General features: G+C 32.5%; 5 protein-coding genes, 1 long non-coding RNA gene and 1 pseudogene across 19 annotated transcripts; 4 read left to right on the forward strand and 3 right to left on the reverse strand.

The window, feature by feature from the left end:
• The first annotated feature begins 3,735 nt into the window (after positions 1–3,735).
• Positions 3,736–8,416, forward strand: LOC105791933 (uncharacterized). Of its 6 annotated transcripts, none has more exons than XM_052634550.1 (7): positions 3,736–4,250; positions 4,344–4,771; positions 4,954–5,254; positions 6,395–6,492; positions 6,713–6,782; positions 7,672–7,786; positions 8,182–8,416. In XM_052634550.1, the coding sequence occupies exons 3-7, from the start codon at positions 5,221–5,223 to the stop codon at positions 8,255–8,257; spliced, it is 393 nt and encodes a 130-aa protein (XP_052490510.1). In that variant the 5' UTR covers positions 3,736–4,250; positions 4,344–4,771; positions 4,954–5,220; the 3' UTR covers positions 8,258–8,416. The 6 variants fall into 6 exon arrangements, 2 of the variants coding, with proteins under 2 accessions (XP_052490510.1, XP_052490511.1); XM_052634551.1 differs by having other exon boundaries at positions 3,736–4,144; positions 4,609–4,771; XR_008198606.1 differs by having other exon boundaries at positions 7,334–8,416.
• Positions 8,417–10,674: 2,258 nt separating this feature from the next.
• On the forward strand, positions 10,675–11,685 carry LOC105791934 (uncharacterized). The gene is made up of 4 exons (XM_012620237.2): positions 10,675–10,765; positions 10,873–11,013; positions 11,091–11,276; positions 11,365–11,685. The coding sequence occupies exons 1-4, from the start codon at positions 10,685–10,687 to the stop codon at positions 11,515–11,517; spliced, it is 561 nt and encodes a 186-aa protein (XP_012475691.1). The 5' UTR covers positions 10,675–10,684; the 3' UTR covers positions 11,518–11,685.
• Positions 11,686–12,141: 456 nt separating this feature from the next.
• LOC105791932 (protein HAIKU1-like) lies at positions 12,142–13,347 on the reverse strand (annotated as a pseudogene).
• A 20,987-nt stretch (positions 13,348–34,334) lies between these two features.
• On the forward strand, positions 34,335–34,992 carry LOC128042972 (uncharacterized). The gene is made up of 2 exons (XR_008198608.1): positions 34,335–34,449; positions 34,520–34,992. It is a non-coding gene; the product is annotated as an uncharacterized LOC128042972 (long non-coding RNA).
• A 3,180-nt stretch (positions 34,993–38,172) lies between these two features.
• On the reverse strand, positions 38,173–42,930 carry LOC105791935 (phosphatidylinositol N-acetylglucosaminyltransferase subunit P). 8 transcript variants are annotated; one of them, XM_052634547.1, is made up of 8 exons: positions 42,646–42,930; positions 42,476–42,511; positions 42,296–42,380; positions 41,605–41,648; positions 40,452–40,658; positions 39,669–39,741; positions 38,779–38,897; positions 38,173–38,587 (listed from the first exon to the last, which is right to left on the reverse strand). In XM_052634547.1, the coding sequence occupies exons 5-8, from the start codon at positions 40,636–40,638 to the stop codon at positions 38,463–38,465; spliced, it is 504 nt and encodes a 167-aa protein (XP_052490507.1). In that variant the 5' UTR covers positions 40,639–40,658; positions 41,605–41,648; positions 42,296–42,380; positions 42,476–42,511; positions 42,646–42,930; the 3' UTR covers positions 38,173–38,462. The 8 variants fall into 8 exon arrangements, with proteins under 8 accessions (XP_052490507.1, XP_052490506.1, XP_012475699.1 ...); XM_052634546.1 differs by having other exon boundaries at positions 40,452–40,720; positions 42,646–42,928; XM_012620245.2 differs by having other exon boundaries at positions 40,452–40,737; positions 42,646–42,928.
• A 724-nt stretch (positions 42,931–43,654) lies between these two features.
• On the forward strand, positions 43,655–46,926 carry LOC105791931 (uncharacterized). 2 transcript variants are annotated; one of them, XM_012620235.2, is made up of 9 exons: positions 43,687–44,133; positions 44,706–44,857; positions 45,118–45,213; positions 45,309–45,371; positions 45,563–45,631; positions 45,749–45,851; positions 45,941–46,012; positions 46,216–46,304; positions 46,394–46,926. In XM_012620235.2, exons 1-9 carry the CDS (start codon positions 43,833–43,835, stop codon positions 46,544–46,546), a joined length of 1,098 nt encoding a protein of 365 aa, XP_012475689.1. In that variant the 5' UTR covers positions 43,687–43,832; the 3' UTR covers positions 46,547–46,926. The 2 variants fall into 2 exon arrangements, with proteins under 2 accessions (XP_052490504.1, XP_012475689.1); XM_052634544.1 differs by lacking the exon at positions 46,394–46,926 and having other exon boundaries at positions 43,655–44,133; positions 45,941–46,049.
• Positions 46,927–53,231: 6,305 nt separating this feature from the next.
• On the reverse strand, positions 53,232–54,354 carry LOC105791936 (zinc finger protein 10). Its single transcript, XM_012620250.2, has one exon. The coding sequence runs from the start codon at positions 54,050–54,052 to the stop codon at positions 53,405–53,407; it is 648 nt and encodes a 215-aa protein (XP_012475704.1). The 5' UTR covers positions 54,053–54,354; the 3' UTR covers positions 53,232–53,404.
• Positions 54,355–72,089: the final 17,735 nt, after the last annotated feature.

Genomic DNA, 72,089 nt, shown 5'->3' on the forward strand with positions numbered 1-72,089 from the left:
TAACGGATGCTATTGCGATCATTGCGGGTATCGTGCTCGTGAATTTTTAAAAAAAATTCACACAACTTATTGTAAAATATTATAGCGGTTTCGGCAGTTGCGGTTTCGGATGGTGCCGCTACCGCTATATAACGGCCGCTATTTCAATATCGGACCGCTATTTAAATCCCTCTCATCCATTTCACGGAGAACTTTTTGACTTTTCTTCTATGAAGCACCAACACGGCCAAATACGTACCAAACACAGCTCAACGCGTGTAAAAAAGGGGACATTGCTAGACTTTCTTTTGGCCTGAATTAGAAACACAAAAAAAATCATATACAAGAATTTTTGTAACCCAATAAAAAGGGGAACTTTAGCATTTAATTGTGATAATTTATGAGACTTTTAACATACTTGTCTTTTTTGGAGTCGTGATATAATTTCCTAGACTTTCGTGTATTCACTTATATGCAAATGACGATAACGACGACGACGACGATGATGATGGAGACTTTGTAGGGAAGAAAGACAAAGGTAACGGCATATATAAGGGAAATTTTTCAGACGAGAAAGTAAAACAGGGGTAAAAAAATGTCTGGGTAAGAAAGGAAAAAAAAAGGTAGCTAATGTACTTGTCTAGTTATAATGGGATAAGAAAGTCCGAAAAAATTAAAGTAGTATAAAAATAGTGAAAGTAAAATAGTTAATGTACTTATCAGAATAAAAATATTTTTAAATAAATTAATTTTTATTATGAGTAAGTGTGAAAGATCAATGAAGCGGATTCAACCATTCAAGAAGAAATCTTAAATAATCTTGAAACCAAATCAAATTTTCAAACAAACATATTTCCAAATTCAATTTTAAAATCAAGTTGCAACGATTTATGAAGCAGTAATCCAATATCAAGTCTGAATAACTCTTAGATTCATATCTAGAGATTGGATATCATAATTAATTTATAAAATAATTTTCTTTGAATTACTTGCAAATTTTAGATTTTATTCTAACTATAAACTTGTGTATACACACATATCTTCCCCTTTGCGTAAAGACATAATGTGTGTTTAAACTCGTTCTTCCTTTATGCTGTGTCCCTCTTGGCCTTTTTAAATGCTTAAATAGCATGGTTGGACATACGTCCCACCCATCATCTCTCTTTGTTTTCTTTTATATTATAATGTGTAAAAAATGTTATATATTAAATGAAGGAAAGTGGGCTAAGGTCGAACATGGAATATAACCAATAATAAGCGTAATAACAACAATAATAGTTGTGTCATCATCAAAGTATTTCTACTTGGAACACAGAATAATCCAGTAAATGAACAAACAAACCCACGTCAATAATTACTATCACATTCCGCTTTCTGCAAAACAAGTCCTTCACTACACCAAAACAGGCTTTTAGCGGCATTTTTAGCGGCGTTTGGATAAAAAACGCCGCTAAAAATCAAGCATTAGCGGCGCTTTACGTAAAACGCCGCTAAAGATCGAGCATTAGCGGCGCTTTTTCAAAAACACCGCTAAAAAGGAGCATTAGCGGCGATTTTTGGAAAAACGCCGCAAAAAACCCTAAGCCCAACGGCATCGTTTTATACTTTCAGGGCTTTAGCGGCGTTTTTAAAAAAAGCGCCGCTAATGCTCAGATCTTTAGCGGCTTTTTTGGAAAAGCGCCACTAATGCTCAGATCTTTAGTGGCGTTTATGGAGAAGCGCCGCTAATGCTCAGATCTTTAGTGGCGTTTTTGGAGAAGCGCCGCTAATGCTCAGTTCTTTAGCGGCGTTTTTTGTAAAAGCGCCGCTAATGCTTAGTTCTTTAACGGCGTTTTTGTAAAAGCGCCGCTAATGTTCAGTTCTTTAGCGGCGTTTTTGTAACAGCGCCGCTAATACTCAGTTCTTTAGCGGCGTTTTTGGAAAAGCGCTGCAAAAACATTTTATCTGTCTATTTACTATTTAATTAATTTATTTATATTAATTAAAATTCAATTTATTTTTAATTGAATATTTGTTAAAAATAGATAAATTTGAAATAATGACACTATTTAATTTGTTTATTTATATTAATTAAAATTCAATTTATTTTTAATTGAATATTTGTTAAAAATGGATAAATTTGAAATAATGACACGTAGAAATAATTTGAAATAAAAAACTTAGAAAAATATTTGTTAAAAATGGAGAAATTAAAATACTATTATTTAAAATAATTTTAAAATTTTTGGCTACATAATTGATTGATTTTTAATTTATATATTAAATAATTTCAAATATAATTGCAAAAGATACAATAGTATTAATTTTAAAATATTTAATTTAATTATCATTATAGTTTAGGGTTTAATATATATGGTTTAGGGTATATATATGGTTAATTTAGGATTTAGGGCCGGTTTAAGAGTTACAATTTTAAGGTTTATAGATTATGGAATTAGGGATTATGGATTAGGGATTCTGATTTAAGGGTTGTGATTTAAGGTTTATGGGTTAGGGGTTAGGGGTTAGAGGTTAAGAGTTAGGGATTTAAGGTTTATGGATTCAGTGACAGGTTAGGGTTTAGGGTTTAGATTAATTAGTGTATTTTAATTTATATATTAAATAATGTTTAGGGGTTAGAGATTCGGGGTCGGGTTAGGGTTTAGGATTTAGATTAATTAGTGTTTTTTAATTTATATATTAAATAAGGTTTAGGGGTTAGTTGTCAGGGGTTTAGGGTTAAGAGTTAGTGATTTAGGGTTTAGAGATTTGGGGTTAGGTTAGGGTTTAAGCTTTAGATTAATTATTATTTTTTAATTTATATATTAAATAAGTTCTTATATAATAAATTGTAAAGATTATAACAAATAAAAATAAAATACAAAAACTAAAATCATTCCACATCGAACATCTAGCAAAATAAGTATATTTTAGTTAGGAAGAAATATCTCTAATAAAATGGAGATTATGGTTTAGGGGTTAGGAGTTAGGGGTTAGGGGCTAGGAGTTAGATTAATTAGGGATTTAAGGTTTCAAGGGTCGGGTTAATGTTTAGAGTTTAGATTAATTAGTTTTTTAAATTTATATATTAAATATGTTCTTATATAATTGTAAAAGATATAATAATAAATTTAATATATTGGAATTATGAGTATAGTTTATATTATTTAAGAGATAAATAATAGATAGACTTTATGTATATTGAATGGTTAATTTATGGTTTAAGGTTCATTTGAGATTTATTAAATGATACAAATTTATACAATTAATTAATGCTTTTATATTTAAAATATTTAATCTAAACCATTTGATATATTTGATATGGATATATAGGTAATTATTTAATTTGGATAGGACCAAATTATAAGAAACAAATAAAATAAAAAATAAAATGAAATAAAAAACTAAAATTTATAATTTTTCTAATTCTTTTAAACATTACTTAAAATTTTAATAATTCTTTATGTAAAATTTATATGAAAGATACAATAATTGAATATAAAAAAATATGCGAGGTTTAGCGGCGTTTTTCTTAAAAACGCCACTACTATGTATTAAAATTTCCCAAAACGGTACCGTTTCAATAGAGAAATTTAAATTTCTTAGTGGCGTTTTTAACAAAAACGCCGCAAAGGGTAGACATTACCGGCGTTTTGATAAAAAACGCCATAAATATGTATTGCAATTTCTCAATACGGTGTCATTTCAACTTAAGTAGTGGCGTTTTTCTTTAAAACGCCACAAATATGTAAGCAAATAAAAGGTAATCAAAATCCCGCTCACTTCCAAAAAAAATTTTTGGTTACCCGCTCATTACTCCCTCTTCTTCTCATCTCAGCCATGTGCCCTAAATCCCCCAAATAAAAGTTTGTTTTTCTTCAGCTAAAATCCCCCAAATTTCCCATTTCCAACAACAGACTTCAAGGAAGAAAACCAGAAGATGGGATGGAATCACCCAGACATATCGCTGGAAGAAATGATGAAACTGATAGAAGGGTTTGTTGATATCCTGGTTTTGTCTTCTGGGTATCAATCCTCTGGTCTTCCCGCTCACTAGGACTTTGATAACATCAAGCGAGCCTTTCAATGGGCCCTCTTCTTTGAAAATATCAGTAGTTTGTACCCTCTTTGAAAATGTCTGATAAGAGATGCTAAGTCGGATTTTGTTCCAGATCTTCAACAGCAGGTAGTATATAATTTTTCCTTTTGATGAATACAATATTTCCTCTGCGTTTCGAGAAAGACTAGAACACATGGAACATTCTAGAAACCAACGTCTAATGCTCCTCCTGGTAAAATCTGAACTTCACTTTTTTTTTGTTTGCTTCCCGGTAAAATCAAAGCCAGAAAGTCGTAATTTTGTGTCTCTTCTTGTTAATACACAGGCGGAGAAAGAGCTGCAAGCGCACAAATCTCAGGTTTTGGAATCGAAGCTGGCTCGTATTGGTTCCATGGAACGAAGTTTCTTGTTTCTTGATCAAAAGATCGCATCACAAAACTTTAGAATCTCTGCTCTCAAATCTGATATCGAAAATCTCGACACCAAATATGATTCTAGTTCTCAAAAATTGAAGTAAATTTTTTTATGTGTTTAGCGGTGTAGATTTATAGTTTAAATATTGAACTGAAATGCATTGCGTTGAAACTTAGGGCTATGAAAAGTGAGATTGAGGAGCTTGAAGAGGTGGAGAAGGAGAGAGATAAGTTTTACGAATTGAAAATTTCAGAAATGAATGAGTTTAGAGAGAATGTAAAGAGGTTTTTGACGGAAACTCGAACTCGAATGCAAGAATTGAGGAACAGTGTAAACGAGGTAAATTGAAATGTTTGAATTTGAGACTTTCAAATTAAGAATCTTAAATTTGAACTACTAAGAAGTTTGTTGAAGTTACAAATATAATCTCATTTTTAATTGATCAAATTGAGCAATGTATACATTCGATTTCCTATCTTGGTTTCATGGAATTTGTCAATTTTAACTGATGTTTCTTGCAGCTGAAGTTAACTTTTATGGAACTTCCAGGCAACAATGGTTATAGAGTAGTTCTGAGATAGCTGAGGCAGAGATGAAAAGGGCTGAACTGTTGGCTATGAAAGAGAGTTTAACAAAAACCTTAGCTTCAAATCACCAAAGAAGAGCAGAGTTGCAAAAGCAGATTGAGAATATGCTGGTTGCACGAAGTCCAGAGAGATGGAAACCAATCCAGTCTGGCAATAGCAAAGGTGTCTGATAACAATATGGCAGATTCATGAGGATGAGTCATGTTGCCGAATCAAATTTCTACCATAATTCCGGGTCAGTTTTTGAGTTCTCATGCAATAGGATTGAATTCATTGTTGTTTTTGGTAGTAATGAACTGTAACTTGGAATTAAATCTATGTTGTGGATTTATAATCCGTATCAAAGGAGTCATCAAGAGTAAAAGCTGAAAACAAGTCAATTGAACCATGCATATATTTTCATTTGTTTGTGAGTTTTACACCTTGAATATGGTATTTCCTTTTACAATATCTGCTCACTTTGTTTCTTTCTTATACCCCTTAAATAAGCCTGAGTTACTGAGATCAGCATAATGTTTACAAGTTTATTGGAGGAATCATATATACAACACCGAAAGGGCTGAAAACTTTTTGATTTGATTAGAGAAAAAATACTAAGTAAGCATCAATTAACGGTACTGATAATTCCTAGATCCTGTGAGAACCTATATCGAGTATGAAGGCAAGAGCACATGCCTTCGATATTCGCCTAGAGCCCATAATGGGAATATATTTCTATATGCAGCATAATGTATCATACAAGTCCTCAAACAGATCCCTGTAAGTTCCTGTGAAAACCAATATTGTAGTTTAGGGAAAAGTACTATTAATTAATGTTCGATTTAGATATTGATCATTTAGATAAGAAAGGACGCCAAATCTTTTGGCAATGGATGCATTAATTTGCTAGAAGGATCTGATTTATGTCTGAGATACCTGTTGAGGAAATTCACCACTTTCCATTTGTGAGTTAATCAGTAGTCTTGCTGCTTTATGTAAAGGTTCCGGATCGACATCAGCCTAGTTAGAAAGAAACATACAGAGCATGAATTGAGGTTTGCTTTGAATTTCTTATGTTTAAGGGTTGGTATCATGTTTCTTTAACCACTAATATCAGCATAATTTATTTCCCATAACCCTACCTGTCCTCCATGAATCAGACCCGTCATTGCCCATGAAGTTTGCACAAGATGTGAGCAGCTCCCTTCAGCTAAATATCTACATTCCTATTCATATTGAGGGGAAAACACTTAGAAATATTAAATATCGGTTTTGTTTGCAAAGTTGCTGTGAAGTTTTCTGTGTATCCGATTGTTGTTTCCTTTGAATTTATATGTAATATAGTTGATGTCATCTAAGCCCTTCCTATTGAGATTGTTTTGATTTTGTCATGTAGGAGACAGCCTTGCAATATTGAGAGCAGAGTTAAAGAGTCAAAATAAGCATGTGAAAAATTTGAAGAAAAAATCTCTTTGGTCTAGAATTTTGGAAGAGGTACTAGTAAAGCTCTATGAATTTTTTTTTTGTTATATCATTTTTCATATACTTATGATGAACTCCAAAAAAAAATGTGGTGTTCTTTTTATCTTTTGCGGTGAACTCCAAGTCTAAAGGTATGCGAGCTTTTGCACATAATGTTACAAGTGTCTTTTGCTGCTTGATTTTGAAGTTAGTTGATATATATCAGTGGAAGTTTTATGCCTTGTATTCATAGGTCATGGAGAAGCTTGTAGATATCGTTCATTTCTTGCACTTGGAGATTCACGAGGCATTTGGCGCTGCTGGTAAGAATTTAAATCATCAAACTCAAATCATTTGGAAATGGAATTATTTTATCAAGGAAGTTATGAAGATAAAATTAAAATATTTATGCTACATTTGGTGGGAGTATTATTTTTTATGCATGTTTTGGTATATAAGTTAGCAATAAACTAATTCAATTGGTAATATTTAACCATTCCCATGACTTATTTTAGCAAAGAGAAGGAAAAATATTTGCTTATTTTGAAGAGGTCTTATTTTTTACAGGAGTTTTATTCATCTTTCTAATTTCAAGTTTAAAATTGTACTAACTATTCTTTATGTTAGGTCTAAGCATTCTTGTATTTCCCCAGTTTAAAATTGTACTAATTTCAAGTTTAAAATTGTACTAACTATTTCCCCCGAAAAAATTACCTTTCAAATCCGTCAGTTAAATAAAATTATTTGTGAGATTAAATAAATAAATGTGCTATAGTCTCTGTAATTTGCCATCTAAGCATTCTTGTATTTCATCTAATTTGTTTGCTGTTTATGCTAAAGAACTGTGGCCTTTTTTATCATTCATTTTGTGCAGGAATTAGTGGTGCACCTCAAGATAACAACATTATGCTTTGGAATGTTGTTATATTTGGGTATATTATGAAATAAGACTAGAGAATATTTATGTACTTGCTTTTTAGATTAAAGTTCTATTAAATTGTGCTAATGTCTTTACTTGATAGATTTGCAGACTAATGCTAATGTCTATTAAATTCTGGTGTTTTGGTTTGAAGCATCAATTTTTCTGTGTTCGTTTAGTTGATTTGTTTGATTTTCTCTTTAGAAGGTTGCTATGCTCAATATATGTTGATGTAATCTATTTAAAATTTCTGAGCGGTTTTAAAATTTATTTTGATTATTATGTGAGGTTAGGCAACAAGGTGAATAATATCGATGATTATTACTTTGATTATTTATGGTGCGAAGATTATAAGTATATCAAGGTGATCTTTTCTGATTGTCCTGAAACTTCTGCATCTCAGCCGAGGTTAGTCTCAATTGATCTCAATTGTCTCCTTGTTCCACTATTAGCTAAAACAATAAGGTCGTTGATTTTCTGACTTGCTTAATAGATTAGTTGTTTCATGTTTGGAAACTTTTGATGCTCTTGGTCTTTATGTCCTGTAGCCATTGAAAAAAATTTGGTTCTCATTCTTCACTTAACAAGTCCAGTGGCGCATACATATGTAAACTAGGAATTCATTGGTTTCATTGTTGTAATCTATCTTATTCAATATCTAATTCATTTCCATGGTTGAGATAGCTAAGTTGTCAATTTCCTCGAGTATTAATTTTTGCATTCATGTTATTTCCCATTCATATTTAACTTGTCAATATCAATTTTTGTTTTAATGCACTATAATTATTTTCCCAATTCTGCAGGGTATATGAAGATTGGATAACCAGGAATGTAGCAGATGTAGTTTGCATTGTATTTTTATTACCAAGATTTACTTGATTAAGAAAATGTATTGTATTTTTAGTACCTTGCAATGTGTATAGTTATTGGCAAGTTCAACTAGTCAGTCTATTTCTCATATGTATTATTCTTTTTAACTTTTGGATTTTAATTGTGTTATTAATTTATTATTTTAAATTCTAAAACTAAATTCATTAATTTTTATATTTAGTTTTAAAGTTAAAATTTTCATAGAAATTTTAATTTAAATAATATTTTTTATCCTTAAAGTATATTTAAAGTTTAAATTTAAAAAATAAAACATAATATAATATTTATGATAAAAATAAATATTATTTGATTAAAATATTTTTTTAAATGTTATATTTTTAGTGGCGTTTTTGTGAGAAGTGCCGCTAAAGCTCATGAGCTATAGCGGCGTTTGTGGGAAAAGCGCCGCTAAAGACCCTGACCTTTAGCGGCGTTTATTTCAAAAAACGCTGCTAAAGTTAGCGACGCTGTCATTAGTGGCGTTTTTTGCGGCACTTCTCAAAACGCCGCTAATGCTTTTAGTGGCGCTAAAAAACGCCGCTAAAGGCCTAAAAAAGCGCCGCTAAAAGCCTGTTTTGGTGTAGTGCTTGTTCCAATATGGCTGGGACTAGTGCTCGTCACGCTTTTTTCTGAAAAAAACAACAAAATTTCTTGCAAATTTGAGGTTCTTATTTGATTTTACTTTTCCCTATTGGACAAATCATTACAGCTTTCTGATACATGAATTCGCCACCATTCAAGATTTTTCTTTTTCTGCTTACGCTTGTATGATCCGTTAGGATTAGAGTTTTTTTTTTATTTTAAATAACCTAAATTAACTGTGAGGAAACAAAACCAAACCACAACATTACCAAAAACTAACCATTATGTGAAATATTTTTATCATTCAGAGGTTCAGATTCTAAGAACTATCAATCTATATTTATGTTTAGGGTGGGATTCGCTTACGCTACTATAAAATTAAAAATTAAAACTAAAGTAGTTTTATATTCCTTCAGTATTTTTTGTACGATTAATATTTTAATAATTTAATCGTTTAATTTTTGATATAATTGTATTTGTTATATATGTAAATTTCGAACAAATTCAATGTCTCTATTATATTTATCTAAAATACTATATATTAATATTTATTGAACAGTTGAATTTTTTTACATAAAGCAAATAATTAGAATTTTTTAATTTACATCAAATTTGACATGCATGACCGATATGAATGAAATATAAAATTTGATGGTTGAATCATTAAAATATTAATCATACAAAGAGATACAAAAGAGTGTAAAATTACTTTTGTTTTATATCAGCATAAGTAGATCCCTCACTTTTATATCTATATTATATTTAAGTTCTTAATTGAGGTTGTATCATGAATTAATTAGATACCAAATCAACCATTCATTTTGCAAACAAACAAATATTACTATGATAATGTTTTTTTCTTTCTATATAAAATCTATTTAAACTGGAAAAATCAACTAATAATCAAAATTATAATTTCCGAAACTTCAATCCTATCCTTTCAACCAAAACATCATTTATTTTTGAAATATATATTTTCACATAATTGTTCATATTTTCTTCACTCATTCTGTTATTCCTTTCCTCCTATTCAGTCATTCAACTCAGACTTGTAATACTTGCAATAAATATTTACTTTTGAAAATAATTAAATTAATAAATCTCTAATTCATTCATGTTTTAAATTAACCGTAGAAATGCCATCACTTGAACCGGGATAATACCCATATTTTTGGGTACAAATAGATATAATTATTTATTTATAAGTTAACTCGAGAATATATTTAAATTGCATAACCAACGAGGTTCCAGTCTATATATCGATGTGTTTTAAATAGATTTATATTTAATACATTAATAGTGTATGATTTTTTTTAACATTAATTTTTGTTATATTTGTTTTTTTTATACAATACTTAAAATTACTTATAATCTCACCCTAACCCTAAATTAGAAAAATAATACGCTTTAGCACACTCGAATTCACGTCCTCCTATACTAACAACAATGTCAATGCAATCGAGCTAAGACTCAATCAGCTAATAGTATATGATTTTACATACCCGCATCATATGCAAAATTAATAAATAATTGAAAATTTATAAAATAAAATTATTGTTTTTAAGTATGTTGTGGTTATATTTGCAAGCGATAATGTTAGAACGAGTTTGATATTAGGTGAGAAGAATCCACGGAGATAGGCCGATGGTACATTGAACAGGTAGGCTGAGTATGATCCATTTCTAGCTTTTGTTTAGATATTCGGCCACGTACCGTAACAAACTAGCGCATGACTTGCGAGGCAGACTACAGAAAAAGGAGGGAATATGTAACGGTTCCTTACTTAATAGCTTTACATAAAAGCATATTTCACTTATTTCAATCATCTAAACCCCCCCAAAAACCAACCCTACAATGAAAGAAATGGAAAAGGGAAGAATATCTCACCACTCCTCCATGCCTCTTGTTTCCAGGTTGGATCATTTGGATTTCATTGTGAGTCCCAAAATAAACTACATGCATTTGTCTTCAAATTTTATGCTTTGGGTTTTCTTATTCTTATTCTTTTTTTTTTTTAAAATCTGTTCTTTGTTTTCATGCAGATGAAATATTTAGAAGGGAAATTAAGTTTGCAGAAAGGAATGGAAAAGGCACGCTTGCCATTAGATTTGGCAATGAGGGAAGCTTACTTCAAAGGCTCCTTGTTGGATAGGGTGACATCTCTTGAACATAGAGTTTTTCAGGTAAAACCAATGGTCTTCAGTTGTCAGAATATAAAGTAGTTGATCTTTGCTTATCATCTTCTTGTCGGTTGTTGTAGCTATGTTTGGATTTGGAATTTAGTAGCACATCCAGCACTTCAACATCCACATCTGGTTATGCATCTTCCAGCCGAGGAGGATCCAGAGGACAATCCATACCTCGTTCCTTACCAACCTTCACCAACCCAAATCAATTTCACAAACAGGAATCACGCCAACCTCTGCTTTCCAGGTCTGAAATTCAGGTAAACAATGGTTGTTATTGCCATTGGCTTTTGCATGTCATTGAAATATATAATCTGGTTTTTTATTCAGTTGTTATGTTTTGAACAGGAAGAGTCTGAAACGCTGCTACTGCAAAAAGACCCGAAACCTCTTGAGCAACAAGTTGGGAACAAAAGGAGCAACAAGAAAGACAAGATATGCGGCAAAAGTGGGAAAAAGACATCTCTCAAATGGTCACATTGGAAAATATTGGGTTGCTAATGAACCTGCCTTTCTTTCTAGTTTGCTTTCCGTTGACATACTTGGATGTTCCAATTTCAATTTCTTAATGAATTTTGTCCTCTTGGTTGCAATGAATTATTAAGATCTTGTCGGTGTATTAGGAAAGGAAATATGTTTTAAATGGATTTGACATTGTTGATTTGTCAAGGATTTCCAAACTGATTAACAGTGGCCTAAGAATTGAAATTTTAAAAAAATGCGTGTACACTTTATAAGCAAAGAACAGGAAAATGTTCAAACTATAGGTTAAAGCTCAAAGGAAGAACATGTAGTATATGGCAATGCTTTCAGTGAGGCCAATGGTTCTTTGCTTCCCCTTTTCACAAGGAAACAGTTAATGAAAACTGATAGAGAACCCTGCTTGTCTGCTTCATTAATGGTTTATCTATAAATCAATATGATGAAAAATCAAACATCTGGACTTGGTCTAACTCTAACTGCATTGAACCTTTATTTTCGAAAACATGGAAAGATGAATATGAAGAATGTTTGAACATTTCATTGCCAAATGTCACTCAATTGAACAGGAATTTAACTAAAGTTAATTAGGATTTAATCCATGGAAATACAAGTAAACAGGAATTTTTCAACAGGATTGCCTATCTATAATTTTTTTATGCCTGTGATCTTACCTACTTAAAAATTACAACTTCTTTTCAGATGTCATACGAGTTATCTGATGATCTCCACTAGCAGAACTGGTCCAAGAACATACCAAAAAAAAACATACATGTTACAAGCAGTATACAATATATTTCACAATTGAAACTCTATGAAAGGGGGTTGTTAATCCATGAAATTGATGTGAACGAGAATGTAATAACTTGAATTGTTAATCACTCCATCTAGGACTTGGGAAGGGAAAGAAACCAGATGGCAAGAGTGGAAACACAAAACCGGAGGAAGGTGGAGGTTGAGGCCCTGGACCTAAAACCTCGGGCTGAACAATGGGTGAGAAAGCAAAATTGGGAGTCATTGGAGGAAAAATTGAACACCTGGAGAAATCAATGGATATGTCAATCTGGGGGACAACAAATTCATAAAACCAGTAAGAGATGGCCAAAGAAACTGAGAAGTTGGTGAGGGTAAAAGGGCAGGCCCATTCATTGGTATCAGTGGAATGGAACCATTCATTTGTTGAGAAGGTGGATTAGGCATTTGTGGTACAGCACCATTGACTCCTCTAGGGGAAGGAAGAGCTGACATTGGTGGATTAGGAAGTAAACTAGAAGAAGGTGGCGGAACATGAGGGTCACCCGGAACTGGAGGGTATAGTTGAGGTTGAACTTGTTTTCCAATTGGGATTGGATTTATAAGGTATCACATATAAGCTGAGATTGGAGATTCAGCTGTGTTTGCCCAAATAGCATCTCCAGGTATCATAGGTTGTAACATTCCAGGTGATGGTTGTCCATATTGACCGGGTCTAACTAAGCTATTATTATAGTGAGCAGGAGGGGGAACTAAAGCTGGTGTATGAGAGGGGGTAGGGGCAAGAACTGGAGCTGGAATATGGGGGCGACCCATGGGTGTCAATGGAGAAGGCCTAATTTTTTGCAACCTCATACTTTAGGGTTTGGAAGGATTCTGGGGAGGTCTGGGCAAAGGATCATTGCGTGAAGGTGAACCAGTGAGCTGCTGAACAATGTTCCGAAAATTATTCTTGCTGATGTTGTAAACGTAAGGTTGAGGCTGCTCCCTAGTAGCATTATTACCAAAATTAGGTTGATGCAATGGGCTCTTCCTTATTTTTTTCCCTGTCTTGTTCACACCTAGATGATCATTAAGCTAATTCTTTGAATTATTCATTTTCAAAAACCAAACTGCAAAGTGAACTACAAAAAGCAAATTCTAGTCTTTTTTACAAACACCCACAAAGTCAAACCATTCAAAAAGCTTCAAATGAATATATTAGAACCTTAGGCTAATCAATCTGTCAAAGCCATCCACAATGGGGTAATAGTTTCAATTTCTCAGTTCAAACTGTCGAAACCATATTTTGAAAACAAAAAATTAGTTGTCGACTTAAGAATGAAAATTGGAGTCGCCACCAATCTTTTATTGAAGTGTGATTGGATCACCTAAAAAACAATTTTAGTCTACGAGTTTTAGAAAAATGGGTTTTAAAATAATTAATATTAAATATATTTTATTTAAAATATATGATTTAATAAAATTTAAAATAATTATAACTATAAAATTTAAAATAATTATAACTAATAAATTATCTTATATGAATTTGTATAATTTAAAATAATTATTATTACATATAATTTAATAATAATATATAATTTCATAAAATTATTGATAATAAATTTTCTTATATGAATTAATACAATTTAAAATAATTAATATTAAATATAATTTAATAATGATATATAATTTCATAAATTTCTTAATAATAAAATGTTCTTATATGAATTTACTAAAATCAAAATATAACTTGAGAATTATATTCTGCATAAACATAATTAACTTATATTAAGAAAATGTTAGATGAAAATGAAATTCTACATCATAATCCATATGTTATATAGTTTTACAACATCAAAAAGTTTGAACATTGATTTTTAATAGTGAGAAGAAATCTTCTGACCCATTCTAATCGCGCAACAGAAGGTAAACTAAAGAAAACGATCATTTGAGTTGGATGATCTGAAATTTTAGTCAAAGCTTCATACTGCTGATCGTCAGATAAACCTTCAATTTCCCATAAGGTTGAATATAAATTTGAAGCTTTCTCTTCCATCTTTTGATATTCTTCGACCTGTTGAACTACCACCTCGGAGGCAATATTCCTCTCGATTTGATCGCCAACTTGACCTTGATGTTTTCGGCCAACAAAGTGGCGGCCTCATCAAATGAAGAATACATATTATCACGAGCATCGATTTCTTCTTTCTCTTGTTTGAAGATGAGGAACCCCTTGGTCTCTATCTCTTGGCGGCTCGTGCGAAACATCCATGTCGTCTAAAGAGACGTCGACCCATGATCATAGAATGTGTTTCTCTCTTCATTCATATCTGTAGTAGGTACATCCTCAGCATATATTTCTTCAAGAACATCAGCAGCTGTTTGAGCGTCTTTCCCAGTCGCTCGATCTCTTGCGTATATGGCAGTAAGCTGGTTGTAGTAAGGGAAAGTACGATGTCTGAACTTAGCGGCTTCTTTGTGACTCTAAAAAAAATGAGGAAACCATATTAGTTATAAGTTTGGTAAAAAAAACATACTTGAAATACATTTTACCTTTACATAGGATTCTCAAACTGCATCTTCAGCAACAACGAGCTGCCTATGCTCGTCCCAACCAAAACCGCTATTGTTTTGGCCATTAAGCATGTCATAAACGATTGACCATTCCCTTTTTAGTAACCTGATCCTCGATTCAATATTTGGTTTCGCCTTCAACATTGCATTTGGTAAAGCCTTTTCTAGCATTTTTTCCAACTCGTTCAAATAAACGGCTTTGAACCCGGTATCAGCATTAAATGTTTCAACGTTGTGCAAGTCCACCATGCAAGAAACTAAGGCTACATCTTCTTTTGGAACCCATTTTCTTTTGGTTCCTCGAGAAGCTTGAGAAGAAGCATGTGTATGTGGAACACCTGACATAATTATCTTAAGAAAAAAAACAAATTAACATTATTTACTTTTTTTAATATCATGAATCAAAAGGTGAACAATTTATAAAATTATATCGTTAGTTCAATATCATGAATCAAAAGCACAATAATAAATTTAAAATTATAACACATGCTGAATGAAAATAAATTAAATTATAATTCAACAAGTTTAGTACAATACAGAATTTTATTCAAACACCACCAAAGTTTCATAAACTAGATACATAAAATAACATCAACAAATTAAGTCAAACTCAATTTGTCCCTAAACCTAACTAATTTCTAGATGCTTGCCATTCATCGAACATTTGGTTGGCTAGTTCCATCCTCCAAGTAGCCCAAGCATCCGATGGATGAATATTTGTGATATTCGGTTCATCGTCATCCACCACATTACTAGCTAATCATTCTCCCACCTCCGCTTCAATGGGATCAATACTCATATGGGTTCGAATAAAATTATGGAGCAAACAACATGCAATAATAATTCTATTGTGCACCCTTACAGGATAGAACGATGGACTCCTAAGTTTTCCCCATCTAAGTTTTAATAACCCAAAGCATCTTTCAATAACATTACGTGTTGAGGCATGTTTCATATTAAAAAATTCTTGCGGAGAACTTGGCTGATAACCCTGACGCCACTCGTTCAAGTGATATCGTTTTCCTCTAAAAGGTGCAAGAAATCCCTCACAATTTGTGTATCCAGCATCAACTAGATAATAACAACCTATAAAATAATTTTTTTTTAAAATGATTAATTCAGCACAAAAAGTTTGATCTTAATGAACAATATCAAAGTCCTCTAACTATCCACTTTACCATGAGGAACTTTTAGTCCATGTCTTCTACTAATGGTATCTCGAAGAACCCGTCCATCGGCAACTGAACCTTCCCAACCAGGAAGAACATAAACAAATTGCATCTCAGGTGTACAAACACCTAGCATATTTGTTGCTATGTCACCTTTTCGCGTTCGATATCTAGGTTTATCAACTGTTGTAACCCTAATCTTAATGTGGGTTCCATCAAGAGCACCTAAGCAATTCTATATCATATGATATAAAACCTTAAGTTAGAATACTATTTTAAATCTAAATAAACTAAATGTTGTACAAGCTATATATAAAACTCAGTCCAATACCTTAAACCATTTCCACCTTGTGTCAGAAGAATCGGCTGTAATTGGCTCCGGCTTTTTAAATAACACATCTTGTAACCGTATGACATCATTTAAAACACTATGAAATGCTCTGCTAACAGTTTCCCCGGACCTTCTAAAGTGATGCTTGATAACTCGATTTTTCTGGTGATGGGAGATGATATGTAAAAACATTGCTACTTGCTCGTCAACAAGCATGAACCTTGACGACTTCAATCCCCCTATCGATTCTAACATCTCACATAGTTTAAAAAAGGCAGTTCTATTCATCCTAACTTGTTCAATACATGTCTCGTCACTAGCATATACAAGCCTTTTCACTTAATCCCGTTTTGCATAAAAATCTAAGGTATAGGACCTAATCCTTGGTCTATGTAGGCTAAGGCTGGCACCCATTCTAAATAAGAACCAAATCGCAATTCTACAGATTTCCAACCATATTGTCACAGCAATACCAATTCTTTTACGCCTCACACTTTGTGCAATTAAAGGCAGACGAGCCATTACTGCAACATATTAAAATTAGAACACGGTATCAAAGAATTGAAGTTGCAATTACACACTTTAATTTCATTTCTTTATCAATCACCCAAAAAAGTATATATTAAATGATATTTAAATACATTTTAAAGTATATATTAAAGGTATATGTAGTTTTGCATAAAATTAGTTGTTGGTATTTGTTAGATTATAACTAAACTCATTATAATTTAAAATTATAAAGCATGTTCAAAGCGATACAGCAATACAAACATGATTAAAATTGATAGAAAGTTTCGATTGCTATTTCTTCTCTTTATCGAGATGGATTGTTTCCATTCCGATATCAACAAATACATTATTAATTTTTTAGTTACATTATAAAAAAAAATGCAGGCAAGTGATTTTGGAAAAATATCATGATTAATTTATATTATTTTGTCAGATTATCAAATGTACTTGAATCATATTTATTGAATTCATTGTTTTAAGTTACTTTCACTAATTTATAAAAAATTATAAACGAATAAAACTTAATCAAATTCATTGAAACCAAACAAAAATCAAACTCTGGTTTGTATGTCAGTTGTTCTGGTTATAAGCAACTACCAACGGCTCAATGGGTATTTGAATGAATGCGAGGCCAAGCTGGCCACTGACTCTTCTTACGTGGCATTTCATTTTAGTTTAGTTAATTAATTTTAAAAAGTCTACTAAACTAATTATAATTAAAAGAAAGGTGATAACAGAATATGAAAGAAAAAGGAATGCTTCAATTCTCTTTAAATATTTGGGCTAGCTCAGTCGAAGACTGGGTCTATCAACTGCACCATTTAGCATTTATCGCCACTCAAATATCTAATAACAACACCTCTGTGTCTTACAAGAAACAAATTTATATTGACAAAAATTTCACCTAAATGGCACCTAATACACGAGTGTAATTGCTGCGGTCATCTCTCCAATCTCCAACTCTATATCACATTTTGTTAGTCTTATTTTTTCTATCCCATGTAAGCTTTTTGTCTTCCTCAGAGACTGTGCAGTACCTAATGTCAGGCTAAATTTTACTCCAATAACCATAACCAAAAAAGCAGTAAGCTGTAATGAGCAATACAAACATACAAACAAAACCATACAAACATACAAACATGCAATCGGGGAAAACATACAAACAAAACCATGAATACTAATGGAAAGCTAACCTGTAATGAGCAAATCGGGGACGACTGCGATGAAGAAGTGTTGGAACAAATAACCTGCAATGATCAGACCATTTATTGGTCATTCCTCACATTACATACATATGAATTTTGTTGCAAGCATCCATATCTGACTCTTGACAATGCAAACATTTGATAGTCTTATGAATTTTGTACTGCCAGCACCCTTTTTTTTACTAAGCGTAAAGAATTCATTAATAAGAAATAAAATAACCCCCGTCAACAAAGGAGCAGGGTAAAGGTCCAACCAAAATTAAAAAGCCGACCAGCTGCAAAATCAAAGGAAACCGCAGTACAAATCAGCCAAAACAACAAAAACATAACGGAAAACAAAGAGACAAACAGCCATAGAAACCACAGATTAAAGAATACAATCACAACCGCCCCATGAACATGCATTGTGGTTCAACAAAAGCTTCCGCCAAAGCATTCGTGAAGTAGATTTATTAATAATTACTCGAGCTATTCGTCTAAGTTTGAACAAGTTCAAAATTTGAGAGACTAACTGTGCTTGCCTACTTCAATTTAGATATTATAGGTTGGCTTGCCACATGTTAACGGTGTTAAAGTAAAACCATAACAATACACCCTTGAGATAAATCCTATTTAGAACATAAAATAGCTAGCAACCGCGGCTGCTCCTGCGGCAATAGCCGAGACCTCAAGTGCGGTACCACTGCTAGGACCAAGGCAAAGAGGGCCATGTTGGCCAAATCAAGAACAACAATTTGGCGGGCTATTTTGGTTTGCTGGGGTTTATTGAGAAGGAAAAAGACTGGGGATGGAGAAATGCAGTTTTATTGTATTTAACAGTAGAGAAGCACCGCACTGCACAATTTCTTAAGGGTGGGGGTGTCGGATTTTCTTTTAAACAGAAATTATTTCAATAGAACAGATTTCATAACTCACATCCTATTATCAGCCCAATATATACATATTACTGCTCATAATATCTCCAACTTTATCATGATTATTCAATTAAAAAAATTTTAAAATAAACAATCGATTCAACTATCAGAAATAAACAACCGATGCTTCTCATGCAATGAAGATAATGATTTATAACCCTTTCTAATCATGCTTCAGAAAAGACAAGCAAATCAGTATGCAAAGCACCCACAATCCAAGGCAAAGACAGAAAACTAAGATGAAAAGTTCATTCATACCTCACGCCGCGACCGAGAGAACCTAATGAAGTAGTGGCTTTCAAACGTGCTGCAACAAATGAAAGGGAAAAAACGATCGACAGAGAAAATCGGTAAAGGCAGACGAGGAGAAATTATGAGGACAAAAGAGGAGAGGGTCGGGTAGGGAGGGAGGGTAAAACAGAGAGTTGGGGAGGGATGCCGGACGTAATGTGTAATACTCGATTTGGGAAGGGATTAGAAAAGCAGGGAATTTGGGGATTAGGTCGGGATTGTATTACGCGCGTAATACCTATTATAGCGAACCAAACGCCAGAATAGGGGTGTAATGTAATAGGCGCGTAATCGGGGCGTAACGGATTAGCTAATACACTGAACCAAACACAGTGTTAATGTCTTAAGGTCGAATGAAAAAGATTAAAAAAAACTATTCTCCTTTTAAAATCTTTCTTGAAATTTATTAATTTGAAAACTAAGAAAATTTGGTCGACTTGCTCCAACGAAGAAATTGAAACCTCGTAAGTTGCGGTACGATCCTTTGAAGTTCCAATGACAACCCACGAAATTGACTTTATTTTTTTAAATAAAGGAAAAAAAATCTCATTTCGAGATAATGAAATGTCGGATCCAGTGAATTAGGATATAACATTTCGAATTCTCGAAAGAGTTTTGGTTTGGAAATTTTTCATTTGTATTGAAAAAGAAATACTCGGTTACCTAAATGCAATGAAGAAAATTGAAGCCCAGTAAGTTTAGACACAATCTTCTTGAAAATTTTTGGATACCGAATAATGCATTTTAAGATTTTTGAATAAAACGATTTTAATATTTTAACTAAACGTGATGTTTATTTTTAAAATAAAAAGTGATGGAATAATAACGTAGCACAAAATAATAATTTATAAACCAAAACGTACGCTATTGAATATTGAATAATCAATAAATACAAGTAGTCATATAAAACACATAGTGGCAATGGTTCCACATTATATATTATGCAAATATTGATGTTAACATACCAATGAACTAAGAGTTGGTCCTAAAGAAATATCAAGCAAAAACTAACATACATAAAAAACAAGTTTTAAAAACTAAAGAACAAATGGCTTAAAAGAATGGAAATTAAATTAAATGCACAACAATTTAAATAATACATATATATTAAAAATAAATGATAACATAAATCAATACGATAATAATCTATAATACTAAGAATAATAGTAATATGTAATATAGTGAAAATAATAACATTAGGGTAATAATAATAATAATAATAATAATAATAATAATAAAGTTCACAAATAAAATAAAACAAAACAAAACAAACGCAAAGTTAAACATAAAAATCATGATAAAAAAACATGAAACAAAATTAAAATAAGACAAGCAAAAAAAAAGGCTAAATTGTCCCTAGAATAAAAATAAGGGCTAATTTTTTTTTTGAATAAGATGGGGCTGAAATTATAAATAAATAAGTGCAAAAGGACTAAATTGAAGTTTAATAAAATAACAGGGTAATAATTGAAAGTAAAAAATAAAGGAGAGGGCCCAATTGAAAGGCGCAAATAATTTAGAGGGACCAAATAAGGAAATACTCCCCACCCTCCGAAACACGCCATCTGTTAGGGCCAAATTGAAAATGAAATAAAATTCTAAGTATAAATTAGAAAAAAATAAAAAGACTGGATTAAAACAACTGAAAATTGCGGAAGGGCCTACATCACAAATATCCCATCAAAGCAAAAACACGCGGATCCTTCCCTTGGGTCGGGTCACCGCGCGGGTCAAGTGAGTGAAACGACGCCGTTTTGGCATCTGCGCATAAGCCCAAAACGGCGTCGTTTTGTAGGGCCTATTTAAGTTAAAAAAAATTCCCAAAATTTCATTTTATTCCTCTTTAAAAAAAACAAAAAAAAAACTCTCTCAGATTCTCCCGACCCTCTCCTCCTCCGGCCTAGATCCGGCCGTTGGTCGCCGGAAAATGAAAAGTCACTATTTTTTTGGTTTTTCCAATCCCCGGACTCATGGAACGCCGATTTTCATCGGAATCGGCACCTCCTCCGCAATAAAGGTATGATTTTTAACCTTTATATTTTCGGTTTATTTAAAACAAAATAAAATAAATAAATAAAAATAAGCCGAAAAAAAAACTACCTTTATATAAAACTAGTATTTGATTTGATTTTCCTCTTTTCTTTTTTATTTCTCCGTAACAAAAATACATGGAATCGGTGTCTTTTATAACCTGAAATCTCCCTATTTTCTCTACTTTTACATTGTGTTTGTTTTGGTATTGGACTCTCCTAGTCCGTTTTGCAGGCAGACGTGGCGAAAGGCTGGTTCCAAGTCGTGTGAGGGCAGAGGCTAGGCTACGACGCTGGGCGGTATGCGGCTGGGGTTGCTGCTTCTGAACATTTGTTTTGGGCCATATTAAAATTGGGTTAGGGTAAATCATTTGGGCTAATGTAATTTGGGCCATTTTAGACAAATGTAAATGGACTTTATAAATATTGGACTTTATTTGTTTTTTTATTTGGTTTATTTTTTATGTGCATGCGGGCCCAGGCAAATTGGGCCTATTACACAAACAATCATGGCTCTTCACAGTAATGTAAGCACAGATCGAATTAAAGACCATCAAACCAAATCCCAAACCTGGTATTGATTCAGTAAGAAAAAGAGCAACCTTTGCTTCCTACAAAAAAAAAACCCAAAATCAACCTACCAAACTTTTCACTGAAAAATCAAATCCCAGAGGAAATAATAAAGATAAAATATTTGTTTAATAATTAACTCCAAATCAAAATCCAAATCATTAAATTCCACTAATTTCACTAAAAACGATTGTGAAGGTAAAAAACAACAAAAAAATAAAACGAAATGAATCATAAAAAAAGACTCATAGCCGTGAAGATCTTCTTCTTCCCCTCTGTTTTTTTTTCTTTTTGTAAAATGAGAACAAATGAAATCAAACGAAAAATCAAAGGAAGAGACTAGCAAGCGTGGTGGGTCAGTATACAAATGGAGTTAAATTCAACGATCTCCATTTCTGACCAAGTTTGGTTTTTTTTAAGGGGTTTCGGTGGTTGCGTATGTCCTCTCATCCACTTCACGGAGAACTTTTTTACTTTTCTTCCTTGTTAATTAATGAATTCACATGTGATAAGTATAACTATTGTTCAACTTTCAGATATGGCTTAAAAAAGACGATGCAGTTTTCTAGTCAATCCATTTGAAAACCCATAGGATGGGAAATTGTTAGCTATAAAGACTCGGGTTGTAAAACATAGAATGGGGCTACCATTAGTGGAAGACTCTTTGACTCTAAAATTTTACTAGTTTCTAGAATGGTCAGGAAATTGTGACATTAATATCAATTAACATTAGACATGGATATTGTGTTTTCCAGCGAGGATTTATTTAATTAACATTAGATATGGATTTGTAGATGATAGTATCCTATTTAGACATAACTATAACTAGATCCATGTCTAAATAGGATCTATTTAATTAACATTAGACATGGATATTGTGTCACTTAAATAGATCCATATCAGAAGTTATTGCAACACCCCTAACCCGTATCCGTCGCCGGATTAGGGTTACGATGCATTATCGAATAAAACATAGTTAAGCACAATCATTTATTACATTTCATGCACAAATTTATATCCACTTCTTTACAAAATTTTCTAAACTCAATTAGCCTCAATTGTCCTATTCACATAAACCAAATTCGCATATTAGATTCTCATAGCCAACCAAAAATCAATCATGCCTTACTAATCATTTCACATAATCGAACTTTATTTCAATATTCAACCATATCAATAAAACACATAATTAAAACACATAACTAATTTAAACAAATATTTTTACTAATTAAATCACATTTTCAAATCACGCTTCGAAATTCAACCATTTCATTACCATCAAATTCATGTCATTCGAATACTTAAAATATATTCAAGCATATATCATTACATTTCATATACTAAGCATATGCCAAAACATCCATTTGCATACATTTATTTCATTAACAAATTACTAATCATTCTATTTTATAAACCTATGCACATTCGCATACCAAGCCATACTAACCCAGCGAGACACATTATAATCAAAAGATAAATGTCGAAATTTCAGCATTCGGACAATCCCTATTTTTTTTTTTGAGTAGCACTTAACATTTCACAGTTAATTCAATAAACAGCAGCAACATATAGCATTTAGGTCAACAAGTTTTCCTCCATTTGGATAGCAACTAAATTACATAATATAGCAGCATAACAACATCACAATTGGTCAGTGAAAATCAACACATTTGAACAGCTTAGTTAGTTAAATAAAACCAGATAAATGACAACACATTTGGACAATAAGCATGTAAAATAAGACAAAACATAGGTAACCTACCCTATTTTGGACAACATTTATACTCCAATTAAACAAGCATTTACACTAGGTGATCATAGGAAACATGTCCTGTTTTAGACAGCTTTGATTTGCAACATTCATACATCATTAATTCACAAATATTTGGACAACAGTAACAACATTTAGACAACATTGATTTGTACAAAAATGGACAGCATTTAAGCACCAATTTGGACAAGATTAATGTACTAAAAAATGGACAACAATTAAGCATCAATTTGGACAACATTAATATGCTCAAAAAAATATGGACAGCATTTAAGCACTAATTTGGACAGCATTAATATGCTCAAAAATGGACAGCAATTAAGCACCAATTTGGACAGAATCTTATCATCACAAAAACCGAATTGCCCATTCATCACACAAGATATACCATTTCCAAGCCAACTCACATGGCTAGAATTACAATTCAAAACATACCAAAAGTTCATTAGCCTATACATGCCATATACCATATATACAAAGCTTCAAAAGTACTAACAAGATGATCGATAGTGTGATGACGTTTCCCAACGATCCCCGAGTCCAAACTAGCTTCGATAATCTATAAAATAGTGAAAAAAAAAACATAGTAAGCTTTAAAAGCTTAGTAAGCCATATACAAATAAACTTATAATACATGAAGTAAATATAACCAACTCATCAATGAAAGATCATGTCTAATCACATGTATAAATATCACATTCCTCATCTAACTCACTTGTTAATGATTCATAAGCATCACTTACCTTAACCTTTCAATTTTCATATACCATCATACATATCTGAATTGATTACTTATTCTCATATTCATCCACTTCTCAACATTACCCGTTGAACCGTTCGAAATTGATAAGGATACTTGGATAGTACATAAAGCTTGTACAACACCATATCTCAGATATGGTCTTACATGTTATAATATATCGATGCCATTGTCTGAGACAGGGTCTTACACGAAATCACACCTCAGAATCCTAATGTCATGACATACGTATCCTATACTATTCCTATGGTTCGTACAAGGCTTTTGAACGTCGTAATTCTATTGATACTTTCTCGAATTCAAATATTCAGCATCCAAAGCAATTCAATAACAAATAAACATATATAAATAAATTTAAAGGTATTTATTTGCATATGAACTTACCTCGCATATACGATGAACAGATTGGATCGACTACTCGTCAACTTTCGATTTCCCCCGATCTAAATCTGATTTCTTTCTTTCTTGATCATACATAAGGAACTATGGCTGAATCTTTTAAAGCTAAAAAATGGTGTATTCCTCTTATATTTTCGGTTAAGGAAGAAGATGAACACCAAATTTTAGCTTTTGTTTTATTTAACTTATGTTATTTATCATTTTACTAAATTAACCTTAATGAAAAACCATCAAATTTCATGATATTATGCCCATTAATGTCCACTCAATTTAATTATGGTCTAATTACAACATAATGACCTCTTATTTAATATTCCATAGCTATTTAATACCTTTAACAAGTAGAATGCAACTTTTGCATTTTACGCGATTAAGTCTTTTTTTTCAAATTGAGCAATTAAATAATAAAATTAGCTCACGAAATTTTCACACATATCAAATAACATGCTGTAAATACTAGAAATAATATTAAAATAATTTTAGGACTTCAAATTTATGGTTCTGAAACTACTGTTCTGATTTAGCTAAAACCGGGTTGTTACAGTTATAGTTAGAAATATAAAAGGTTTTGTTATGGCTTCATGTGCTTACCTGATGGAAAATGTAAGAGACCTTAACATGTTTAAGTAGGATTTGTAGACGTGGATCTATTTAATTAACATTAGACATAGATTTGTAGATGATAGTATCATATTTAGACATGGATATTGTGTCTCCCACGTCAAAATTTGCTTTAACCATTCCATTGTCCAATGGCCTCCACCTCTCATTTCGTGTCTCTTGTGTAACCTTGGGTAAGTTTGCTATTTTCTCTAATTCTAGTTTATATGCGTTGATAAATCCTGCGACCTCTTGTACTTTATATTTTATTCCTTCATGATGTGTTATATTTCTGTTATACCATAGCGCCCAAAAAACAATAGCAATCACTGAGCATTCCTGTGAGTTTTTATCACCAAAATCAGCTACTAACTACTACTTCCAACTTTCCTCTCTATTAATGGTTGAGGGAGTTATCCCCAACTTTTGTAGGACAAGTTTTGTAAAATTGCAGTCTCTGAACAGATGGGTCATGGTCTCTTTTTCTTCTTTGCAAGCTGGGCAAAAAGCATTCTCAATTAGTCATTTGGCTTTAAGATTACCTAACGTGGGAATAAAATCTATTGTGATCTTCTATAGATTTATTTTGATTTTGCTAGGGACTTTAAGATTCCATAGATTTGTAAAATAATTGCTTAGATCTTTAGTTTGGGTTGTACTGCTGTATCCTAGCTCATTTGTATCTTCTATAATTAACTATTTATACCCACTTTTAGTTGTGTAGACTCCAGTGTTGTCACCCCTTCAAACTACTTCATCTATCTGCTTGCTATTGGTCAGCGGAACCAATAGTATTCTTTCTGATTCCTCTTCATTGACAAGCCTTTTAACTTCTTCGCTTCTCCAGAAAACCATTTCACTGTTAATCAAATCTGCAACAAAAGTATAATTAATGTTAATATTTTGACACTTTATTCTTCCATCTCTAGGCCATGGCAGCTGCACATTGTTCTAAATATTTATAGATTCCCCGTTCCCAATATTCCATCCAATTTCTTTTTCCAACAGTCTGCAAGCACCCCAAATGCTACACCAAGTAAAAGAAGGCTAAAACCCTAAATTTGAACCCATAAAATCCCCTTGAGGGTAATATCTAGCTTTCATGACTTGTGCAAACAAACAAGTAGGATTGTTGATTAGTTTCCATCCTTGTTTTGCCAATAGGGCTAAATTGAACTTTGACAGCTCCTTAAACCCAATCCCTTCTCGCGTTTTCGGTTTGCTCAATGCACTCCAATTCACCAGGGAATGCCTTTATTTGATTTTAAGTTTTGCCACCAAAATCTGCACATTAAGTTTTCCAATTCGCATCAAAACGAAACAGGTAACTTAAAACACTACATGGCATAAATTGGGATGTCTTGTAAAACGGACTTAATGAACACCTCTTTTCTCCCTATTGACAAATTACGCACACTCCAATTACACATATTTTTAATGAATATTTCCTTAATATCCACAAAAGCATTCTTTTTCTTGTCTTCCCACCATAATTGGTACACAGAGGTACCTTTCCAGGTTATTTGAGACTTGTACACCCAACACATGTCCTACCTGATTTCATACTCTTTCATCCACGTTGCTACTAAAATATATTAAAGATTTGTCAAAATTAACAAGCTGGCCCGAAACCTCTTTGTATTCTTTAATCATTGATTTTATTGCATTAGCGCCTTTTAGTGAGTTTTCTCTAAATAGGATACTATCGTCTACAAATCGATAAGTTACCCCTTTCCATTCTAGCTCCACCAATTTTACCCTCATTTTTGGTTATATTTAATAATGTAGAAAATCCTTTTACACAAATAATAAAAAGATATGGGCTTAGGAAGTCCCCTTATCGTAGCCTTCGTGAAGGTTTGAAGTCCTCTCATTGGATTCTATTAAGGGATATTGAATAGGAGATACCTTTTACACATCTTATAATAATAGATATCCAATCCTTGCAAAAGCCTAATCTTCTCATCATATTCTCTAGAAATTTCCACTCCACTCCACCCTGTTATAAGCCTTATGCATATCTCGTTTCAATGTAAAAGAACCTACTCCTCTAGCTTTTATTTTTAAATGAATGTAAAACTTCGTATGCCACTAGTATGTTGTATGTTATTTGTCTACCTAGTACAAAAGCACCTTGTGTTTCCTCAATGCAAAGATTAAAAACTCTTTTGAACCTATTCATCATTCTTTTAGAGATGATTTTATAAAGCACATTCCATAGGCTGATAGGTCGGAATTCTCCTATATTCTTCGGTGCAGATATTTTAGGAATTAGCACTATTTTGTTTTGCTTATTTCTTCTATATCTTTTTGTTCATTCAACACCTCAAGGAAAAACTTACAAACCTCACTCCCCACAATATGCCAGAACTTTTGATAGAACAAGGCTGGGTATCCATCCTTCCTTGATGCCTTAAGTGGAGCCATTGATTTTAGTGCTTCCACTCTTTTTCTTCCTTGAATTTTGCCATTAAATCTTTTCTCAAACTTCTTGTTATGCACGGTTGTACCTCAGTTAGCAACCTTTCATTATTTTGTACGGGGTTCGATGAGAAAAAATCCTTGAAATAACTGGTTGCCAACTCTACCATTCATTCATCATCATTTATCCATACTTCATTGTCATCTTCCAAGCCTTTAATTGTATTTTCATTTATCCATACTCCATTGTCATCTTCCAAACCTTTAATTGTATTTTCTTTTTCTTTTTCGGTATGAGGTAAAACTGTAGAAAAACATTGTATTACGATCCCCCATTCGAAGCCAATTCACTCTTGCCCTTTGCTCCTAGAAAAGTTATTCCTTATCTACTTCCATGTTTAAAGTTAACTTTACATTGGTAATTTCTGCCAAGTTTTCTTTATTTGGTTCTTCATTGTTTAGCTTACTAAGCCTTAAATTTAAATCCTTATTTTGTAACAGCCCGTTTTTCAGTGGTGTCAAAGATGATGGTTTCGGGGCCACCAAATTCGACGAGTAAGTTTGTAAATATTATATTTAATATTTACTAGTTAATTGTGATTTAAAAAAAAAGGTTTTTGATATAGTGATTTTTGTTGTATAAATGATTTATTAAGTTCAAGTGGTTTTAAAAAATGAGGTATCGGGACCTTATTTCTATAAACCGAGCTGTACATGTTTTTATAAATATTTACAAAATGTAATTAAGGTGGTATTAAAGTTTTGTTGGAAAATTTTATCGTTTCGATAGTTAATTCAGCAAAAAGGACTGAATCGCGTAAAGTGCAAAAGTTGTGTTCTATAAGCTAAAGGTATTAAATAGCTATACAACTTTAAAGTTGGAGTCCTTATATGGTAAATATACCATTAAAGGTGATAGTGGATGTGCATGGCTTGGCATTAGTGTAATTTTTAAGGTTATGTAAGGGTAATTTTGTAAATAAATAATAAAATATGAATTAAATAAAATAAAACAAAGTTGTCATCTTTAATTTCTCTTCTCCAACCGAAAATGAAAAGAAAAGAAGCCATTGAAGCTTGAAAATTTCAGCAAGACAAATTCCTTTCATGTAAGCCCCTAAACTATCAGTTTCTTGTAATTTTTATGTTTTTTAGATTGTCGCAACTAGGTCCAACTAGCCCGTACCTTCGATTTTGAAACTGTTAAAGATTTTGAATGTTGCCATTGATGAATCTTGTGATTTTTTATGTTAGATGATGAATTTAGAATGTTGATTTATATTTAAAAGTATTTTCTTAAGTGATTTTGATGAAATTTTTTAATTAGGGACTAATTTGATAAATTAATAGAAGTACAATGATTTAATGTGAAATTGTTGCATAAATGGATTGTTTTAGATACCATGAAAATTCATATAAGCTCAATTCTGGTAGAAATGGTTAATTTGCATGTTTTGGGATTAGGGACTAAATTGAATAAAAGTAAAACTTAAAGGGCAATTTTGTAAAATGTTAAAATGAACAAATTGTATGAAATGAATTTTTTATTGTCTAAATTAATACATTGAATGAAATTATTAATTTAGATCAAGATCGGTGGAAAATTGAGGAAAATGGAAAATTACCAAAATGCCTCTAAACTTTGGTATTTCTACAATTTAGTCAGGTAAGTTCGTATGAACTATACTATGTATATTTTTTTATTAAATTGAATGTTGTTATATGAAATTTTATTGAAAATGAATCGATATATATATGTTATAATACAATTTAATTTATAACGAAACAAGGAAAATTCAACGACGCACGACGACTATCGAGTCCAGTTTGAAACTTAGGAATATTTAGGATACAAACGACATGTCATTAGGGGTTACCATGTTTTGGGTGTTGGTCTCGTACGTCCTACCGGTGGCTGAGTTTCCGACAGTTGTTGCGGTTATTTGACAGCTTGTGTGAGTAGCACTGTGTAGCTATGTCTTGACTGATAGCTTGTGTGAGCAGACCCATTTATGGCTCGAGAGAGAGAACTGATATGAGATATGAGATAGTAGTGGTTTCGACTACATGTTGGCACATAGTGTGTGAGATTCTCGCGTATCCGATATTATTCTAGTGGTTCAACGGGAAATGTTCTGTTACGAGACAATATGAGTTCAATACGAACTAATACAGGTGTATATATATATATGAAATACACGAAAATAATGGTACATGATATATTGATATATTGAAATGGATGATATATATATGAAGAAACGGTAAGAGAATGAGATGTATCATGACATGTACATATATGAATATATTTGATATGTTGATACATGGAAATTATGTAAGTGGAGACGAGTAATAAACTCAAGTGTGACATGTTGAGAAAATAAGGTTATCAATGTTGAATTTATATGAAATATGTTCAAGTAAGCTAACATGTGTTGTTGTTTGATGCGTAGGCAAGCGCCAAGCTGTTGGTTGAATGGTATTCCGTTTACTTATAAGTTGCATTGAAATGGTAAGTGCTCAAATGAAAATATGTTTGTGCTCATGAAAAAGTGGTAAAGTCTAAATTATGCAATTTCTTATGAAATGGCTTATCATGTGACTAATTCGAAAATGACTATGTTTAAATGCACTAGCTTGTGGCTATGGTTGAATGATATGCTTATGACTTGTGTGTTATGCATATGGAATGGGTGTGGACAATAATGAAATGAAAATGAAAATAAAGAAATTTGGAAGAGTTTAAAGTTGTCTAAATTATTACTATGCTAGGGATAATATGTATAAGTGATGCTATGGATTTACTCATTTTGTGAGTTGTTGAATTTGGTTTCATGAATCGTGTGGTATCGGTATATGATTATTCTTGATATGTATAAATTTCATATTGGAAATAGATTGATATGATTAAATTTATACGAGCTTACTAAGCATTCATTGCTTACGTTGTTATTTTTTTCTTTAGTTTTCAGATTATCGGAAGCTCAGTCGGGTTGGAAGCTAGTCGGAGTTATATCACACTATCCACTGGTTTTATCAGTACTTTCAAATGTTTTGATTTTAGTTATAATGGCATGTATAGGTATTCTGATTAATATTGGTCTATGTGTTTGAATGTCGAAATGACCATTTGACTTGGTTGAGTTTTGGTATATTGATGGTATAATGGCAAAGTTTGGCATGTATATGAGTAGCCTTGTTATGGTTAATTGATATTAGTTAAAGAATGGCATTTTGGTACCAAATGGTTTGTGTTTTCATAAGTAAGATTTATGGTATGTATGGATGCAAATCAAATTGGAAGTTAGTTGTTTATTTTGACCAAATGGAGTACTTTGTTATACATATTTATAAGTAGTTATTTGAGACGCCTATGTGCTTATTGGTTGAGTGTGGTTATACTAAATGTATAAAGCTAGATTATGCATGATTTTGGAGCCTTGCTATGGTTGGTATACATGTGCATTTTTTACTATAGGTACATGCCTTGTTGGGTGAGAAAAATGGTTTGTAAAATAGCCTATTTTTGTCCACATGGGTAGAGACACGGGCGTGTGTCTCAGTCTTGTGTGACACACGGCCAGGCAGCACGGCACTGTGTCCCCTGTAGTTTTCAAAGGGTTTTAATTCAGGTTTTACAAGGCCTAGCACACGGCCTGGCACACGGGCATGCGGCTTGGCCTTGTAATCCAAGTCAGTGAGTTACATGGGCACGGACATGGTTTGGGACACAGCCGTGTGGCCCTATTTTGAATGTCCACATGACCTAAGACATGGGCGTGTCTCTTGGCCGTGTGAGCCACATAGCCTGACCACACGGCCGTGTGACCCCTACAGTTTGTAAATTTTCATATTTTCCTTGAAATTTCTATATGTTTCTGATTTAGTCCCAATTTGTTTCTAATGTGTTTTCAGGGCCTCGAGAGCTCGTATAAGAGACAATATATATGCTATGGATTGGTTTTGCTGTGATTGATGATAAGAATTAAATATTTTAATATTTTTGATAGTTTTGAAATATAAACTCTGTAATACTCCGTAACCCTATTCCGATGACGGATATGGGTTAGGGGTGTTACACCCTTCTTCTATACCAGAGTCCTTTTTTTATTTTCACCCACTCTTTTAATGAATTCCCCAACCCATCAAGTTTTTTTTATAACGTATTCCCATAATAATCCCACTCTTTTTTAACTTAATCCTTAAAAACCTCTTCCAAAATCCAATTTGCATCAAATCTGAAAGGAAAGTCGCCTTGCATTAACCTCCCCCTTTTCCTTTCTTCTATATAAACTAATAATGGACAATGGTTAGAAAAGCTATGATTTAAATGAACAACCAAAAATCTTGGAAAAATCTCCCACCAAGCTGAACTTGCAACTCCCCTATCAAGCCTTTCCATAATGGTTTTTTCTAGTAATCTTTTCATTTCTCATGTAAACCATTGTCCTAAGAAACCAAGGTCATTTAAATCGCTATCTTCTAGAACTTCTCTAAAAGCAAACATTTTTCTATCTTTACACACACGACCTTCTTTTTTCTCAAAAGAATACATTATCTCATTGAAATCATCCACAACCAGCCACAGAAATTGGCTATTCCCTTTTAACTGTCTTAATAAGTTCCACGACTCTTTCCGCAACTGTTCCACAGGGGAACCGTAGAAACTTGTAAGTCTCCAACACACCTCTTCTTTCTCTTTAGTTACCTCAACTTTCATTATGTGATTTCGAGAAACTTTTAAAAGTAACATTCAAGTTATCCTTCCATCCTAATAACAGACCTCCTCTCGAACCTTCAACACCTACATTAATCCCATTCGCATATCCACATTTCCTTCTTATACTTTCTATCTTTTTCATACTTACTTTCATTTCAATAAGAAAAAATTTTTGAGGCTGGACTTGCCTCAATTTGTGTTTGAGACGTTTAACTGTTCGGGGTTGCCCCAGGCCACGGTCATTGTGGTCGTCGATAAATCATTGTCCAACTTCGTATACCTAAAAACAATATCCCTTATATATTATTTTTTTTGCACCTTTTACCTTTTCTTCCCTTCCACTAATCCCATCGGTCTATCTTTCAGCTCCTGATTTACCTCTAATGAGTTCATATGGTCTAAACCAATCCTTTGCCTTCGGCTTCGTTTTTTACCTGTTCGCCCACCGTTTTTGACCACCCTATTAGGAATAGTAATCATCCCCATGTTTCTAATTTGGTTCGATTGCCTTGCATTGGAAAATCTAGTGGCCCTTTGTTCATCCTTATTTTCCATGTCCACATTAGTCTTTCCTCCTTCTTTCGGATCTTCCCTTAAATATCACAGCTTGCTCCGCCCTTCTTGACGGGGCTCTTAGTGAACTATCCCACCCAAATTATGCCTCATGTGATCTCATGGTTAACCTTATTGGGCAAGAGCTTTCTCTATGCCCTAAACGTCTACATAGAAAACAAAACAAATATAATTTTTCATATTGGAAGATCGCATATGAAGAATTGTCATTCTCATAAATTATACACTTCTTCCTTTTTAATGAGAGACGAACATTTAATCTTACCTTGATACGCATGAATATTTTTATTCCTCTAGTTATTGCCACAGCATCATAATCTAAAAAATCCCCAATGAAATTTCCAAATTGATGTGCCATCCTTTCTGACATGAACCCCATTGGAAAATTATGGATTTGTACCCAGAATTTTGTGTGAAAAAGAGGGACTTGGACCGGATCCTCTCATTTCATTAAATGGTGGAAGATATTCAGATGCCTATTAAAAAACCAAGGCATTCCATCCCAAACCCTATTCAAGTCAATCGTGTTATAAAATCGAAATTGCACCCTTTTGTCTTCAATTTCTGTAATTGTAACTCCCTCAAGCAGATGTCATAACTTTAGGTATTACTCATTGAAAGAAAGTGTACCATGCTGTCAGTTGGGACTCTTCCTACTAGGTAAAAATTATATTCATCTTCGCTGTTAGCATCCTCTTCTTGCCCCAGAACTGGATCTTCCTCCTCATCTTCGATATTAAGTCTTGCTAGTTTCTCTTCCATTGATGTCGATATATTGATTCTTTGTTTTTGGAATACTTTTAATTCAAAATCAAATAAAACAAAAGCTACTTTAACCTGTACTGCTTATCGCTGACTTGATAGAAAAGGACGAAAAGAACGAAACGAAAAAACCCTAAGACATGCTTAGAAGAAAGAATAATTTTAATTAAAAATTGGTAAAAAATTTTAGAATAAGCAATTTTTAAGGACAAAATAAGAGGATAATAAAATAATCGTCTCCTTGTCTTTAATTTAACAATATCAAGAACATTTTCCATTTATATCCCCAAATTTTCTTTTGCATTGTTTCATTTAATAGTTTGGGGACGATTTAAATAAAAAGAAATAGTTTGGGGATGACTAATCTAAAAAAATCTATTAATGGGTCATTTAAAGCCCATTTCCAAATAAAATTCTATTTTAAAATTTCAGTGATATGAAGGCCCACATCCATGATCATATTAATCCCTCGTATCCAGTATCATCAAATTTAGTTAAAGAAAAACAAAAAAAGAAAAATTTGCTTTCCCTCTATATTTTCTCTTTCTTTGGTATTTCTAAGGGTTCGTCTAAACGTAGAAATTGTTTAATCCAATTGAAAATTTCAAAGTTTCGTCTAGGGTTCGTCTCTCTAATCCTTCTTTTTGTTTAATTCCATTTTTCTGTTTAATTTGATATTTGTTATTTGAAGCTAGAAATTTCCAAAATTTAAAGGTTGTGATTCAATCGAAGCTTCCGCTTTTATCTTCCCTCGTACCACTGAAGGTGAGTTTATCTGATTTGATATTTTATGAGAACATCCATGGCTCACTTCTCATCGGTTGCTGCGATTTAGAAGTTTGCTGTGAGTGTGAGCTTTAGGTTGCCATATCTGGAAACGTTTTCCCAAAATAATGGATAGTTTCTTTTAGTGATTTAGTTGTTTCGTGGTTTGTTTAACATGCATTTGTTGGGGTGTATATAGTGATGGGGATAATGGAATAAAAGCCTCATTGAATTGGCATATTGCTTTGCTTGCGAGATGAGTTTTAGCTAAAGCTAAAGTGTCTCTGTTTTTTAAACAAAAATGTTAGCCAGTAGCCAAAAGGCATTAACGTTTATGAATAATAGGAGTGTAATCAAAGCCAGCTGAGTTTGAGCTAAATTTGGTATTCAAGATTTAAATTCATTTGAATTCGATCATGTTTATGTTTATTCTGAAGTGGTTAAACTGATCGTAGCTTAGGATGAGCTTTGAGCTTGATGAAGGTGAGTGTATCGGTTTTGAATTTTCAATTTGATAGCATATGGAGTATAAAGGTTCCATTATAGTTTTTAGCCAAAGTTTGATGAAGGTGAGTGTATTGTTTTAAGTTTGATTTATCATCTTCTTGGAGGCTTTAGTCATTTTTAACAGGATTGAGTTCATGCTTATGGCTTAGTGAAGGGATGGGAAAAAAAACTCAATAGATATATTTATATTATTATAGTAATTATTTAGCCTTATTTTTTTTACTTATCAAACTATACTTTTTTTTCTTAATTATATCATTACCATGTGTACCTATCATTATAATAAGTATCTATAGGTTAAAATATGTTGTTAGTCCCTATAGTTTGACAAAATTCGAGATTTAGCCTTTATACTTAAAAAGTTAAAAATTAAATCTTTTTTATTTAACAATTCAGTCTAGTAATTAAAACTGTAAGTATTTTTTGCCAAAATTTGTCAACTTGGAATTTTGATTAGGTTGTCCTTGTATGGCCTGACATATGATTGACAAAGAAAATGTTAAATTGATAAACTTTGATAGAAACTACCAACGACGACAATAATTGGACTAGGATTTTTAAATTGAAAAAGTAGGAGGATTGAATTTTAACTTCTATGTATAGGGACCGAGTCTCAAATTTTATACAAGTATAAGGACCAAAAGCACATTTTAACCTTATCTATATGATAAAAAAATCTCTCCATTACCTGGCACACTTGCATGCTTCGCTCTCTCTCTCTCAATGAACTCTTTTCTTTTTTGGCTTTTCGTTGTCACATATAATATAAGATATTGTAATATATGTATTTTTTTGGATAAGTAAGAATTTTTATTCATCCAAAAAAGAAAAAAGCAAATGTTCGCTACAAGAAAAAAGCACTACAAATGCACAATAATTGCGTTGAGTCCCCATTCTCTTGTCAAACAATCAGAAACATTCAAAATTGACTTACATCTAGATAATCTATTCCTTTCAACTCCTTTAGCTTTTTTGAAAAGAACCTGAACCAATGTAGGCGAACTTTGATGAAGCTTTCTATTATGTTCTCTCCATATCATATAAAGAAATGCACACCAAGCCAGCCTAAGAGGAGTTGAAGAAAGAGATCTTCCTCTGCCATTCCCAAGAACCCAATCGAACATATCCTGCCAAGAATCATGTTCCTCATGAAAAGAACAGGCCTCCAAACTTGGCTCCCCGAGAATCTAAGAATAAGAACAATCAACATAAATTTGATCCCTAGTTTCATCAGCAACACCACAAAGAACACAAACAGAGTTAAGGTGACAACCTCAAGAAATTAACCTATCCTTATTTGGTAGCATGTTTTGAATTGCTAACCAAGAAATAAAAGAATGCCTAGGAATTGAAAGTCCTCCCTATATGACCTTATGCCAAGGCACTTTGTCTTGCTTGTTCCTTGTAATCTCCCAAACTTTACTAGCTTTGTAAGAACCTTTTATCTCACCAACCTCCAGCATAAGCTCCCTTAAATTCAAGGACTTTTTCCACGCCCAACTATTAATTTTTATTTTCATAATTAAGGACAAATTTCATTCCCAAAGCTTTAAAGAAAAATGTCGTCCCTAAATTCATAAAAAAAAGTACTAAAATAATTAGAAAAATATTTCAGGCAAAAATTGTCTCTTTTAAAAATAAATAAATATTTAATGACATATTAGTCTCTAAATCTCCAAATAAATATTATTTATAGACACATTTCATCATCAAAATATTAATTTTATTTACTAATTTATTATTATAATATCTAATAATACAAATTCTTTAAAAAATTGATTACCTACATTTAAAATTAAAATTCACATTATTAAATTTATTGAAATTTAAAATATTAATATATATATATATATATATATATCTATAAAAGTCTCTAGAATGTTTTTAATTCATAAAAGATCTCTTCATTCCTTTCAATTTTGATATTGAGCAAATTGGTCCCTCTTAAAAAATTGAAGCAATTTAATCCCTATCAATTTCGAAAGTGAGCAACCAAGGATAATTAATCCCAAGATTAATATTTTTAATCAATTTTACATAAATTTGATAAGTATAATAATAAATTTAGCTATCATAATATACATATTCTATCAATTTGGTCATGATTTAAAAATTTAGCCCACAATATTTTTGTAAATGTGTAAATTGAAGTTAAAATTGTTGAAATTTTTAGCATCAAGACCAAATTAACAAAATATGTCAACATCGAAGGTTAAATTTGTTATTATACCAATCAAAATTACATACAATTGAGAAAGTTGTTAACACCATGATTAATTGTCCTTAATTGATCGTTTTCGAAATTGAGAGGGATTAAATTGCTCCAATTTTTTTGAGAGAGACTAGTTTGATCAATATCGAAATGGAAACACGTTTTACTTTCTTTAATCTATAACGAAATTACCCAATTTATAATAAATTAAAACTTTGAAAGATGAAAGTGAAATTTGTAGAAAATGTTGTAGAAGTAAGTCTCAAAGGAATGCAGAAATCAAAATCAACATATTCATCTTGAATGCACTAAGGTTATATAAAATACTTGCATTAACTACCATATAAAAATTAAACAAACACACTAACCACGAGATTATATCACTCTTAGTACCTCACTCAGCTAAAAGTTGTATCATATTATTTTAAAAACAGATGTTGTTCCCTCAATCACAAATACATCAAATCTTATACTACATTCCCCAATAGCAAATATTTATTCTCAACTCTTTAAGCTATCCGAATGTCAAAATCATATAACTTGAAGCCACAATAAAACTAAAAAACTCAAAGAAATTCAGATCCAAAATCAAAACTTGAAATTACCAACCACCCCTACTTGATTGACTGGTATCAAAGTTAAATGTGAGTCTCAAATATAATGGGAATATAAAAACTTGTAACAATTGAAAATTGTACAATATGATTTTTTTTTTTTTTGGATACAAAAGAAAGGGTTGTACCGAGCACACGACCTAACACAAACTATCTCACAAAGTGAAGATAGCTTGATTCATCTAAGAAATATATCTCCTAAACCCTAATGACAATTGCAGTATACTGCCATAATTGCAATTGGTCTTACATGTAAAGGATCTTATATTAATGCCTTAAAAAATTTCTTGCCAAACAAATTTTAAGAAGTCCGCAAAAAAAAATCTATTGCTAATTGTTTGAAGTGATAAACAAATTATTTCTATGCCTAGTCAATATGTTCATTATCACATTAACAAAAAGAAACAACCTACTTTTTTTTTCTCGAACAATCAAAATTTATGCATTCAAATCTCTTCAAAACTTGCCAACTAATTCGGTTTCCTTCCTTCCCAATAATGGTGAGACGGGATAGATGGACAACTAGAGTGGATGTATCATTTAGCATCATCGAACATGAGAACGTTAATCTTGTCGATCCCAAGATCAGATATGGGTTCAATTGGCTGTTCATCTCCCTCCATATGAGACAAAAAGCTTGAAGGTTCTCTACTAAATTCATCTACAAAGAAGTGTAAAATAGACTATAAAGTCCAGTCAAGCAATTGCAATGCAAAGAATACTGAATTTAGAAAATGTTGGAACAAATTTATTCAACAAACCATTTTGACTAATAATATGGTATCCTTATAGATATGTCTGGTCCAAATGCAAACCATTAACACATCAATAGAAACGCAAGTTAAAACTTACCAAACATTGTGGTTAATGAAGTTGGTGGTGGGGTTGACATGAAGTTGAGGCCGACATAAAATATAACAGCTAATACTATTATTACCATAGCATAACTTGGAACTGCCAAAGCCCAATATCTGAAAATCAAATATTAGCTATATTATCCTCACAACAAAATTGTTAAGTTAAACCAATGGTCTAGGCAACAAAATTTCACATAGCTAATTTGAAGGTTAGTGAATGGATCAACAAAGGCAGAATCTTCCCAAATTAGCAATACATTCTGTTTAACTTACATGAAAATTCATTCGGCCACTACCATATTTCATATTTCAATCCCGTCATTTCAAGGACTTCCTGTCATGGTTAAAGCTTTCGCTGGAAGTTAGCAAGACATAAGTTCAAGAGGTCCTGGGTTCCCTATGGACTTTGTCTTATTGAAAATGAGGTTAAAAGAATTGCAAGATTGGTGCAGACTTCTTCACAACCAATATAAACCTACGGTAACTTTCAGTTGAATAGAGAGTAGCAAAGAGAATATATCAGAGTTCAATTCAGCTTCTTTTAACGAGAAATAAGTGTGTGACTGCCTGCATTCCACTGCTGCCTTATTCTTTCTTTCATTCTTCTCTCCTTTTTCCCTCATGTCAATTGAGCAAAGATCTTATATTTGCTTTCCTACAATCTACCTTTTTGTTTTCTTTGCCATAAAATCCCAAGATCTAAGTTTCAACACATTCTTGATGTAATATTAGATCTCCGATCATCCCTCAAATATTAAACCACCAAACATATATAAAAGCAACCACTCAAGCAAACTACTTAGTCCCACATTATATCATCCATTTTTACTAGGATAGAGATGTATGTGAAACCAAAATTGAGTAAGCAAAGGAAATGTTGCTGACCTGCTAGGATAATAGAAGATCCCGATTGAATGTAACCAAGGTTCAGGAATATATGCCCATGCTAAGTAAATAGCTGTGCAAAAACATGTTAGATAAATATGTGAGATAGTTTAGGCCTTTAAACAAATCCCTCATTACATAGCTTCAAATGCATCTAGTTTTAAATGAGATTGTGCACTAAGGTTTACAAAGAGCAATGGACAAACAAGTGTACCCATACGAACAAAATTTTAACAATTTCTAAGATATCACAGCTTACAAGAATGTCCAAGCATACTCAAGTATTAATTGGAAAAGCAACACTCGAGAACCATAACAGTATTAAGCTAGACCCATTAGTTCCTACTTAAATATTAATGCTTCCAACAAAGACAACAATGGTGAAGTCTTCTAATGAGCATGCAAGACATTCCTTCTCAGACCCCAACTTAGATTTCCACATGTTACCAAAAAAAGCTTGATTTCATTGTTTTATTAATCGTATTTTACTATTGAGGTGAAAGTGAAATTAGTCAACGTGCTATGGGTGAATGTGAAACTTAGCCACCGAGCTTCAGTTTCGTTGAAATTTAACACTATACTTCCAGTTTGGTTGATTGTTCAACAAAAATCAAGTTAAAAAAGCTATCTAGTGCTTGATATGTTTCCAGAAACAAAGACCAATTAACAGAAGTCACAACTAAACAAAACCTAAAATAAACATAAAATCTGACACAATTAAATAATAACATGGATAAAAAACAATGTAATGATAGAAAAAGAGGGAAATCATGAGATTAGGACCTGTAGCAACAACTGTTGTAATGGAACCAACAAAGCCATAAACCTCGGAAGGCTTTGGACCATGTTCCCCGGAATTAGATTTTTCGTCATTTGGATCAACAAATGAGACGGAGGCTGTTGTTGTTCTACCTCTTTTTGAAAAACTGAGGATTGTCCTCGGACTATTCACTGAATGGGGCTCTTCCATCGGTTTTCCCCCCCTTTCTTCTGAATATTATAGAATCCAAATCACTGTAATTTTTTATGGTAAATGTGGTGGAGCTGACCTGCTGGAGATCAGAGAAGACTAGAGCAAGGACACTCAGAAAACTGTCAAACCATAAAAAAGGAAACACACACGCACACACACACATATATGTATATTACAAATGAGAGAGCATCATTTAGGAGTAACAGTTTTTTATGGTAAATGTGGTGGAGGGCCCAAATAGCAATGCATAGTATGCATTTTGGAGAGGGAAAAAGAATCTCCCGTTTTTGCTACATTGGAATTCATAACACACAAAAAATGTCAACACGAACTCTTTTAAACCTAGAAATTTGATGAAATTTAACCTCATCATCCATAACATGCAGTGCTACTTCGAACCTTATATATTCTCTTACACAGCAAAAAGCTAACAAGTATTAAAGTATTCATACAAATTTAATGTCACTATTTACAGTTTCACATAAGTTTATGGCATAAAAGCTTATATCTGTAGATACAAGCATCTTCACTAAGATACTCAAGTTCTATAAATATAGATATTTTCAAATATAAACCTTTCTAATAAAATTTTTATTTGTAATCTTTTAATTTTATTTTCCTTTTAATTGCAGCTAGCAAAGAAGTGAATCTTTATAAGAGCTATTCTTTTGCAGGCAGATCCTCGAAAAAGATACTCTAACCTGCAATAATACTTCATTTTAAAATCAAGTTCATAAAACAAGTTTCTCTTATATTCTCTAATTATCATGATTAAGACAAGAGAAATAAAACCCTTTTCCAGATTGCCCGTATATTAATAATAATAAAATCCTTTTAAAAACATGTTCATATATTAATAAACAAATCCTTAAGTATCAGGAGAGAGCTGAATACAAAAGTGCTGAAATTAGATATTCAAACACGATAGAGCAAAAAAAGAAAGAAAAATGAAATGAAACTAACCTTAATCCAAATGACTGTTTCTTGGACAATCTTTCAAATCCACGCTGAGAAAAACAAAATGAACATTTGACAATAATCAATATTTCTTTACTCATCAATATTACATCCATAAACATAACTACCAGATTCAAACATGAATATAGTGAACATGAAAATCAGCAAAAATGTTTCAAAATCCTCTTTCAAAACCAAAGAAGAAAAAATCAAGATGCAGGGGCAATTTCTAAATCTGTTGAGTTAGTCTTATTGCTTTATTGGGTCACTTAATTTGATTGTGGTTAGGTCCTTGGAGAGTTAGTACACGGGTCAATAGTAAAGCCCAACTCTTATTTACTATTTAGTTCTATTTTTGCAATTTTCATTTTACTTTTTTGTTAGATAGATGTTGTTGTTGCGGTCAAGTGTGTAAAGCAGAATCTAGGGATATAAACTGTAAGGGATGAATGGAAAATCCAGTATGGAATTATTCTCTAAAATTCTCTCTTATTCTGTCAATTTCTCTTTTCCCTCTCTCTGGAAATTCTTTCTGTTCCTGTCTTTTCTTTCAGCCACAATTCATCAAACACTTGGCGAGCACCTAATATTAGCAGCTTTCACATCCACCTATCACAACAGGTGACGCCACAAAACTTTCCACTGTCAACATAGGATTTTATACAAATGATCAAAATAAATATGCCTGAAAACTTGCCTCAATTCTAATTCAAGGATGCCAGTATATGATGAAGACAACTGGCCTCAGCACCATAATTTCCAGAATTCAGTTTCTATTCAAACTGTTGTAGTATAAAACCTTATGAGAATTACACTAATACTGGAATCAATTTTGAAAAATGAAACAATATACAATTAAAACCCTAAAGGAACATACTTTGGCCACTTCAGGAGGAAGAACAACGCATACAGTCTCCACCCAAAAAATTTATTAAAATATAAAAAGAAATTAAATTATAGAAAATATTAAATCTAAATTTTTAAAAAAATGGAAAAAAGTGAGGGGAGAAAACTAGAGAGACTGAAATGAACGAAAATTTAGATTACCTGTACTTGTAAGCATTATCGAAGTATTTATCAGAGTATTGAATCAGACCCACTATTGGATTTCGCTTTGCGTCAAATTTGATTCATTCTATCTGGAAACAATTGAAGCAATAAATAAGTAACTAAATAGAGCAGCAAATATGTCACGGAGCAACCAGTAGAAAAACAGAGTAGTAGAGAGAAGAAGAAGAAGATAAGAGGAGAAAGATTAGAGAAAAGAAGAGTATAAGATGACTGTATTCATTCGATAACTGCGTTCCCAGCCCATGCTCGACGTTTTTAGGGTGATAACGGCTTCTCAATAGCTGACAACTGTTGATACAGCTCATCAAAAACGTACCGTTTTTAGTACCTGGGAATATCCCTTACACGATGTCGTTTTAGATCGTACCAGAGCCTTCCCCCTAAACGCGTCGTTTCATTAATCACTAAGTTAAACGCAGCGTTTTACAATTGTTAAACAAAAATGAAAATAAACAGAAATTAACAGACTTCTAATCATAAAAGGTGTGATGACATGACAATTTTTATAAATATATTTTAAGTTTAAAATTTTACAATTTTTTTACAGTTTGTATTTCCTATGACATATTTAACTTAATTATAGATAGAATTATAATTAATTTTAATTTTGCATTTTTAGTGTATATTTAATATACATGCATTATTTAAATTAAGTTTTATCATATAAAAATATCGATGTAAAAATAAAGTATATTTATATATAATATTGAATTCATGTAAAAATAGTTGATTTTATTCAAAAAAGAATCAACGTATAATAATATATTGATCTTATATAATAATTAATATTTTTATTATATAACTGTATAAATTTATGCTACCAAAAAATAAGCTCTAAAAAAATTATAGTAGCTTTTATTGTATACTCAATACTGCCAAGTGCCAAGGGAGAGTTGAAATTGATTTATTCAAAGCACCAAAAATAAAAAAGTGGGAGCCCAATCCCTTAGTGTGGCGAGCATTATCGCTACATGTCATTCAAACATTGGTGATGTTAGATTTTCCTAGCAAAAATCCCACGAATTAAACAACCCCAATCAATTCACATTACACCAAAATATCAGTCACTCCACCACTCCAAATCAATATATCCAAAACTGGAAACTTGCGGTCAATACTTTTCGACGATCACCACAGAGGAAGAGAGAATCACGAAACAAGCTATGGAGATCCCCATACTGTCCTTATCTTCCAAGACGACGCCGTACTTGGGTTCCTGTTGCGTTTCTTCTTCCTCTTCTAACTCCAATTTCAGGTTGCTGTGCGAGTTTGGGGCGAGGAAGAGGAGAATGTCGGTACGGTGCGCAAAGGCGTCCGTGGAAAGGACTGGTGAAGCTGCGATTAAAGAAAGAGAGAGCTTTACTGGAAGTGCCATGGGAGTTACCACACTGGATCAAAGCTTCGGTGAAGACTTTCCTGTTTGGGATAAAATTGGTGCTGTTGTTAGACTCAGCTATGGAATTGGTAATCTTTCTTCTTATTAGTATTAATTATTTGGGTTTTGCTAAAAGAAAAAAAAAAGCCTACTTTCGTCCATAAATAAGAAAAAAATTATTGCAAACATTGATTAATTAAAGGCTAAACTTTTTGTCTTTATATTTCCTTTGGAATTTCAGAAAGTATTAATTTGAAGTAAAGGGCTTTTTTAAAGGTTTTGTTTCCCAAATCGCTAGAAACTGGAAATAAAACGGGGGCGGGGGGGATTCCTGTTAAAGCTAATGGTCCAAGGTAGTCAAGTAAAGGTGGATTTTCTTTTTCTCTGCCCATAAAATGATTTTGAGGTTTAATTTCAAGATTAAATATTTCTTTTTCTTTCATATTGTATATATTTTTACTTTTCCTTCTCTGAGAAGAAAGACTGATGTAAAAAGTGCTGCTGTTTTTTATTTTATTTTTCAATTTTGTGATTATTTAAAGCATTATCAACTATTCAATCTTGTATCCTATTTTGGTGGTCTTGTTTAGGTAAAACAGAATAATTAGTAGCAATAAATAGTTCTAATTTTTGTTTTGTTTTGTTTTGTATGTGTGTTTAGGGATATATGGAGGAATGGCTTTAGCTGGGAGGTTCATATGTTCAATTACTGGAATTGACTGCATGGGAGGTTTTCACCCTTCATTGGATGCCATTCTTGAAGGACTTGGTTATGCAGCTCCTCCAATCATGGCCCTTCTTTTCATATTAGATGTAAGTTCATTATTTCCTTGTCAGTTTTATCTTTGGTTTTCTACCTAATTACTTTTTGGACCTTGACTAAGATTAACCATGTTCTTCCTTTATGTCATGGGAATCTTGGTAAAGATTATAGATTTGAGTCTATGCTTTTAAAAAAAGTAGAAATTGATTAGGTGGGGTTTCAAGGTGTTATAAATAAAAAAACTCACATTGATTTTCAGCTTAGGTTCTTGTTCAGAAGTTTATATTTTGATGAACTTGCATGGTCACAGGATGAAGTAGTGAAACTTTCTCCTCATGCTCGTGCAATAAGAGATGTGGAGGATGAGGAATTAAGGAGCTTCTTTTATGGAATGTCACCTTGGCAGGTAAACCATCTTAAATGTATTTGTTGCTTAGATATCCCCTCCCACATGCTTCATCTTTAGCAACTAACTGGTTTCACTTTGCACAAACTTTGTAGTTCATACTTATGGTCGCTGCAAGCTCAGTTGGAGAGGAGCTTTTCTATAGGGCAGCTGTTCAGGTCTGTCATCTTAAAAGCTCTCTATTCTGCTATAATTTTCTCATGAAGCTTGCTATGCATATACTTGTTGGTTTTTATGTCGAAAGTGTCACATTTTTTATATCTGGATTATGAACTTCTTGTCTCAACTGTTCTAACCTATAATGAAAATCAACTTATAAAAAATTTGCTTCTGTTTGAAAAATGTTTAGGGCGCATTGGCTGATATATTCCTTAGAGGCACTGAGTTGGTTTCGGATGCCCGAGGAATGGCAGCTTTGGTATACATTCTGTTCTACGAATTATATATTCTAATCTGTGGTAATAATTTATCTTTGTTTTTTTTTTTGCTCAATACTGAAAATTTTGTGATTTTGTTTGTTCCTCCGCAATTACAGACTGGTGTACTACCTCCCTTTGTTCCATTTGCTCAGGCATTTGCAGCAGTAATAACTGCTGCTCTTACCGGTTCTCTATATTATGTGGCTGCCTCTCCGAAAGGTAGATTCTGTCACTGCTCTTTTTGAGAAATTTTTAGATATCCTCGAGTTCAGTTTTTTACTTATTCCTTTACTCTTTCTCCTCTTCAGATCCTACTTACGTAGTTGCACCAGTTCAACGATCCGGTTCTGCTCGTGAAGATATGAAAAAGCTATTCGCAGGTGCTCATTCTACCCGTAAAACATCATTCATTCAATGGTATTTTTCCTTTGTAAAATTTCAGAAGGCTAATCTTTCTCCATGGCCTTGAGGCAAACCTAATATAATTGCATCACTGGGAACTAAATGTTGTAATCCGACATTGGCTAATCTTATGTAAGCATTCATCCTTGATTTTTTTTTTTTTTTGGCAAACATGTTGCAGCCTGGTATGAGAGGAGACAAATGAAAAAGATCTACTCTCCCCTTTTGGAAGGAATATTGGCCCTTTACCTTGGATTTGAATGGATCGAGGTAACAATTTTGTTGCACTATTTAAGGAGCTGAGGAATCAACTAAACCATTTATCTTAGAACAGCTAAACTAATTGGGCTTGTTTACAGACAAACAACATTCTTGCACCTATTATAACACATGGTATATACTCCGCCGTTATTCTGGGACATGGTCTTTGGAAGATACATGACCACCGGAGAAGGCTACGCCAGAGGATTCAACAGCTTAAATCAGAAGGAAAGAACTCAACCAAACTATGAAGGAAGCTGCTGATGTGTAAAAAAAATCAAGGCATGGAGGAATTTTGTATATCGCACACGAGTCTAGTGAAAAGTAGAAATAATATATGGATTAATACATCATTTATAATGTATACTAACAGTGTGCCGAAGGAAATTAGGGCACCCTGAATGTATTTACAAAATAATACCAGTTTTCTTTTTTTTTCAAAAGGAAGGAAGGTTTCTCCAAGTTGGCATCTGCTAGCTAGTTCTGCCTTTTTTTTTTTCTTGTCTTGTTATTGAAAACAATTGTAGAATGGTAAGTCAAGGATCAAGCATTATACCATGCCATGAAAATTACTTTGGTTTAATTGTGATGTAACGACAAAGGTATTATAATTCAATGCATTTGTTCTGTTTGTGGGGGTGCCAAGACAAGTTGAACAAGTAAAAGGAACCAGTGTCTTAAATTGACAATGTTCTTTGGCTACATGTGAAACAGTTTTAGCCATGAAAGGAAGGAATTTAATGTTTTGTGATGCTTTTATTTGTTACTGTTGATAGTGGCTTCTGCCGCTAATAACCAAACACGTGTCCTTGTATATCTGTTTTCTTTCTAAGCCAAATGCAACCCCCCCAAGTTCCAAAATCATTGCTACCAGTGGAAGAATGAATGCTTTTAGTGGATTTAGGACCTAAATAAGTCAGGAGGCATATCAAGAATCCAATCATTTAGATTTAAAATTGAATAATTTTATGGTTAGGTTGTTTTTTTTTCTCGGTATTTTAAAGATTTATTTATAAATTTAAAAAATTGTCTCATTTTAAAAATATTATATTTTATCTAAATAATTTTATCGAATTTATATATATTTTTCGGTAGATATCGAAATTTTATACTTAAATTAATTTAATTAATTGAGTTGGGATCTTTTATATTTGGGTATTAATTTTATATGTAAAACATTTAAATATATATTTATCTAAATAAATTTATCGAAAATTTATATTTAGATTAATTTAATTAATTGCATTGAGTTATTTTATATTTGGGTATTTAGTTTTATATTTGAATATTATAATTGGGTTGGGTATTTTTTTTCTTTTTAAATATTAATTTCATTATAAATTCTTTTATCATATCTGGTCTTTTTGATACAATATCTAGAACTAACTAACCATAACCTCTCCCTAACCATTAAATAAGAAGATAATGCGCTTTAGCATGGTTGAATCCACGTCTTCCTGCACTAAAACAATACCAATGTCAATTAAGTTAAGATTCAATCAGCAGGTTTGGTAATTTTATATTTGTGTGTGGCATTGTGTATTTTTTGGTGGAGAAAAAAAAAAGCAGAAACTAGCAGAATGGAATATTTGTTACAATTGAACTACTAAACTATAGGATTTTCATAGTAAACCACAGAAGGCTCCTTATTAAGACCTTTCTTCGACAAAAGATGAGCTGCACAATTTGCATTGCGATTGATATGCTGGAAACGGAGTTATGGACCTACCAACTATGGCTATAAAGGAGGCTAATATGTCTGATCAGAACTTCACCATTCGTATCTCCTATTTGCTTCACTAAAACATCTACGAGCTCTGCTTTATCACATTCTACCATGACCCTGCGATAACCAATATTCCATGCTTTATGCAGGCCCTCATATATTGCCCAACCTTCTACTTGGAGAACTCAACATATGCCCAAATTCCGTGAGAATCCTCATATTATGCCCCTAGTTGCCGAGCTTCCATTGACTCTCGACACTGCACCATCAGTAGCCAACCGCCTTCCTTGCTTATATGCAACAACCTTTATCCGTATTGCCTGCTCTTCTTGCCATCAGATAAACTACCAGTCCAAGCAAGGCTGACACTAAGAATGTTCCTGCTACATAAATTACCCTTGTTAAAAATAAATTTATTCAATTTTTCCATAGTAACCAGCAACACTTCAATCTCCCGACATCAATTTGATTCTGTCTATGTTCTCAATATTCCAATGAATCCAGACTTAATCGGTCTATTCAATTTATTCGATTTGGATATTTAAAACAAAAAATAAACCGAAAGTGATAATGAAAACCAAATTATTTCAATATATTCAATTTAGGTTTCTTGATTTATTCATTTTAGCTGATAAAACGGGTGCAGCAGGTGAAATAGAGGAATTTTTATTTTTATTTTTTAAAATATGTAATTGAAAATTAGACCATTTAAGCTAGAGGTTGGTCGAATTCAAAAAGCAGAATAAAAGATTGAAACTTTATTGAGCTTGTTTGATATTTACCCAATTCAAAATGGAAGTGGGCCTTTCCCCAGTATCCCTTTGAATCACCCAAATCTGGTCATCTTCAGACCAAAATTTTTTTGAAGAGGAGCCCAGGCCCAGCCTTTTTTAATGTAATTCTGTATGAAAAAGGTTGAATCCCCCCAAGGCATATTTTATAGTCAAGGGATGAAACTTCAGGTAAAACCCTAAATTTCTGATTTATTTTTCGTGGTTAGTATTTTCCCATTTCTACTTGATAAGTGTTATTTCTCTTCATAAGTAGAGAGAAAATCATAGCATTAGCAGCCAAAAATAAGTTGAGAGAAATGAGGTTTGAATATTGTTTTCCTAAAACACCAGCAAGCTCAAAAGGGTTAACAAAGTATGGTTCTTTAATTTCTAGCTGCAGAGTTTAATGGAGACAGTGTGATCGTATTTAACACTTACAGAGATTGTTAAAGAGAGGGGCAGGGGGCTTCCCATGCAGATGAAGACAAGAGAAAGATAATGATTACTGACTTTGTTAGAGGGTAGAGTGGGTGACCTGGGAATATGAGCCCACCCCATGCACTGACCTTGACCATTCCTTAAAACTCACCTTCCCATGCACGCATTTCACTTGCTGCATCTCTTCATTACTTTTTCTTCTTTTATTTTACTCTTAAAATCTTAATTAAACGACCCCACCACCATTCATGTACCTCATCTCTTAACTTTTAACTATCAGAATCTTGGTCGAAAATAAGGGGAAAAAAAAGAAAGAAAAAAGGGGTTTTCATTTCATCAAACAAAAGAACGAAAAAGACGGTGTTGCAGATGATGAGGGGCTATAAATGAAATAGGTAGGCCTAGGTGGGACATTGAATTCATGGTTGATGGATTTTTCTTCGTTGGATTTATGTATCAACGTTTATTATGTATGACCCAAAGGGGAAGAGATTAAAAGATCAGTGGGGGAAGGGGGACCAAGCTAATTTAAAACCATCTCCAAGCCCTATAAATGGTGCTGGTCTCTTAGCTGGCTGGCTTTTACGGATTTTGGGTGGGGTCGTAGACAGGGCAAAAGCTGAAAGGATAATGTACCAGCACTGAACCCAGCAGTCACCTGTCAGTAGTAACCAGTTGAGCAAACAAAGATCTCTCTCAACATATATACATAGACTCATCACTGTCTGCTTGCAACCTACTCTTTTTTCCATCTGCACTCTCTACTGTACTGATGCGCTTATGGATCCATCCAGCATCTGGGGTTCAGTAATTTTTTTACTTCAACTAAATTATTTGTATTTACCTTTTAACAACTTTAAATGAAGCGACATCTGATACACTGAAAACCATCATGCATGGAACTTAGATGTATGAAGCCTATGTTTTTAAGCTCCACTGCATGCTGTATATATAGAAATTTGTACTTTCAAATTTTCCTTGCTGCAGTATAGTTGATAAAACACAAACAAGATAAACAGATAAACCAGGGGATCATGTATTTGCATGAAAGTAGGTATTACCGACTCCTCGAACATCGATGCATCGATAGCTTCAGCCAATTGATAAGGGAAGTGAAGTGGTCCAACACTACTATCTCTAAAATTATTTCAGTATTGTACATACTGCATACATACTATATTTATCAATAAATATCATCACTCTTCAGCAAATTTTCGCTGGTGTCCGGACTAAATCAAGACTCAAATCCAATAGCAAGGACATTGAACTCCTTACCCAACATGTGTTTTTCTTATTCTTTCGTTTTCTTCTAAATCCTAAGCCTTATGGGTTTTTTTTTTCCGTAATTAATCAAGATATACGTATTTTTATGATCCAGCAATAAATGGTATAAGTGCTTCTTCAGCAGTTCCACCATCACATGGCTAGCTAAGCTTAACCCAAAATTCAATTTCAGGCCACGAGTTCGTGTGGGTCACTATTCACCTCACTCTCGAATCCAATGGACCACAATATATACATATACGAGAAATAAATTACCATGTATTATATGGTTAAAAAAGCATGACCCCATATTAGTACAGTTTGACAGAGAAATACACGTTCAATGATAGTTGGAGTTTAAAGTTCTTACAAGATAACATAAGTTTTATTGAGGTGACAAAGAGAGCACAGGTTGGATCAGAAAAACTAGAAAATGACAGGGAAGAAATGGGGTGTTTTTTTTTTTTTTTCTTATCTTATCTGACTTAAGGGAATGTTTGTTACTATGGTTTACAATTTGGGAAAATTGAAGTGAAAGGTGGGTATAGATGATAGCTGTGTGCGATGCAGCTTTGTAAGAAGTAGGGTTGCATTTGCAGGCCTGAAAGAGTTCATCACAAACGACATTAACCTACAATTAAATTACTGTTTTTAGTATGGAACCCATCAATACAAAAATTTAGCATAAGAAACAAACTGAAAACAAAACAAAACTGTAAGAGACAAAACACATGTTTGATATAGCTTAACTAAAACATGGTTGGTCATTAAGGTGGGTATTTTAGGTTGTTGATTTTAACAATTTTTTATTGACAAAATATGCTTCACTTTTAATGGTTGAGTGATATTATGGAAAATAAAAGGTTTAAATATGCCTTCACTCCTTGTACTATTCAGGGTTTTGAAATTTAGTCCCTCTGTTAATTGATGACTCTACTGTTGTTAGATTTTCATTATAAAAATTCAGTCCCAATTGAAGCCTGCATCGCTAAAGGGTAATTAGTAGTATCCCAAAAAATAGGAAAGTTTGTTGAGGTTTTAGCTATAGATTTATTTCAGTTCCATGTGACATTAACATGAAGTTAATTTTACAAACTGAATAAATTGGAATGCATCAATGAGGTACCATAAAAATTTATTTATGGATTAGTTGATTGTTTATTTAATGAATTTGAATTTTTATTTTTTAATAATTTTCAAATATTAAAGCACATTGATAATTAAATAATGTGTGCATTTCATTGTCAAAAGTTTATATAATCTCAGAATAATAATTCTAAAGTTTATTTTATTATTATATTTATGAGTTTTCGAAGTAAAAGAATTTGGAAGCTATACAAAAAAATATAGTGCTTTTCCAATGGAACGAAACAATTAAGTAAGATTTTCACTTTGAATAATTTCTAGATAGAATCGTTAAATTTTAATATTTTGGATACCTAAAATATACATGAATATAATATATTTAATAGATACTCGATAGTATAATAAATGATTCATTTAGAATTCATATACGTAATCTATCTGTATTTAAGATTTATTTATATTATTAGATTGAGCTTTAACTCAGTTGACATCTTTTTTATTATAATAACTAGGAGGACGGGGTTCGGGGTAAAAATCTTCTCCTGAGATAATATCTTCCATTGTTGAGGGATCGGGTCGGTATTTCCGAAAACAACATTTCAAAAACTTCTCCCGAAAGAACCGATCCCCTTAACAATCATGCTTATGCGCATTTTTTTATTATTTAAGGATAAAAAAAAGAGTAAATAGTTCACAACCATCTGAAATAGATAAGTTAATTGGATTTCATCTTTCTTTGCAAAGAGAATGGAATTTTTGAAGCATTTGTCTGAACTCCGATGAATGATTTTGATATCATCTTATTATAAATGTTATATTTTTATTTTAATAATTAAAATTCAATTTGACAAATTTAATTATAAAAAGAATCCTTAAATTATAGGTTTAAGACAGACATTAATCTTGTTTTCCTTTTCCCCAACATTTGCTTTTCGCAATCTTAATATAAAGTACATTTGTACCTTAGTTAAGCATGGATGTATTCTTTCATGAAAAAAGAAAAATGTTTTTATATACATGACCTAGCATTTAATTGTAAATCTAATGCATACAAAAGGAGAAAATGGTAACATTAATGTGGAAGTCACCTGATGAGGTTAAATATAAAAGAAAAGGTAGCTAGCCATCCTTAATATGAATGCAATTTAAGTTTCCTAGAATTGCATAAATGACCCTTTTATCACCTGTATTTTCCTCGCTCATAGCTATAAATGTTTGGTAAACGTACCAACAACTGACTCAATCTAAATGCACCCACAAATGGCCTTCTTCTCCTTTTAACTTTATTATATATATACACACACACACAAACAACTGACTCAATCTAAATGCACCCACAAATGGCCTTCTTCTCCTTTTAACTTTATTATATATACACACACAACAGCCTTCTATCTTGTGATAGAAATAATCCCCACGGAAATATATGCCCAGAGAAAGAAACACTGTACCTACTGACTCTGATTTCCTCAGAAAAAACCTGTCACTAGAAAATGATACTGCACTGCATTCACTTACATCACCCCTATGAAACCGTAATATATATATATGTTTTCATTTGTTTTTATATTATATATAAAATAAATTCCTTTACAGGGTGCTTTTCTGTTTTTTTTTTTTTTTTAACTTTTTTATTTTTCATCTCAGTAGTAAATGAAAATTTGTTTATATCAAACATTGAAAAAACAAAAAAATATCTCACAACAAGTTAATCAAAATTAACTATCTTACACATCCATTACCACTCTTCCTTCCTCAAACTGCAGGTAAAATTATATGAAGAAAAGGGAAATTTCACACTCACTGTCTTTGATTTTTGACCGTCAAGATGGTGTTGGTCTTTGCCCTAGTCGAAGCTCTAGATCAAGCTCTTCGATTGATGTTTCCATGCTGCAGATGTTATTATCCGCCGATGAAGAATTATGCAATCCCGGAGGTGTTGCTGGATAATTTATATACGGTGGTGGTGGTGGTGCCATCAAGTTGTTTGAAGGATAGGGTGACATAGAGAGAAGAGGCGAGGTTGAATCAAGGGAGCATGGGTTCATAGATGGAGAATTGAAAGCCCCATTAGGGGTGGGGATTTGGTAGAGGAGGCAGAGGCCGCCATCGGAGACGAAATCTTGAGTAGTTGATGATGAGGTTTGATTGATTAATGGAACAGTAGGAGCAGGTGGGTGAGTTTGGTGAAGGCGAGCCCTGTCACGGCGGTGCACATTCATGTGACCCCCAAGAGCTTGAGCTGAACGGAACTCCCTTCTGCAAAAAGTGCAAGTATAAGACCTAGGGGGCCAAGTTGTGCCCATAACATTACCTGTGTCCTGGGCAAAGGCCCTGACCTCCCACGAATCATCGTCAGCTGCTTCTTGAGGGTTCCACACCCAGGAGGCAGCCATTAGGTTCTGGTTGTGTTGAGATTGAGCTAGCTTTTGAAGTTGGGTCAGTGAGAGAAGGCGAAGGTCAGCAGCCATGGTGGTGGTAGCAACATTTGAGATAGGAGATGGAGAGAGTTGAGGGGGAAATGGGTTAAATATAGGAAGGGAATAGGGGGGTTAAAGAGGGGAAAAGGGAGAGACAAAATAAAACCCTAACACCGGGCATATCACCCAAATGTTGTAGCAAAGCATTTGGATTGTTGCAACATGTCATTTATAATAATTAAAGTTTGCCCACTCAACTCAACTAGCTATCCTATTCCTCTGTGTGTGTGCACGCACATTGCCATACTTTGCCTGCAACGCCAACTCTGTTTACCGCTTCAATTTCCTCTCCTGCATTTCTTCTTCTTCTATTCTTTCTAAAATATAACATTTATATTTTGGAAATGTTTAAATCTAAATAAAGTTTTGGTTTTGGTTTTTCACTTTGATATAATTTAATTCTGTAAATATAAAATTATTTGTTAACCTAAATATTTCGATGAAAATGTTAATTTAAAATTTTCTTAAAATCACCTGTCCCCACAAAAAAACTTCATGTCAGCATAATGAATTGAAAGGTTATTTTTAAGAAAAACTTCATATTAACATTTTAATCGAGATGATTAAGTAATTAACAATATTATAAAAATAAAGAGATAAAATTATACAAAATTAAATATCAAAATTAAGCATAATAAAGGATGAAACCTAACAAAACTTTAAATCGACATATTAACAAAACCTCAGTAAATCCTTTTTAAAGTAAAAGCAAACAAATAAATTTTTAGATGAAATGATCCCAAATTAATTATAAGGATCAAAATCATAATTTAACTTTAAATCTACATATGAATTACACAAGACCTCATTAAAGAAACAATCTCAGTGCGTGAATCTTTGTAGTGGATCAAAGCGCAAAATTTTGAGCAGGCAATTGTTGAGCCTGATAGCATGGAAATCTTTATTTCTTTGATTAGGACTCTTGAGTTTGGATTGCATGTTAGAAAAGCAACTTCTTTCGATAGATTCATCAGAATGCTAATAAATTAAAGTGAGTCATTTGTTAGTTAAGGTGATTTTATTATATGCAAACCGTGCTATTTGGTCATCTGTTCTTTCTTGTATTCAATCGGTTTTGATTTTGGACAATAATGTTCTTAATTTTGAGGTTTCAAGAGACAGTAGGACAAGATGTATGATGTATGAAGTAAGTTTGTTGGCTTGGATTCGTATTTTCTAATCTTGGGATCTATCTTTATTTCTTGATTATTAATATATTATTATTATTTCCTTTTTTTTAAAAAGTTTAACATAAAACCCATAGATAAAATTTTTGACAAGTGACATCATAGAATTTATATTTCTTATATAAATTTATACACGGATAGTGCATCAATATTTTTAAAAAAAATCATGAATAATGTTAATTTTTTAAAATTATAATTAACTACATTAATGATTTAAAATCAGAATAAATTATTAATCGAATAACTTAAGTAGCTAATTCGCATATAATTTTTACATCATGATGAGAGTCAAATCTTGGTAGTTAAAATTTTAAGATATCAACCTTACCAACAACGCCAATATATACCTAAATATTATTTATATTTAGTTTGATATTCTTATAAAGATATGCATCATTTGCCAAATCTGTGGTTGGAATTAAACAAAAAGAAGAAAAGAAAAGACATCCATCAAAAATGAACATAATAAAATTTCATTTAAAAATTAAGAATATGTGTGCCCTGTCCTATGCATTCTCTCTCTCAACTGGAATGTGGACTGTCAATACATTTTATAAATTAGGATCTAAATTCTATATTTTGTTGGTTTCTAATTGTTGCATGCATTAACACCAATGTATTATTCTATCAAGAAAACCTGTTTCTTTTTCATGACCAATATACAAATCTAACATATAGAGAAATATATAATGAAAACACTTAATTAAAAAAAGTGGAAAAATATCATAAATATTAGTATTTAAATCTCAAAACTTATAGAATATTAATTATATAAGGTAAGTTAAATGACATAGCAGTTTTCGCCAAATTCGAGTAAACCGAGAAACACGCTCTTTTAATCTTACTTAATTACCCATTGTTTGCAACGTCCTGTTTGATGTTGAGTTTAGCCACCAATTGTTGCCGTATCCTACTACACATTGGATCTTCCCACTAAACTAACAAGTTGACTTTTAACCAGTTTGATTCAAGCAACGAGGTTTACTTGTGGGGACAACCTTTTAATCATAATCTTCTGCCTTACAACTTTCCAAAAGGATATTCTTAGTGACAGAAGGTTATCCCATTCCCACTTCATAATTTTGTGTTGGGTTTAATGTCCGTTGTTGTGCTAGTATGATTTGAAGTCATGGATAAAATTCATTAGCTGTATCATATCTTTTAATAAATTTAATTCTGACAACAACAAATAAAACATTGAATATCTATCAAGTCATTGTGATTTTTATTTTTATATATGCAAGGTGGACAAAGATAAATAGCCAGTAAGAAAAAGTTAAAAAAGAAGTGAAGGGTGCGGAAACGTAGTCACTTCAAGTAGCTGTATGAAATCCATACTATATTATTCTTATTAATCATCCCCTTAATTGTATCTATCTAACCAAGTGATGTTTTAGTCTTGAGGCTGAGGAAAATTCTTAGTTTACCCAAGATTGCACATCAAAGCATTTGATCCCACGATATCACTATATTTATATATATCCAATTGATGATAAGCCTCTTTATCCCTTCCATTTGCGTACCTACATAACCAGTCTATGTCAATTTGGGTGCTTTGCTTCCTTGAGAGTTTTTCTAACATTATTGTTATTCATTATTTTAATACGATATTGAGCGTGAAAATGGGTAGCACAGTTTGAACTTGCGTTCAATAAATATTTGATAAAAAATTTTAACCATCGCACTATACTAATTTAATACAATTACATATATTCTTTTAGTATTAGTGAAGCTAGAAATATTATTAATGGGTTAAAAGAATAGTATATGCATATAGATTTGAAATAAAAATAGATTTATTATAAATGATTTGTAAAATATACTCTAATTTATTTAATTACAAAATATATTTAAAACTATAAAAATAAGTTTTTAATATTAAGAAAATTTAAAAGGTCTTAATTTGATGATAAACCATTTGAGTGTTAAAATATTAATATCATAAACACAAGGGCGGAGCCAAGGTTCTTTTATAATTTTAAAAAATTGAAATTCGTATATGAGAAAATTACATTTTGACCCTTCAAGAATGAGAAAAGATTGATTTAATCTTTTAAAAATTATAAGGATATAGACTATCAAAATGGTGAAATCTCACTTTTGCTATCATAAAAATATATAACTTTATTTCGGCTCCCCCTCAAAAAAGTTTCCGACTCTGCCCTTACATAAACATTCACTTGATTGAAAAAGATAATCCATATGCCGAGCTAGTAAAATTAGTGATTTTTGAATTACAAATGTTATCAAACTAATATATATATATATATATATATAAATGAAATAAATAGAAAACCTAGACTTCACAAGTGAAAGAAATCATATATAAAAATTAAATAAATTTTGATTGAAACGGGTGAAAGTTAAAAAAAAAAAAAAAACTCATATAATATTTGTTATGTTATAAATAAATAGATTTTAATTATTGTTGAAACAAAATTAACATCTAATTAATTTGTGACTCCAATTTAATAAAGAGAAAAACCAAATATAATTTTGAACATTTTCTCAATCAGAGCCGCAATAGAATGCCAAAAAAACATGCTGGTTTCGGGGGTAACTCATCTTTTGTGTTCTCCAGTAACAAGGAAAATGGAAATGAAGGGTCGACATCCCCACTGACGCATTTCACTTCTTTCTCAACAATGTTTTTTTTTTATTTTTCTATTACTGTGAATTTCGAGGTAAAAGATTTATATTAAGAATTAAATTATATTTTTTTATTAAAAGTCGAGTAGATTAATTTTTCTATATTAAATTAAAAGATAAAATGATCTTTTTTATTCAAATTTTATATTTATTTTTACTGTTAAAAATTAGTATAGTTGACATGACATGTCAGGTGTACCTTATTTTGGCATACAAAAGCTGGTTTTTAACAATATAAATAAAATTTTTAACAAGAGGTTCAGTTTGCTCTTTAATCTAATGTGCATGAACTAATTTGCCCATTTATTAAGTAGAGAGGGCAAAAAGCTGACTCCTAATACAAGAGCCTTTGTGTTACTTTTATTGAATTTTGATGTTAGGTAAACACATTAAACTTCAATTAAAGTTAGAATCTAATCATATCAAAATTTTAAATTAAGATGATTTTTTTTTTTACAAAACTCGAATTTAAAGGGGTGTTTGGTTTATCGAATTTTAGATTAAGGAATTATGAGAATAGAAAATTATTTTATTTGGTTTATTTGACTATTAATTAAAATAAAAATTTATAAGATTTTTGTTTCTATAAGTTGAACGGTGAATTTGAATTTTGAATGGTAATGTAAGTTTGTAAATTTTATAAGATAAAAAATGAAACTTTATTTCCAAAAAGTAAAACCACAAACTAGTAATTAAGATTACTCAAATAATTTTCAATAAATTCAAAGTTTATTAAAAAATCATTTACCCAAAACGTTTAACAAACATTCAACAATCCACGTGATATAAAGATAAATGATATTGTCATCTAAAATTTCAGATTTGAGAAATGTCAATTATCGTAATCTCATCTTAAAATGTTACTAAGAATTGACCCAACATGCGTTTCATCCCTTTCAACTCATACCTATTTCTTTTCGGTTTTCAGTGTTTCCAAGTGGTAGCTGGTAAGTATAAAAAGATTGGTCTTAAAACATAATAATACAGGCCCAATATATACCTGATGCCTATGTATACGAATGAGGCCCATTGCCCAACTGTTGAGTTCCATTGCATGACCTACATCTATTTCTCATTTACTGCAACAGGTTGGATGCAATGTTAAAACAATTGCACGATGCTACAGGTCAGCCAACACTGCGATAAAAGGGTTCAGGTTTTTGGTTATGGAAAAATGATAAGTTCAACAGTTTACTGCTGAAATTGGTGACAATGAAATCCATTTTAGGGTTAAGTACTGATATCCCACTTTAGTTGTGATTTTACATTCAAGCAGTTCTAGCTTTCAAACCCATTTTCTACAAAACTTTTTGAGAAATTTTAAAGCCTAGCTTCAATTCAGTTTCGCTGCTCCTTTCCCGGATTTTGTTCTGGAAAAAGCATTAAAAACAATAAAGAGATGAAAAGGAAAAGGAGGATAAGGAGATTGGAGACCCACAAAATATAATTCAAGTAGGAATGAGTCCTTGTGTGGATTCTGTACCGTGAATTGTGGAAGTACCCGAAAAAGTATATATTATCCCTCGGTTCAGTCTGCAGTTGCCCAACTGAACCTTTTTAAGTAAAAAAAAAACAGCTGAACCTCTGATGAGATCTCTTGGCCTCCATCAGACACCAACAAAACTGATCCACCCTTTGTCTGTCTCTTATTGTTTCTTACTCATACAGCTGCCTGATGTCTCTCTTGTCTATGCAATCAAACATCCCCATAATGCATTAAAAGGTCAGTGCTTGTGCATTCACTTTCTTCCCCCCCCCCTTTGATTTTCCCTCTTAGACCCTGTTTTATTGGTTAGAGGAAATGATTTCTTTGAAAATATTATGTTCATGGTTTCTATTTTGCATTTGTTTGTTATTGATGGGTTCTCCTGCAAATTTAGAAAGATGCCTTTGTTTATTTGCTATTTCATTCGGAGAAATTCCCCATGGCAGTTGCCTTGAACAGTTTGGGGTGTGATTTGTGATTTGTTTCCTTGTTTCACATGTGTATATTGAAATGATGTCAATTATATTTATTAGTAATAGTCAGAAACTGAGAAGCTGTTATTCACTGACAATTACCATGGCTTGCATCAAGCTTGTCCTATGCTTGTTAATTTCAGTGCACTTAGGTAGTTTTGTCCACTATCATGGGCATGAGAGGGGATATTGAAATGTATACATACATATGTGCTTTCCTATACAAATGGCAACATCAATCATTGTTTTGTTACTCCTCTCACAGCTCATTTTATCTGGACAAACCTTTTTATGTTTTTAGTTGTTTGGCCATATACATGGAATTTTGTTTAATTACAGATGATTATAAGAAATGAAGTCCTAAACGATTAGGTGTGTTCCGGAATCTAACTATAGAGGGGTATTGGGAATGAAGGACTTGTACTTTTGTTTTGAATTCCCCACTTCAAACGGTTTCCATCCATTTCTAAATCTAATTTGAGTTTCGACATCCAACACCTGTTCATTGCAAAATGGAGATCTTATTTGAGGTTTAGGTATCAATGCACTCTCTTTTAGTAAATTTGTTGGCCAATTTTCTATTGAGACATGGGAAGTGTTGATGTATAACATATGTTTGATCCAACATAGATGTTTTAATCAATTTTAGTTGGAATTAGAAGTCTGTCTAAACTTTTTTCTGGTAGTTATTCAATCATTTGGAGCACTTTATAGATGAGAAAGAAGAAAGGCTATGTTTTGGAAGTTTGAAGTTGTGCCCCGAGGAATGTGTTCATTTATCATAATCCATTCCTATTTAACATTGTGCAAGTGCATCTTTGTTATTTTTGTGTGCTTTCTGAGATCATGGAAAATACATGAATAACTGCTAGGAGGCATCGATAATTTCAAGCCTTCAACGGATTGGGGGATTGGGCTTGCATTTTAGCTTGTTAAGTGTACTTCTTACCATTTACCAATGACTTACTGGAGTTTACTGTTGGTTGATCATGGTTTAGGGTGTCTGAATTCTGTAGTGGAAAAGGTTTGAAGGAGGTCAGTAGATCTTATTATGAAGAACTAAACTCAGTTTCAACCCATTGTGCTTTGATTGTCAATATCTCTATGCATGTATTCTCAATATGTATGTTCAGAAATTACAGAAAATTTTATCCGGTCCGTGTGTTATGGAGTTCAAATAGCATTTGTGGTTTTGAAGGTTGAATTCATTTTTGTCCCATTGGGACATTAATTTTTTTGGATGATAATGTCCATTAACTTGGAATTAAGGAAGATGATGCTCTTTTCTATTTGATATTTTTTATCGATGAATGTATGGCGGTATTCAATAGAAGAGAGAGGTAGTCTTTAGCATGATGACCTCTAGAGAAGAGGATTTTGGAGTTGAAGCATGTTGAAGATTTGGATTGCTAGATTTCTACCTTTATATTGATGGATAAACCAACTTCTAGATTTGAGGTCAGATATTTTAGAATTAGGCAATGGAAAGGCATTGAAGCGGATGAGTTTAGATTCCTTGTGAGCGTATGGGATTGATTACAGGAGATGGCTGAAGAGTTTTGTTTTTCTTTACTCTCATTTGAAATTTTCAACAAAGCTTGCTTTTCAAGGATTCGTATACTGTTATGAACGAGAATGTAGGATCAAATCCACGGGTGGATCAGGATTTTGTAATGTCTGAATTAAGTTAAATGTGGGGGGCATAAGCTCCTCTTATCTACTAGGAGTAACTAACCTTCATGGATGTGAACTTTCTTTGAGCAGTTAGTTTCTTATATACATGATTCTGAAGCATAATATACAGTTCGTAGTATCATGTTCATTTTTGCTACCAAACTGTCCAAGAAATCAAATCCTATTCTTTCGTTGCCGTATGGTGAGGTTGGATGTTCCAGGGTCAACTGCCTTGTGTAATTACAAATTAGCAGTAGTGGACTAGCTATCTACACTCATGTTATAATTCACTGTAAACCTCTAACATCAGTCAAGCGGATGAAATGGTGGATAACGGAAACTTCTAGGATCATTTAAGTTAATTGCAGCATCAAACCCCTTAATGCTGATTAGATTTATGTACAATCCCCTCATTTGCTCTGAGTCTCGGCTTATGTGGAGAGATGGACCTTTGTTTCCATGTCATATGCTTCTTTCAGCACGGAGATACAGTTGAAATCTACAGTTCCCTAATCCAGTTTAATTTCTTCTTTATAACAGATAACTCGTTTACTTTTGGTCTTTTTTTTCTGCCTCAATGTCTAAATTACTCATTTAAGAGTGATTATCTTCTAATTGCACACAGTTATGCCTTGTTTATTGCAGTATAAACAAATATAAGAGCATATAAACAAGTGATATATAGTGATGAGTGCATATACAGGTAATGGATGTGTTATTTTGTAGGCATGTTTTTATAGAGCTCTAAAGGTCACTGCAACTTCATTGTTTCTTGTTTTCTGGGGCTTAAATGCAACTTTTTGTCAGTGTTTTCTCTCTGGAGCTTTAAAGCTTCAAAGATCCTCAATAACTTTGTAGTAGTTATTGGAAGCGGATGAAAGACGTAGTCAGCTAATAGAATGTTTGATACATAGGATGATTGATACCTATGTAGGATGCCATTTATCCTATGTTTGGTGCAAACTGGATATTTATGCATGCGTTTGTATTTGATGCTCGCATAGTGTACATTTATATATACTATCAGATAATAGCAATTTGATTTTTTTTAAAAATAATCAGTTGGTAAAATTTAATCCTACTCTTAATCCTTTCACTCACTCACCAAACATATGAGATAAAATGACATTATTTAATCTAATTTCATACTATCCAAGTCATGATTCTGTATGTTGAACGCACCCCGTAAATGCATTATCATTGGCAAATATTGATGGCTTTGAAATGGTATATAATTGAGCCTAATGATAACAAATGCAGCCATGGACGGCTTGAGCGAACCGGTATATTTGTTGTGTTTTTGGACTTTTTTGAGGATATAAATAATCCCTTTTTCGACCAAATCCATAACTACACCTACCCTTATGCTTTTTTTTTTTTTTTAGAGAATCGAACAAACCATGCAAAAACCTAACTGCACTGCAATGCTAAACTAGATGTGTGTTGTTTTCTCTCATGATCAAGATTGTTTTATTAAGAAAATGTCAAGAAAAATATATTATGATTATGAATTAACGGCAGATAATTGTGTCACAATCATAGCTGAGACTGTCGTGCATTTAATTCATTATTCCTTAGTAATTTATGTTCATTAACTACTCATCATGGCTCAAACTATCTCCTTGAAGCAACTTAACTGCACGGGCCCAAATTCAGTATAATTATTGATCTCCGTGAAGGCAGCAGCATCCTCAGCTTGTTAACCTAAGCAAGCCAACCATTCTTAGTGACAGACAGACCTCATGTCTTTCTTCCCCGTAAATGTTGGTACACACAAATTGCAAGCAAAGCAGCTGCCCAGGTAGGTTGACCTTGGGGACTTAACAATACAATAGATGAAGCTTTAGCCGTTGTGTTTAGGGTTGGAGTCCATTATAAGTTGCGAGGGTGTTGGGCTGTCGGCACAAACAAGCCACCCACCCAACGCTGCAAACAACAAATCAAAGAGCGTTTCTCACGACACTATCTACCCACTCTTGGCACTATCTACCATCTACCCCAGCTTGGATTTGCATATGCTTTCCGCTCCTCCTCAAAAGGAGACCCTCTTCTTTGGCCTCTTTTGGCTCCGTTAGCTAAGCTTTCTTTTGCTTTTATCCCCATTTTCACATTATTATATTCTCTTAATTAGTCCTATTATAATCTTTTCTTGTTTTGACTTTTAGTTGTCCTTTGTTCAATTAGAATATTGGGAAACGATTCCTGTTCCATTCATTAAAGTCTTCTTGGAAGGAAAAAAAAAACTCAATCTAGTAAAGCTTTCAAGGGGTTCACATGTAAAAGTACAGATAACCATGAGAAACAAAATCCTGCTCATAGACTTAAACAACATGGTAATTGGGTCATGAAATTTGGGTTAAATATATTGCAAGTTTGGATTATAAGTTGGTAAATTAGGGTTTAAGTATCAAAAGAGAAAGTACAAAATTTTGCACTATGCCCATGGTGGGGGCACCAGATCTGAAATGTGGAGATGCAAAACTGGTGTCACGTGGGAGCATGGATAGAATAAGCCCCGAAACCCCAAAACCCACATGGGAACGCATTGAACATTGAGCCTCCTCTATAACACGTGCTCATGAGTCTCACAAACTACAATACTAGGCCTAGCTGCCTACTCCGTGGTCCATCCATGGCAATGACAATGGCTGATCTGAACTGAACTTGCTCTATGTGATCTCACTGATTTTCTCTTTTTTCTTTTTGAAGAAAACACAGCTTACCTTAAACGTGAACTGAATTTAATAAATTTCTATGTTCATTTTTGGATAAACACAAACTTAAGCTATATGTCATGATCATTGTGCAGAGCTGACCTAAAAGTAGGGGAAATATAGTTTAAACAAGTGCATGAACATATCCTGCATTCTAGGGAAAACACCCATGGAAAGCAAAAAACCTTGCTTTGACATAAAAAGCTGCAGCATCTATCTATGAAGATATAAAACAATATGAACATCATGTGAAGGCCAAATGCAACTGGTTCATGCCATGCACTCATTTCTCTATTCTAACCCCCTTAACTGCAACATCATTTGTGTCGTGTCTCTTATACTTAGGACCCTAAATAAAAATTATGCGCCGACAGACCGTTTATATGTTTATCCCAGGAACGTTTATCGATACAAAGCAAAAGGTTTCTTAAAATTATATTAGGTTTTCCCAGATTATAATATTGCTTGAACTGTTTTTCTTTTTCCCTTTATAAATAACTTATGTGTATCATTCTTATCTAATTATATGTTTTATTTAACATGAAGAATGTGCTTTAGCTGTGGCAATGGATGAGGAGACAATATTTGATTACTGCATATACAATGGTTGATAAATATAAGTTATTAACTTAACAATCCCGAAGAATATAAAATAATAATAAAAAATTGCCTTGATTTCTTGACCATATTTTTTAAAAACAATCCTTAATCATACCAGTGTAATTTCATTGTAGTTGTACCTACAGGTAACCAATGTTTTAATAGTAAAGCAAAGCTGAGAAAATAGAGAGAGCCCTCCCTCCTAGTCCCGGTCCAATCAAAATGATAATAAAACGACAACCAAGTCTTAATCATCCATGTGGTTCCCTCATGATCATGGTGTTGTACCCATGATATATTTTTATTTATTAATATTTTTTCAACTTTTCCTTTATGATTATTAATGTTGTAAACACAATGGAATCTATGTATGCGTCAATGGGTTTTGTTTATGCAAATAGGTTTTTGTCTTCTTTTTTCTAAGTGTAGGGTCTTTTTGAAAGCTACAAAGGAATATTAAAAACAAATTATATAATCGTTGATTGAATAATGCATCTACATATGATGTTTTACAAGTTGGCTTTAGTGAAGCATTTTTCAAAATGATGGTGATGAGTTTTCAAGCCTTCCAAAAGCAATTAGCACAGCTAATATGATTCACTATGGAATTGTTTGCTGAGACAGATTAAAAAAGCTTTAACTAGTACTACTTTTTTTTTTTTTGAAATTTACATGATCTTCGCTGGCCCTGCAATCTTGGTATCATATGACCATTTCACTGTATGATGATAAAAAGACAGTAGCATATCATGCATGCATGGTAACCAATTCTTGGAGGAAGAGTTTATTTGAGAGTCATATGATGTCTCAGAATAAATTTGAGTTGGGAAATGAAATTCTAGTACTAATGAGAATATCTGAGATTTGAGTTAAGGTTTTTAGTTGCTTTAAGTTCAATCAAAACCATCAAAACTTAAGGATTTTAACTAATTAAAGTTTCATACTTTTTTTCTTCTGGGTCCTGATAAAGTGCATGCAAATTAAAGCAGATATGGTAAGAGTTCATAGTCATGGTTGTTAACAACGTATTTTACCATATATTGTTCACTTCATCCTTGAATCTCTTCCACAATTGCTTGCTGGTTAAGCATTTAAAACATAAACATTTTAAAAAAAAAGAGAGGGTAGTATCGTAGTTTGATGAAATATCAAAGCAACCTTAATACATAGTGGTGTTGGTGGTCAGTTGTAACACCCTCTATCTATAATATAAACAAATGGAACCCATGAATTGGTATCAAAGGCTCTTCCTATGAGAGAACGCCAAGTACTTGTCAATATTATTTAATAACAAGTTTGGTGCAAATTATGAAAACCCAAGTTTAGAGATAACAATAAAGCAGACGATGTGAGTATTATGAAATTTACTATCCATCCATAATTCATGCATTCTCTTCCATCACCCCTTCTATTTCATTATGAATATATAATCTTAAAAATTATTATTACATCAGATGGATCTACTCCACCTTACTCCGTTCCACTTCAATTAAAAATTCACTAGTTATTTTAATATTTTCAATCCTTTAAAAGTAAATAAATATTTAATCATAATTTTTTATAAAAAATATTTAAACATAAAACATATAGCTAGGTTTTTCTTTAACACATTATCACAAATCTACCCTGATAATAGTTATATATATACAAAGGTAAAATGTTAATGTTATATAATGGGAGAAGGCAAGTAATTACTGTAATCGTTCCATACCCAATGTTTAAAAAAAGAAAAAGAAAACCTACCTACTTGGTTTGGAAAAAAATCCACACCATTCGAAGTAGACTTGTCCAAGGGCCAAGTAGTCCGCCCAACCTAATAAACTTGACCCGACTTGGACCAGGTTGAGACAAGGATTTTTGTAGCTCAGGTTGACCTAAATTCAATTTAAATAAAAAAATATTTTTAAATAGTAAAATAAATTTTTTGAAGAGGCTGAACCAATCCGAAAATGAGGGTAAGCATAAAACTTTTTAAAATCGTACCTCGTCCCAATTCATGGATATCTACCAGAAACTATACTAATAGATGCAAAGATAATAAGTGAGTAAAACTTGTGCCAAATATTTTAATTTTTAAAATAAGATTGAATGGCGCAGAATGAAAATAAATTTCATAATGAGCAACTTAGTATTTTACAATATCTAGTGAAGATTTACTGAGATCCAAAATTAAAATTAAAATTTGCTCATTTATTATAATCACAAGCATCACATCCTTCATTTTCTGTCTCATAAAACCACCTTTTTGGAAACCCATGGCAAAAATTAATAAAATCGAATGAGGCTGTTCCCTTGTATGCCATAATATTTGTGGGTGAATTATTATTAATTGGATTAACTTAAAATAAGAAAAAGAATGTTACTTTTGTAGTAGAAAAGCTCCAATAGCTCTGCACATTTTCTTTTTATTATTCTACTTTTTTTGTTTACAAAACTTAAGGAACAATTTGCTTATCCCATGATGATTGGACAGGATGGTTTTTTTCATAAATACCAATATTTTATGACCAAAAAAAAATTAAAAATCAAAGAAAGTAGCTTTAAATTAATCTTTGAAACTCCACGACAGAAAACCCTGAGGACCGTTAAGGATTGTTATTTGTTAATCATAATTAAGATGAAGCACCACGAAGTTTTCCATGTGAAATAGTAAGCAAGTTTTTGGTAGGTCATTAGATTATTAAATTAATCAAGTTGATTTAAGAAAGAAAAAAAACTAGTGGGACCACGGATTTAAGCAGGGATTAGGGGAGTTAATTTACTTGGTTCGTATCCGAAGATGGGGTTGAATGGGTTGATGTGGATGTTTTCATTGAGATTATCAAAAGGATTGTTAATTTAGAGAAACGACAAATTAGCACATGAAATTAGACTCCATGGTAGCACTTTGAAGACGGCCTGCTACTGATCTCAATTATTTGAGGTGATCAATTTGGCACATTCATAAATAGCTTATGCTTGACCTTTATATTCACGTTAATGTTTAGATTGGAAAGAACCAAAGATTGTTAAATTACCATTAATATCCAACTCCTGTTCTTTGACCTATTAATACAAAGCCATATGAGAATTTCTTTTTCTTGATTTGGATTGGATGCCTTCATTTAACCAACAAGGGAGAGATTGAGGTTTGATGGATGTAGCAATTGACCAAATTGCATTGAATGTCAAACAAGTGTATGTGTTTGGAGAGGACCGAGTTGCATGGAATGCAAAAATATGTCTACAAGAGCTTGTAGAATTGATCCTTTATATAAATACAATGGAAGTGCAGCTGACGCCATCTTTCACGGGCAGCCCGTGAAAATAGGAAGAAGGCGGTTTTTTTCTTTTCTAATATTTTGGGCACATTGTTTTTGAGAAAAGCCAAAAGAGATTGACCCGATCCGTCCTTGAAGAAAGATGCACCAACTCCGCTTTCCATTATGCCCCCATCACCTCTCTCTTAGGGTTTTAGTATTTTGTCAGTGAAAGGGCTGTACAGGGGTTAGAGATATGTAGTAGAGAGGGTGAAGGTGGTGGGTGGGGGACAGGTAAAATTGCTGCAGTGGATGTTAGCTTTGGTTTACCCCCGGAATCCAAGGGGGTGAATGAAAGAAATTTTGTTTTGGCAGAGAGAGAGAGCAATTCCCGATGAAAGTGACAGTTGCCTCGTGGCCGACAGCTATACGGTGGCCTTCCCTTACGTTTTGACTTGAGACACCGCACGTGATATCCCTTCCTTGTCTTACACTTTGCAACTTGTTCTTTCACTCCCAGTTTCTGCTGCAACTACACTCACCCTCAGCATTTAATCCTAACAGTTGCAAACTATTGCATGCGTATGTTCTTTCTTCTTCACTGAGTAGAGTGAAGGGGTATATATGCTTTCTTTTCTCCAGTTCACAACCTCGTATGATCACTCACTGTTTTCTATTACAGCAACTCGTAGAGTTCGTAACATGATAATTGAAGCTTCTTCCTGTCCGAAGGGAATTGTGTGGCTTTCCTGTCATGCAGAATTATTGAACTTTTCCATTTGAAAATCAAGTACAATGAGTCTTGGACTTTCTTAACCACACATATCTTACGACTTGTAGGAAAGCTACATTAGCCTTGGTTTCAAGTCAAACAAGATTTTATATTTTCAGAAAAGAAATAAGAAAAACCCCTCCGCAAATTCAATAACCTTTTGAATTGATTTATGGTCAATATTGGTGTCCTTCCATTCTCATCATCACTGCCTATTAATTTTAATTTAATATATAATTATATTACACACTATAAGAAATAAATTTACTTTTATATTGGATAAATATAATTATTTATGTATGCAATATATAAAAATAAAATGATATTACATCAACAATTATGTTAAGAATTTACAGGAAATGAATTTAATCGAATTTCATGTATATAATTACACATTAAACCATAATTCATTTATAATTTTGAGATTTATCCCGTAAAAGATTAAATATAATTCTTATTAAACCGATATACTATGACAAAGTCAAGTGGTAGAATGAAAGAATAAAAAGCCATTTTAATGTGTTTTAAATATTAGTAATTTAATTTAAAGCCTCTAATCATTTGGGTAAAAATATTTTTTACCCTCTTTAAAAATAATTGTTTAATTTAAATTCTTTTAAAATAAATTTTAAAATTCTATTTATGACGAGATGGGCATCACGTACGGAGATATATATATATAAGTACTCGTCCTCCGAACTTGTTTATAACACACGCAACTCTTTCCGATTTTTAGATAAAAATAAAACAAAAAATTGTACCCAAAAACGGAAAAAAACAAAAAAAAAAATCCCAGAGATTCAACAAAAAGAAACAATTAAATTCAATGTTATGCAAGATTTAAATCTTGTAATGAAAAGCCCTTTTACATTGTTTTGTGAATCAAGCATTGGCTATTGCTAAAGTCTAATTCTGATGATCAACAAATTACACCAACACTGGTTATTGTGTCAAATATCCACATTGCTAAATTTCAACGCCACAAATAAGTATAACCCTCGTGCTTTGAATATAAAAACTTTTGAATCTTTTCTTTCATTTTAGAAGCTTAAAATTTGAATCCTAAGGTAAGACTTCACATGCAAGAACCCCTTTTTTACTTTCCCTTCCCCATTTCTTATGCTTTCTACTTAATTGCCAATCACTTCATTGCCTCGTTTGTTTAAGTTAAGTGATATGAGATTTAGAATTTCATCCCTGTGTTTATAAATTCCTCCCACCATTGTCTTTGCTTTGCTTACTTGTATTATAATAATAAGTACTCCTTGAGTTTTATATCTTAAAAATTGTAGTAGAACTTTTATGTTAAAAGTACTATAGAGGCTCTTGTATTTATCGTCTCTACTTAAAATAGGTAAATTAGTCATTGTACATTAGATTAAAGAGCAAATTTATAATTTTTGTAAAATAATTCATCCATTTGTACCATTAAAAACTGGTGTGGTTGACGGAATAACTAGATAGTAACACATGACGTGCCACTTTCACCTTTTGCTAGCATACATGGACCGATTTTTAACATTAAACATAGATGAATTTTTTAACAGAATGACCAATTTGTTCTTTGATCTAACGTATAAAGACTAATTTGCCCAACCTTCCCTTGCAGGATGCACCTTTGAGCAAACTTTAGAGCATGTTTCACGGAAAGCCATTTTGCAACCCCCCCAGTGATTGATTGAAGGGGGGATATTATTGTATCCCTCCACTAAGTGTACACGTGTCAGCACCAAAGGTATCATTGACCCCACGTCGACTTCCTCTTAAATAGCATCCTGATAGACCTCTCGTTTACAATATCCCTGAATGTGACCACCCACTTTACCTTAAAGGAGTCATCCACCTAGGCTTAACTGTGAATACTATCCTAATGTGATCAAACTTCCAAGATGATAAGGAGAGCCTATTTAGGCAAAACTACCCCGTATTAGTAGAATCCCATGATATATGCTTATGATTATCCATTACGTAGTTAATGGGGATGAATGAATACCCGCGGACAAGGAGACCTTTCAGCACCCTAGAGTTATTTTGAACACTTAAGCTTTTGATCGGTCTATCCTCTTGTCCTTATTTTGACTCTCAATCTTTTCAGGTGAACCGGCCTCCATTACATCACCTTAATCTCCTTGCTCTGTCTTATCTAACTCTTCATTGTATCTTGTATCAATAACTTTGTATATTGGTTTATTAAAAAAAGAAAAGAAACAGTTTCGTTGGTAAGCAATTCCAATGCGAATGTACAATATAATAGAATGTAAGCGTATAAAATACTGTTCATTGACTTACATATTTTTCGAAATAATTGATAAAGGTTTTTTTATTTGTGTGGTGTGGAAAACCAAATCCTACAATTAATAAACGTGTCCTACTACAACTTTGTTAAAGCATAAAAGCAAAGGAAAAAGATACACCAAATTTAACTCTTCATGTCGTGTTTATATACCAATTGTCAATCCACAAATTTATTTAATTATATTGTATTTGCATCATTGAACACATGGATCACTGTGCAACTTTGTCTTTTTTGTGTTTTATAATTTCAAATAACAAAATCAAGAGAAGAGATAAATTGTAGGGACTATCTCCCATATTTCATTAACTTAGATATCACTCAAATTACACGACTACAATTTGCTTTGCTGTCTTTCAAGGTGTCATGGATATTAAATGATTTATTTTATCCCAATTCATGTCATGTGTCACATTTTTCAAATTTTTGGTAAACCATGATAAAAACAATTGTTTATGTACTACGGTGAAAACAAAAAGTTTTGGATCAAAATGAAAAATGAGTATAATTCAGTAAGTAGTAATTATGACTTACGTAAGCAATAAAGAAGACGAGGTTAAAATATGTTGTTAGTTCTTGAACTTTAACAAAATTTAAGATTCAGTTTTCATTGGTAAGACGTTAGCAATTTTTTAATTTAAAATCTTTATCCAATCATTAAATCATAAATATTTTTGTCAAAAAATAAATATGTTACATTATTTTTAAATAGAAACAACCGATTAAATTAAACAAATAAAAGAATTAAAACTAAATCTCAAATTTAAAAATAAAATAAAATAATTAGTTTGGATATTTGGAGGTGGATAAGTGTGTTAACCAATAATAATATCCCTTAGAAAAGACCTAATTTTGCTTAGTCAGAGCACCATGCGAAAGGCGTCAAGGCAATTGGTTAGGCTTTCATTTTCAAGGCACCTCTCTTTTGTACCTGAGCTAAT

The sequence above is a fragment of the Gossypium raimondii genome, chromosome 8, assembly GCF_025698545.1.
Source record: "Gossypium raimondii isolate GPD5lz chromosome 8, ASM2569854v1, whole genome shotgun sequence".
Lineage (NCBI taxonomy): Eukaryota > Viridiplantae > Streptophyta > Magnoliopsida > Malvales > Malvaceae > Gossypium > Gossypium raimondii.

What these genes read in the sequence shown, in the direction of transcription:
- LOC105791931 (XM_012620235.2), top strand. Translation starts at nt 43,833, where the DNA reads ATGGAGATCCCCATACTGTCCTTATCTTCCAAGACGACGCCGTACTTG. An exon ending in ATGGAATGTCACCTTGGCAG is followed by an intron (nt 45,214 to 45,308) that starts GTAAACCATCTT and finishes CAAACTTTGTAG; the next exon opens with TTCATACTTATGGTCGCTGC. An exon ending in TTGGATTTGAATGGATCGAG is followed by an intron (nt 46,305 to 46,393) that starts GTAACAATTTTG and finishes GCTTGTTTACAG; the next exon opens with ACAAACAACATTCTTGCACC.
- LOC105791935 (XM_052634548.1), bottom strand. Translation starts at nt 40,638, where the DNA reads ATGGAAGAGCCCCATTCAGTGAATAGTCCGAGGACAATCCTCAGTTTT. An exon ending in TACAACAGTTGTTGCTACAG is followed by an intron (nt 39,742 to 40,451) that starts GTCCTAATCTCA and finishes GTTTTTGCACAG; the next exon opens with CTATTTACTTAGCATGGGCA. An exon ending in TTCATTAACCACAATGTTTG is followed by an intron (nt 38,588 to 38,778) that starts GTAAGTTTTAAC and finishes ACTTCTTTGTAG; the next exon opens with ATGAATTTAGTAGAGAACCT.
- LOC105791934 (XM_012620237.2), top strand. Translation starts at nt 10,685, where the DNA reads ATGAAAGAAATGGAAAAGGGAAGAATATCTCACCACTCCTCCATGCCT. An exon ending in TGGATCATTTGGATTTCATT is followed by an intron (nt 10,766 to 10,872) that starts GTGAGTCCCAAA and finishes GTTTTCATGCAG; the next exon opens with ATGAAATATTTAGAAGGGAA. An exon ending in TTGAACATAGAGTTTTTCAG is followed by an intron (nt 11,014 to 11,090) that starts GTAAAACCAATG and finishes CGGTTGTTGTAG; the next exon opens with CTATGTTTGGATTTGGAATT.
- LOC105791936 (XM_012620250.2), bottom strand. Translation starts at nt 54,052, where the DNA reads ATGGCTGCTGACCTTCGCCTTCTCTCACTGACCCAACTTCAAAAGCTA.
- LOC105791933 (XM_052634550.1), top strand. Translation starts at nt 5,221, where the DNA reads ATGTTGCCGAATCAAATTTCTACCATAATTCCGG. An exon ending in GGTCTAGAATTTTGGAAGAG is followed by an intron (nt 6,493 to 6,712) that starts GTACTAGTAAAG and finishes TTGTATTCATAG; the next exon opens with GTCATGGAGAAGCTTGTAGA. An exon ending in ACTTCTGCATCTCAGCCGAG is followed by an intron (nt 7,787 to 8,181) that starts GTTAGTCTCAAT and finishes CCAATTCTGCAG; the next exon opens with GGTATATGAAGATTGGATAA.